This window comes from Cannabis sativa, chromosome X (assembly GCF_029168945.1).
Source record: "Cannabis sativa cultivar Pink pepper isolate KNU-18-1 chromosome X, ASM2916894v1, whole genome shotgun sequence".
NCBI classification, from domain to species: Eukaryota; Viridiplantae; Streptophyta; class Magnoliopsida; order Rosales; family Cannabaceae; genus Cannabis; species Cannabis sativa.
In genome coordinates, this window is record NC_083610.1 from 80,068,595 (window position 1) to 80,140,683 (window position 72,089).

General features: G+C 29.9%; 6 protein-coding genes across 8 annotated transcripts; 4 read left to right on the forward strand and 2 right to left on the reverse strand.

Moving 5' to 3' along the window:
- Window positions 1-11,822: 11,822 nt before the first annotated feature.
- On the reverse strand, window positions 11,823-13,471 carry LOC115696359 (aberrant root formation protein 4-like). Its single transcript, XM_030623261.2, has 4 exons — window positions 13,083-13,471; window positions 12,888-12,960; window positions 12,290-12,465; window positions 11,823-12,206 (listed from the first exon to the last, which is right to left on the reverse strand). Exons 1-4 carry the CDS (start codon window positions 13,101-13,103, stop codon window positions 12,123-12,125), a joined length of 354 nt encoding a protein of 117 aa, XP_030479121.2. The 5' UTR covers window positions 13,104-13,471; the 3' UTR covers window positions 11,823-12,122.
- A 4,566-nt stretch (window positions 13,472-18,037) lies between these two features.
- Window positions 18,038-22,866, forward strand: LOC115699728 (agamous-like MADS-box protein AGL12). Its single transcript, XM_030627267.2, has 7 exons — window positions 18,038-18,574; window positions 18,935-19,040; window positions 20,133-20,194; window positions 21,241-21,340; window positions 21,469-21,510; window positions 22,139-22,180; window positions 22,362-22,866. Exons 1-7 carry the CDS (start codon window positions 18,393-18,395, stop codon window positions 22,467-22,469), a joined length of 642 nt encoding a protein of 213 aa, XP_030483127.1. The 5' UTR covers window positions 18,038-18,392; the 3' UTR covers window positions 22,470-22,866.
- A 1,306-nt stretch (window positions 22,867-24,172) lies between these two features.
- Window positions 24,173-30,547, forward strand: LOC115699723 (suppressor of mec-8 and unc-52 protein homolog 1). Its single transcript, XM_030627256.2, has 16 exons — window positions 24,173-24,343; window positions 24,709-24,919; window positions 25,147-25,299; window positions 25,502-25,550; window positions 25,680-25,763; window positions 25,851-25,954; window positions 26,364-26,450; window positions 26,537-26,590; window positions 26,719-26,814; window positions 27,296-27,423; window positions 28,431-28,557; window positions 28,679-28,738; window positions 29,001-29,108; window positions 29,276-29,376; window positions 29,802-29,853; window positions 30,087-30,547. Exons 1-16 carry the CDS (start codon window positions 24,315-24,317, stop codon window positions 30,183-30,185), a joined length of 1,542 nt encoding a protein of 513 aa, XP_030483116.1. The 5' UTR covers window positions 24,173-24,314; the 3' UTR covers window positions 30,186-30,547.
- A 7,915-nt stretch (window positions 30,548-38,462) lies between these two features.
- LOC115699703 (GDSL esterase/lipase At1g71691) lies at window positions 38,463-40,721 on the forward strand. The gene is made up of 5 exons (XM_030627234.2): window positions 38,463-38,862; window positions 39,134-39,255; window positions 39,606-39,845; window positions 39,955-40,204; window positions 40,282-40,721. The coding sequence occupies exons 1-5, from the start codon at window positions 38,562-38,564 to the stop codon at window positions 40,521-40,523; spliced, it is 1,155 nt and encodes a 384-aa protein (XP_030483094.1). The 5' UTR covers window positions 38,463-38,561; the 3' UTR covers window positions 40,524-40,721.
- LOC115699712 (GDSL esterase/lipase At1g33811) lies at window positions 40,635-43,260 on the reverse strand. Its single transcript, XM_030627243.2, has 5 exons — window positions 42,848-43,260; window positions 41,837-41,961; window positions 41,495-41,743; window positions 41,149-41,404; window positions 40,635-41,032 (listed from the first exon to the last, which is right to left on the reverse strand). Exons 1-5 carry the CDS (start codon window positions 43,137-43,139, stop codon window positions 40,809-40,811), a joined length of 1,146 nt encoding a protein of 381 aa, XP_030483103.1. The 5' UTR covers window positions 43,140-43,260; the 3' UTR covers window positions 40,635-40,808.
- A 23,161-nt stretch (window positions 43,261-66,421) lies between these two features.
- On the forward strand, window positions 66,422-69,120 carry LOC115699687 (uncharacterized). 3 transcript variants are annotated; one of them, XM_061105537.1, is made up of 7 exons: window positions 66,424-66,612; window positions 66,716-66,795; window positions 66,877-66,953; window positions 67,087-67,231; window positions 67,896-68,018; window positions 68,121-68,366; window positions 68,720-69,120. In XM_061105537.1, exons 1-7 carry the CDS (start codon window positions 66,528-66,530, stop codon window positions 68,858-68,860), a joined length of 897 nt encoding a protein of 298 aa, XP_060961520.1. In that variant the 5' UTR covers window positions 66,424-66,527; the 3' UTR covers window positions 68,861-69,120. The 3 variants fall into 3 exon arrangements, with proteins under 3 accessions (XP_060961521.1, XP_060961520.1, XP_030483082.1); XM_030627222.2 differs by having other exon boundaries at window positions 66,425-66,613; window positions 66,729-66,795; XM_061105538.1 differs by lacking the exon at window positions 68,121-68,366 and having other exon boundaries at window positions 66,422-66,613; window positions 66,729-66,795.
- The last annotated feature ends 2,969 nt before the right edge of the window (window positions 69,121-72,089 follow it).

The window sequence follows — 72,089 nt, forward strand, 5'->3', positions numbered from 1 at the left end:
GAAGATTGCAAAACACTTCAACAAATATATAAAGACTAGGAATTTCAAAGAAGGAGATTGAGTCCTTCGCAAAATCTTCCAAAACACTCAAGAACCTGGCACCGGTAAACTTGGACCAACTTAAGAAGGTTAGTACCAAATAACCAAGGTCATAGGACGAGGGGCGTACATACTCCAAGCCAAAGAAGGACGAATCATAAGTAATAGTTAGAATGCAATCCACCTTAAATAGTATCACTTATGATCTTTTTCTCTCAATTATTTACTTTATTTAATTTCAGTTATTAAGTCTCAGATCAGTACACTTAGAAGCTTACAATTTCTCATCCTTTCACTACTATAAAATTAGCTTTTCCCACAATTTAGGGAGTGGTGTGGGTGGAGAATGGTGCACGTGACCAGCTAACCCTAAACCTTTGCATATTAATTTTGATATGTCTTCGTAAGACGGGGTCTTTTATCTGGCTAGATCATAACGATAGCCAGCTGTGTCATAACCTTAACTTAATCGATGAACATAAAGATCAAACACTAATAAGAGTAGCAGCCTACCAACAGAAGATTGCAAAATACTTCAACAAAAGCATAAGGACTAGGAATTTCAAAGAAGGATATTAGGTCCTCTGCTGAGTTTTCCAAAACATTAAAGAGTCAGGCACCAGTAAACTTGGACCAACTTGGGAAGGTCCATACCAGATAACCAAGGTCATATGACGAGGGGCGTACAAACTCCAAGACCAATATGGACGAACCATAAGTAATAGTTAGAATGCAATCCACCTCAAATAGTATCACTTTTGATCTTTTTCTCTCAATTATTTACTTTATTCAATTTCAGTTATTAAATGTAGGATCAGTACACTTAGAAGCTTACAACATCTCATCCTTTCACTACTACAAAATTGGCTTTTCCCACAATTTAAGGAGTGGTGTGGGTGGAGAATGGTGCACATGACCAGCTAACCCTGAATCCTTGCATATTGATTCTGATATGTCTTCGTAAGATGGGGTCTTTTATCTGACTGGACCACTACGACAACCAGTAGTGCCATAACCTTGACTTAATCGATGAACATAAAGATCAAGCATTATTAAGAATAACAACCTAACCATTATGTCTTCGTAAGATGGGCTCTTTTATCTGGCTGGATCACAACGACTGCCATCTGTGCCATAACCTTAACTTAATTGATTAACATAGAGATCAAGCACTGATAAGAGTAGCAGCCTACCAACAGAAGATTGCAAAACACTTCAATAAAAATAGAAGGACTAGGAATTTCAAAGAAGGAGATTAGGACCTCTGTAGAGTATTCCAAAACACTCAAGAGCGAGGCACCGCTAAACTTGGACCAACTTGAGAAAGTCCGTACCAAATAACCAAGGTCATAGGATGAAAGGCGTACAAACTCCAAGCCCAACCATAAGTAATAGTTGGAATGCAATCCACCTCAAATAGTATCACTTCTGATCTTTTTCTTTAAATTATTTACTTTATTCAATTTAAGTTATTAAGTGTAGCATCAGTACACTTAGAAGTTACAACATCTCATCCTTTCACTACTACAAAATTGGCTTTTCTCACAACTTAGGGAGTGGAGTGGGTGTAGAATGGTGCACATGACCAACTAACCCTAAACCCTTGTATAATGATTCTGATATGTCTTTGTAAGATGGGGTCTTTTATCTAGCTGAACCACAACAATAGTCAGTTGAGCCATAACCCAGGGTCGGCCCAAGGGTGGAGCAACTGGGGCCTAGGCCCTAAGCCCCAGGTCCCATAATTTTGGGGGCCCAAAATTGAAAATTGGTATATAATGTGTAGAAAATATATAATATATACAAATGTACGCTAATATATGCAAGAAAATATAGCAGCACAATTGGTAATGCATTGGATGAATTCCTTGGGATTCATGAGATCGACATTGACCGATGCCAAAGTCAATTTTTAAAGTTTTTAATAGTTTATATATTAATAATATATAATAGTTAGGAATTTGTTTTATTATTTGGCTGGACCACAATGACAGCCAGGCATAACCTTGACTTAATTGATGAACATAGAGATCAAGCACTGATAAGAGTAGCAACCTACCAATAGAAGATTGCAAAACACTTTAACAAAAACATAAGAACTAGGAATTCTGAAGAAGGAGATTGGGTCCTCTACAGAGTCTTTCAAAAACATGATGTCAGATGATGTAGCTTGTTTAGTGGTAGGTTGGTAGGTGTGATTGTCATTTGTGAATATTATTCACGTGTGAATATTATTCAAGACTATTTCTTCACGTGGTAGGTTGGTAGGTAGTGTTAGAAAATTAGTCATGTGAAATAAATGCAATATATATTATCTATTATCTTGTTTAAGCTGCGGGTCGGGTTGGGTTCAACGGGCTACAATTTAGCCAACCCATTTTCGACCCAATACATGTAGGTTATTAAAATTTTAACCTAAACTAATTTCGGCCCCACTTTTTATTGGGCTGTTCGACCCATATCGGGTTGGGTTGGGCGGGTTGGTCGGCCCAACCCTATAAATGTCCAGCCCTAGTGACCAACTAACCCTAAACTCTTGTATATTGAATCTGATATGTCTTCGTAAGATGGGGTCTTTATTCTGGCTGGACCATAACGATAGCCAGTTGTGCATAACCCAGGGTCGGCCTAAGGGTAGGGCAATTGGGGCCTAGACCCTAGGCCCCATAATTTTGGGGGCCCAAAATTGAAAATTAATATATAATGTATAGAAAATATGTAATATATATAAATGTACCCTGATATATGCAAGAAAATATAGCAACACAATTGGTAATACATTGGATGATTTCCTTGGGGTTCATGAGATCGACACTCACCGAGGTCAAAGTCAATTTTTAATGTTTTTAATGGTTTATGTATTAATAATATATAATGGTTAGAAATTTATTTTATATTGTGGTATGGAGAATGGTGCACGTGACCAACTAACCCTAAACCCTTGCATATTGATTCTGATATGTCTTCATAAGATGGGGTGTTTATTTTGTAAATTAATGTACCACTGTAGGGTTGGGCCGACAAGGCTAGACCCAAACCCTTTACAATCATCTTGGCATATTTTTCTTTAACAGTCAGGCCCTTTTTGGCTTTCTCAGTAACTTCATTAAAACTCTGTTTTAGAGATTCAATCCTTGAGTTTTTCTCTTAGATTTCAGTTTGAAGGTCATTGGCTTGAATTTTGAGCTTGTCATTCTCCCCAACGACAGAATCCATTTTAGATGCTAAAGCTTCGCATGTCTTAAGGGCTTCATTAAGTTAGAGGGTAAGCCAAGTAGTATTCTACTAGTGAGATTAGAAGCCAAGGCATGCCATTAGAGTCCCCTAGGTGGAAAAGAAAGAAGGACTACAAAAAGAGGAGAAAAGAATTTTTTTTACTTCAAAGTGGAGAGGGAAAACTTTCAAATTACACCAAATCTTCGCTTCGGTTGAGGAGGTCAGAAGATGAGTCGTAGTTGATAAGCTCCCAGTCGTCCTTCACATAGTTTCAGGAGTAATGACTTGCTCAGGTAATGAAACCAGAACAAGCCTTTGCTTTAGAAACTCCTGCTTCATGGGGAAGAGGAATGATTGGATCGAGAAGCTGCACCTCAAGAAACTCAGGGTGAAAGGTTACCTTACGTGGATCTTGAACCACATGTTTTCCTTTATCAAGGGTCGAGTCTTCAACTGCCTTTGGCGGAGACGAGGGGACTTCGACAATAGAAACTGTCTCGATATTGACTAGTTTTAGAGGAAGAAAAGATAGCTTATTAGTCTTATTCTTTTGTGGAACCTTTGGTTGTTTAGATCCTTTAGTAGAAGAAGTTTCTCGCTTTTTTCCTCTCTTTACAGTAATAATGGGGCTATTAAGAGCTACTTCAAGATCCATTTTTGTAAAGGTAAAACAGGAAATAATTAAAGTCTGAAAAGCGAGGATAACTATAAAGTTGCGAGACCAAAACTCCCACCTAAATAACTTTTAGAAGAGCTAGGAGAGGGGGATTGCTATAATAGTTACTAAATTCTCTAGACCAGTTATCATAAAAAGATCAAAGGAATTAAGCGGAGACAAGTCCAAATCCCAACTAGCAGCCCTATGAGTATTTGTACTATATTGGTCAGCAATTCCATAGTAAGAACTGTTGTTAGTCAACTAAACATGAAACTTTGAATACTAATCATGGGACAGAAAATTGACACGGTTCCAGATGTAGAAGTTATATTGGCTATCCCTAAACTTGACCAAGCGATTAGGGGTTTTTTCGAGGACGGTAGGGGACCATCCATAAAAATGAGATGAATTACCTCGAGGAGCCCCTTCTGGTGTCTTGGCGGCTTCCCGAGTTATGAGGTTATTCTTATATCCTGTTTGAAATATTTTTTGTTCATAATTTGTCCCCCAATTTATATATCTCGCCTCTGTCACTGGCCCCATATAGCAATAATTAGTGCAATTGACTAGGAAGAGTCCATATAATTTCATTTAAATTATAATATAAGAAACTTTTTTTTGAGGAGAAAGTCTCAACCACCAAGCATCTAGAGCAACGGGCACTCAATAATTCATCATGAATTACCATACCCAACCTCTCTGCATTGATTTGTCAAATTAAGAGCAGCATCAGTATTCACTTTCAAAAAACCACGAGGGAGAGGAGCCCATTTAGAAGTTTGAAGAGCAAAACCTAATCTTTCATTAGAAGCGCCATCCCGAGGAACAGTCACTCTCGGCCGTGACGGGGCCAGCCACCACCTGTTGTTTGTTGTGAAAATTCCCAAGGTAGTCTCTAGCCCAAATAACAGTGAGCTCAGGAGTCAACTCAATATTGTTATGGGCTTTCCTATTACTTCGAAACCAAATTCGCCATAAAATTACCATAACCAATTCAAGCATCTCTTTGGAAAGGGTTGAGATCAATAAATCTATGAACAAAGTTAAGAAAATTTACGCAATGGCTCCTTAGGTCACCCAACACAAACTTACAAATCTTCATACAATGTATCAAAGAAAGCACTACAAGAAATGTCACTTTTTCCAGCAAATTTTTGCGCTGGCAAAAGTTTGGTATTGTTCTGGCAAAATAAAATCTACTTTTGATGTGTTGGCAAAAGGGGTTGGTATTAGAACTTTTACCGGTGTTAAATGAAAAATGCTGGCAAAAATAAGCCAGCACGTAAATACACTGGTAAAAGTTAGATTTTTGTCATTGCAAATGTGCGTTGGTAAAACTTTAACCTTTTTGCTAGTGGAGTTTGCGAGATGCGCTGGTAAAAGCTACTTTCACCAGTGCAGTAGCAAATTGTGCTGGCAAAAGTGACATTTCTTGTAGTGAAGACAATCTCAAAGAGCATGATGAGTAGTTTCCTCTTCTACCCCACATAAAGGACATAAACCATCAGATAAAAGACCATGGCGAGCTAAATTTACTTTAGTAGGAATCCAATTATGGATAATTTGCCATGCAAAAAGTCTTACCTTAGGAGGATGGTTGAGGGACCAAATCTTCCTCCACCATCCAGGAAAACCATTAGATGGAGAGGCACGAGTCAAAGCCAAGTTACGACGAGCCAACCAATAGCCACTCTTGATGGTAAACCACCCGGAATTCTCAAAGTTGCAAATAAGTTTGTCAGAAACATCGTTAGTGGACCAAGGAATAAAGAGAATAGTCTCAGCTTCTTTAACAAGAAAATTAGACCGAATAAGCTCTTTATTCCAACCTCCCTAAGCGTCACGAAGCAAAAAGACCTTAGCCAACCCATCAAGTCGTTGAGGAGTTGACACAAGACCCGGTGGAACTGAAGGAATCCAGTAGTCGGAGTAGATATTGATGTCCAAATCATTCTCAACAGTCAAACTGCCTCAAAATCAAAGAGTCACTACAACAATAATGGTTTATACCAACGCCACTATTACCAACGCCAAAAAGTCCTCATTAAAAATGGTACTATCAATAACGACACTTACCTGTCGTTGGGACAACTATTATTATTTTTTTTTTATAAAAAATTTATCATCAATAACGACAATGTCGTTATTGAAAATACTTCAATAACGACATTGTCGTTGGGAAAAGTTTTATATAATTTGAAAAATGGCCGTTGTAAAAGGGCGGTAATTTTCCCTCTCATTTCAGCTCCCAACGACATTGTCGTGGTGACGCATCGACACGTTGCAGCTGATCGTCGTCACCAACGACAATGTCGTTGGGAAGTGCTCTGTATAAAAAAAAAAATGCAGCGAGCCTTCCTCATTTCTCAGCCAAACCCATTCCATTTTCCTCTCTATTCAGCCAAACCCTAACCCATTTTCCTCTCTATTCAGCCACCTTCAACCCTAACCCTAACCCATTCAACCTGTGCGCCCGAAGTTACGTCCGCCACCACCCGAAGTCGCGCGTCGCCCGCCCCACCGGGTCTCTCCTCCGCCCCCGAACCTCCGCGCGCCCACCGCCACCGGCGGCGATTTTTGAGGTATACCCTCATTTGTAATATGTATATATATTGTTTTATATTTATATATGTATTTATAAATATGTAGATAAATTTTGTTATTTAGATGTTTGTAATATTTATTTTAAATATATGTTTAAATATATATGTATTTGAGTTATATGTATGTGTTTTTAATAATGTATGTATTGTTTTAAGTGATTGTAATTTTTTTTTTCTTTTTAATATAGATGTGTATAATCTGAAAATAGTATGTGTGTTTGTATTTGTTTTTTTGTTATTTTTTGTATTGTAATAAATTTTTGATTTACTTTGAAACTTTGTAATATTTAAAATTGTGTAATGTATTTTAAAGTTGTAAAGATTGTATAAATGAGGTTTAAAATTTTTTGGGTATAGTGTAAAATATAAATGTTATGCTGTCCAATTTTTTTTAAAATTTCATATAGTAAAAAAAATTAGGTTAATTTAATAAATTAGTAATTTTTTTATAAAAAATATTAAAGTTGTATTTAAAAAGAAAAATTATAAGGTAATAATTATTTATAAAAATTAATAAAATTAATGTTAAAATTAAGTAATTTAAGTAAATGAAATTTGTATTTTGTTTAAAAAATAATAATAAATAATTAAATATTTAATAAATAACTTTTATTTATTTTTTGAATCAATAAATAACTTTTATTAGTTGAGAATAGATAATTAATAATTAAATAAGTAATGAATTTAACATTAAATAAATTCTTACAATAAAAAATATTAAGAAATAATTATATTAATAAAAAATATAATATTTTATTAAATAAAAATAATTTAAATAAAAGGATTTCGGTAAAATTTTGAGATAATAAAATTTTTGTTATTTTAATAATTTATAATAAGTTAATAGTTTGTTATAAAACTAGTAACAAGTTATTTTTTAAATGGACAATTATTTAAATTAATATTTATTTAACAAAATTAGTGAAATAAATCCTAAAATTAAGTAATTGAATTTAAAAGATTTTTTGTATATTTATAAAAAATAATAATAAATAATTAAATAACTTTAAATAACTTTAATTAGTTGAATATAAATAATTAATAATTGAATAAGTGATAAATTTTATAATTAATAAATTCTTGTAATAAAAAAAATTAACAAATAATTTGATAAATACGATAATATAATATTTAATGTAAGTATAGTTTAAAATAAAAGTTAAAAAAGGTTTCATAAAATGACGTAAATGAAATTTGTATTTTGTTTAAAAAATATTAATAAATAATTAAATATTTAATAGATAACTTTTTTTTTTTGAATCAATAAATAACTTTTATTAGTTGAGAATAGATAATTAATAATTGAATAAGTAATGAATTTAATATTGAATAAATTCTTACAATAAAAAATATTAAGAAATAATTTTATTAATAAAAAATATAATATTTTATTAAATAAAAATAATTTAAATAAAAGAATTTCGGTAAAATTTTGAGATAATAAAAATTTTGTTATTTTAATAATTTATAATAAGTTAATAGTTTGTTATAAAACTAGTAACAAGTTATTTTTTAAATGGACAATTATTTCAATTAATATTTATTTAACAAAATTAGTGAAATAAATCCTAAAATTAAGTAATTGAATTTAAAAGATTTTTTGTATATTTATAAAAAATAATAATAAATAATTAAATAATTATAAATAACTTTAATTAGTTGAATATAAATAATTAATAATTGAATAAGTGATAAATTTTATAATTAATAAATTCTTGTAATAAAAAAAATTAACAAATAATTTGATAAATACTATAATATTTAATGTAAGTATAGTTTAAAATAAAAGTTAAAAAAAGTTTCATAAAATGACGTAAGATTAGCCTTAGTTCAACTACACATTCAAAATTACCAAATTCGTTTGACAGTAGACAATTTGATTATAATGTAGTAAACGTAAATTTTTTGGTAGATGGCAATCGATAAGACTTGGGTGACCATGAGAAATCGTAAGGATTCGACTTCGGGAAGGTCTCCAAGTCTTTATGGAACTTGCGTCTAAACACAAGGATTGTGACGGAAGAATTTTCTGTCCTTGTGTTAAATGCAAGAATACTAGATTGCATCCTTTGAATACTGTGGAGGCACACATCTTTACAAAGGGTTTCGAGAGCAGCTATGAGAAGTGGATTTACCATGCGGAGCCAGATGAACCTGTCGAGGCTAACATCAATGTCGATGCGGATGAGATGGCTGGTGTCATTGAAGATTTCTTCCCTCCTATAGATGACGACGAAAGAGCTGGTGATGATGAAATGCAGAGGGGTCATGACATGTTTGAGGAGATTGAGCCAGAGTTGTATCCTCGTTGCGATTGGATATCGTCCCTCAACTTTATAGCAAAGTTGATGCACTTAAAAAATTTGGGAAAAATACCAAATTATATCTTTGATGAATTGTTGAAGTTGTTGAAGTTTGCATTTCCGAAGGAGAATAAAATTCCTGCAACACACTATGAGGCGAAGAAGAAATTAGGAAAATTAGGATTAGGGTACGAATCAATCCACGTGTGCGTGAACAATTGTTGTTTGTTTCACAATGAGCATGCCTCGAAAGATTTTTGCCCTGTGCAAAGTGACCGCAGATGGATTAATGAGGAGACAAGCGGAAAAAAAGTAGCGCATAAAAGTGATGCGCTACTTTCCGTTGACTCCTCGATTGAAAAGATTATACAAGCTCAAGACATACATCCAAAGAGATGGTATGGCATCGTACTGGTCGTGTGAGAGAAAATGGTGTTATGCGTCATCCCGTTGATTCTCGCCGCGTGGAAAGACTTTGACTCCGGACATCCCGATTTTGCAAGAGATCCTCGAATGTTCGCCTCAGCTTAGCCGCCGATGGATTTAATCCTTTTGGCAACATGAGCCTCTCGTATAGTATGTGGCCCGTAAAGGTTGGTGAATTACAATTTGCCACCTTGGATGTGTATGAAGGATAACAATTTCATAAGTTGAGTCTCCTTATTCCCGACCGAAGTCACTCCGGTAAGGACATGGATGTCTTTTTAAGGCCATTGGTGGACGAGCTAAACGCATTGTGGACTCAGGGTGTTGAAACAAGAGATGCTACAACCAACTCAATGTTCAACATGCGCGCAGCTCTTCTTTGGACAATTAATGATTTTCCTGCCCGTAGTAGCTTGTCCGGATGGAGTTGACAGTGTCTCAAACAAAATAGTAGGCTTGGAGAGTAAAGCTTTTCCTCGATTGGTAGGGCGAGAGGTTGCACTGCATGTGCCTGGACATCATCCAAGTTGGGCAAATGTCCCGGAGCAGTACGAACACCTCATCTTAACCAAGCTTCTAGTAAATAATTATTAATTTATCTACACTAATAAATGTGATTATTACCATGTTATTTTAATTTATTTTTGTCATATGCAAGCATTATTACCAAGCTTGACAAATATCCAAAGTTAGTAGCTATTTCGATAGCCGAGATGGCTTAGAAGTACAAAACACGAAAGAATATTAGATTGCAACACTTCGCAGAATATTACAAAAACCCGTAAGACTTTGAAAATGCAAGAAGAACCCTCCCAATGAACTTAATGAAGACCAATGGCGACTAATATGTGAATTGTTCACAACTCCCGATTTCATTCAACGGTCGAAGCAACAAAACTCTATCAATCGACGTAAGATGAAATTCTCTTCAACAATGTGGCTCGGTAACTATGGCCGAGATTCTTCGTCAAAAAGTAAGTTAATATATTAAATTTCTATTTTACAAAGTTTACTTTATATATAATTTTCTAACAAGTTATATTTATCAGCAAGGAAAGGGTTACATTGAGACTTGGAAAGAATGTCATACTAAGAAAGACACCAACACCTTCATTAATGAGGCTGCCAAAAATAAATATGTAAGATATATAAAATAATAACTTTTAAATATTTTCAAATAATTGTAACTTTGCTTGATTTCTAACTTATTTATATTAATTATAGGAAGAGATGTTGACAACTCGAAATAGTGCTCTTGAATCTTCACAAGTTTCAGAACTTGAGATTCTTCGGAAAACACTTGGAGAGAGGCGTGGCCATCAACGAGGAGTGGGTCGCAAGTTGAAAGGCCAATCATCAGGACGACGCTCACAACTCGCAACCGCCGATCAACCGACTTACGGGAAACAAGCTTGAGTTGTTGAGTTACGTAAACAAATACGTACGTTGACTCAACAAATGTCACGTGAACGTCGGGAACCAATGGATGTCGAGATGAATGATGCGGCTCTCCAACCCAACCCATACGTCCTCAACCGTCTCGCTCTCAAATGGGTTTTAACCCAATGGGTTTTCACAGCCGCATCGACTCTACTTCGTTTCAAAGAATCGCTACAACACCTCTCGCTACAACATGTCTTTTGTTCCTTCGCCCGGAAGGTTAAGTCCCGAGCAATTTCATTACCAAATGTACTTCATACTTGCGCTTGTGTTTCGCCGCCACACAATTCGCAAGTATTGTTGAATATGATGACGCGGTCGCCGTACGTCTCATGTGTCGAGCCTCGGATGCCACAAATGTCACAGATGCCGCAAAATGTTCGATGTCGACACAAGGGCGGCAATATCGAACACATCGCAGACGATGCCGACACAACCATGGGAGCAGACATCTCAAATGATGCCGACACATCTAGGACAACAGACTTCTCAGATGATGCCGACACAACAAGGGCAGCAGACATCTCAAATGATGCCGACACTACATGGGCAACAGACATCTCAGATGATGACTACCTCGCAAATGCCGCCATACTACCCACAGATGCCGGATGTTCCTGGGTCGGATGTTCCTCGAGATGCTAGTGATGAGGACGATGCTACTACAAACTTCCACTACTACAAAAAGGGGTATTTTCGTCGTTTTATAAGTGACATATAAAGATTTTGCGTCGGTCTACAGAACCGACGTGTAATCCGTAGACGTAAATAGTGTTTTATTTGCGTCGTTTTTAAAAAGACGCAAAATACAATTTTCGTCATTTTAAAACCGACGCTAAAAAATTACTTTTCTATTTTATTTTAAGCGTCGGTTAAAAAGTGACGCTAAATGTGTCATGGCATTTTAAAATTGTCACAAAAAACTTATTCCGTCGGTTTAAAAATGTCATATCTATTTCGAAAAAACTTTTTTTTTTTACCTATTGCGTCACTTATAAAATGAAGCACAAATATAAGTAAGGGAAAATTGCAAACTTTTCATGCAATTTTCCCCACCTGCATTATCAAATTTTAGAATAACTCTATATAATAGTAAATACATAATACAAAAAAAAATTAAAATAACATTTTTGAAACTTATATTAAATTAGTAATCGATTCTATTAACTAATCACACAATACCAAAATTGTTAATAAAATCGATTCTAAAACTTAAATTCCATGTATATCGTAAACTAAATATAAACTAATAATATATGCAAAAGATAACAATAATCATAAAACTTGTTACTCATGTATTATATCAAAAGTGTAGTAACCTTAAGTACTTAATCTATAATCAATGGGAATATAAAAGATGTGAATATAAAAAAAGCCAAAACGGGAAATTCTTTCACTACTTAATATATCAAAACAACAAACAGCAGAAAGGGAACTTCAGCTAGATGCAGCAATGTCAACCATAATTTGCAGGACATATAGGCCAAGTAGAGCACGAATCTTCTCATTTACACTGCCCTCCTGCAAATGGACCAAAACACAATCAAACCTTTATAGTATTTAGGAGAAAAATCAGTGAATAAATCCTTTAAACACTAACAGACCTGTTTTATGCAAACTGAATGTACTGAATTCGCTATACTCAAAGCTCCATCATAAAGATCTTTCAGTTCTGTACAGTCATTGTCAAACTCTGAAGACACGGCCATTAAAACTTTGACAACAATGGGGATTGCCGTTTTTAGTTGTTCAAAGTGCCGCTTCTGAATGGATATAAGAACTGAAACAGAAGAAGAATATTTTCATTAACTTTCCAGGATCATGCATGTCCAAACACAAAGCAGATGACAATAAGTGTAGTAGTTTTGGCATCTTCTCTTCAAAGTTAATTCATACCATCTAGTGCAAAATGATAAATAAGTTGAACTAGTGAAAAACAAAAAGACAGCAACAAATCTTAATTTGAACACGAAACAATGACCCGAGCCAAAAAAAGAAGAATTAGTTTGAATTCCTCTTAGTCCAGAAAGCAACATATAAGTGTAACAATAACAAGAAACTAAAAGTCAACAAGTTTAATTGAATAGAATTTGGGGGAACAAAAAAACCAAGACTAATAGTAGAAGTATATTGCAAGCAATAACATTATCAGAACAATAACGCATCCAACCAATTAATCACTAACATCAACATCCTTATTACCTTGAGAAAGCCCATTTAGAAGAGGGACAAAATAACTAGAACCACTGTTCATTTCACTTGGGGAATCTAATGCCTGCTCCAATTACAATCAAACTATCAGCAAAACACTAGACCCATAAAAACAAAAGTATTAACATAAATTTACTCTACCACCTAAGCTAAGCTATTCCAATTATCAATCCCAAAACAACATACCTCACAGAGAATGGGAAGCATCTCTCGAGGACTACACAATGACACAAACCGGTCAATCACTTTACCAGCAATGACCAAGCATTTATCTGAGACCCCTCCAAATCTTGAAGCTGCTTTAGGCAGCTCAAACGAAAGTGCATCAAGTGTTGCCTGTCCAAGCCAAAACCCAACTGTTGGATTAAAATCCTAGCTCATATGTATTAGTGTATTGCTATCTAAAATCTGATCGAAATTAAGTGATTATTTTAGTAACTGTGGTCATTGGCTATTAAAGTTTCTTCCTTTTGAATCATCAAAGGTTTTCTTTAGATCAATTTTTAAACACTTATAATAATATGCTGTAATATTTTTGTCTCTGAAATTAAAGCTTGATTTTGCATATTGTTAAAGAATTACTAACACCAACGAGTTGAAGAGAACCAACTTAGAAAATGACTTGCCTTATTCAAAATGACTTGCCTTGTTTTCATGTCCTAACATGTCATCATGCAATTTTTTCAAATTTAGGGATTTTCAATTTCATCAATTATGATTAACACTAATCACCTATCAAAATAACATAAAAATCCAAAACAACCCAATTCAACAGTCATATCAATAATGAAATGGAAAAAAGATAAAACAAGGTAAAATCCCTAAAACAATCATATTAGCTAAATAATATTAATCAAACAAAAGCAAACATTTTTCCCAAATTCAATCACAGATTAGACAAAACTAAATGAAACCCAATTCAGGAAATCACATAAAAATCCAAAGCAACCCAATTCAGCAATCATATCAATAATGTAATGGAAATATAAAACTAAAATAATCAAACAAAACCCAATTCAGCAAATCACATAATCATCAAAAAAAAAAACCAAAACACAGTGAGACTGAGAGATAAAGGAAGAGACTTTACTGTACAAAAGCTTATTTTTTGATGATAAAAATGAGAGACTGAGAGAGAGAGATAGATTATAGTTGAAAAAAAAAAAGAAAAAAAAAGAACGACAGAGAGATGGAACGAGACGGACTTACGGAGGTGGGAGAGGAGACCTACGACGACGTGAGCTTCGTAATCGCATCGTCCGTTCGAAAATGTGTGTCTCTATGGCCGGCTTCGTAATCTCAGTTCGCAGCTTCAGACATTCAATCGCAAGAGAGAAAGAGAGGGGAAAGAGAGAGACCTTCAGACTGAAATCGCAAGAGAGAAAGAGAGGGAAAGAGAGCTGTTCAGAGAAAGAGAGGGAAAAGTGAAAATGATATAGTGTATTCGACTGTTTAGTGAACAATATGAGAATCTGCGTCGTTTTCTCACACTCACAATCGTTTTTAGCGTCGTTTTTAAAACGCCACACAAAGCTTAAGTGAGGCTTTTAAAACGACGCTAATAATGAACGAATTTTTTAAATTTCTTTGACTTTTACCGTCGGTTGGGTAATTAGTGACAAAGATAGAACCGACGCTATTTGTTTATTTTTTGTGACATTTTAAAAGTGACGAATATATTGAATATAGTACTATTCACGTCGGTCAACGCGATGAACAGTCGCGTTGACCGACGTGAATAGTGAATTTTGTGGTAGTGTTCTTTTAGAATATCTTTTTAATTTTACGAACTATCGGTCTAATATGTTTGTTAATATTTTATGAACACTAATTTATACTTAGGTATGCACTACTATAATGTTTATGACTTACTCTTATTGTAATATTAGTGACTCTAAATATTTTCTTTTAGTTAAATGATTTTATATCTTAATTAATTTAATAATTTTATATATTAATTAATTAAATAATTAAAAATAATTAAAATTTAAATTAATAATTTTAATATAATAATATATATAAATAATTAATTACAAATAAATTCAATCAAATTATTTATTTTTTTTTTCGTAGAATCTCTTCAATAACGACATTGTCGTTATTGATAATAATATCAATAACGACAATGTCGTTGTTGATGCACTCAGCTGTAAAAAAAAAAAAATATTATTCCCAACGACATAGTCGTTGTTGATAATTTTTATTCCCAACGACTTAAAAAGTCGTTGTTGATAATCGTTTTTCCCAACGAAGTATTCCCAACGACTTTTTACCAACGAAATGTCCTCATTGATGCGCAATACTGACGAAAACAGGGGTTTTTACCAACAAAATTTGTCCTCAGTAATGCTCATTTTTCTTGTAGTGAGTTTCCTTCCTCAGAGAATATTTTTCCAAGCAAAAGAGCCTCGCTTGGACATAGTGATTTCAACAAACTACCTCTTCCTGAAGTATAAACCTTTTAAAACACGGTGGCAATCCATAGAGTTTGGGACATTGTAAATGCGAGAAGCTTATTTTGCTAAGAGAGCTTGGTTAAACAAATAGAGGTCTCGAAAATCCATACCCCCTCTTTCTTATGCAAGCGAAAATTCTCCTAAGTACGTTAGTTTATCTTTTAGATCACATCATTTTCTCTCCACCAAAAATGATTACGGATAAAGTTGATAATAAATATTTATACATTACATAAATTTGCACACCAGGCAAACTTTATATATAAGGCACATTTTAAATATATATTTATTTAAATATTAGACAATTGATTATATGTAGAAAAATTTATAAATATTGTGATAGTGATCTTTACGCTTCCTAGGATAGAACTTTTACAAAATTAATGACATAATTAGGGTTTCTTTTTACCAGCTAATACTAAAATGACCAAACTACCCTCATGAATAATGAAGATGCTTTAAGAATTTTTCAAGTGATCGATCGAGATTATTATTGATTGATTAAACATAAACACTAAACACACCCGGCCGCATCACAAAAAGCAACGAATCAATCAGTGAGTGATCAAATTAATATTAAAAAAATTATTTAATAATTTGCTGAAAGCTAATTAAAGAGAGTAACATAGCTATATATATATAGTAGTTATTAGCAAATTAATGCATATGCATATACATTAATAAATATTTATATATATATGGAACACTTATTAATGGATAATACCCATTGATGGAAACTAAAAAAAATTAATAAGGTAATAATCCAATAACCTTTTTATGGCAAGTTTCTAAAAATTATTTTTTTTTTTTAAAAAAATATATTTATTTTTTATAAAATTGGAAATAATAATTACAACTAATACTTTGAAAAAAAATTATAAATTATTTTATAAAATTAATTAAAATTACTACTTTATTATTTTATGAAATTATGAGTTTATTAATAATTTATTATTGTAAAACTAAAAATCATTTACATGTATATTAATGTGTTTTTTTTATTAGATCAGAATAGGAGCTTGATTGTGGAATCCAATTGTCTTAATATTATTCATATTCTTAAAAATAAAACGCTACAATACTTCTTAGTTCTTACTTAGGCTATCATTGTTAGAAAAATATTATTACCATCCAATGATTTTTTTGATATTACCATGAATCATTCTCCTAGAATAACTAATGAGGTGTTGTTCATTATTTATATTTTTAGGATTGGAAGATGATAATCTTGTCTAGGGGTCAAATATAATTTTTTGTGCTGAAATTCTTGTGTTGACAATTGCCATTATTCAATAATGTTTAGGACACTTTTTTATTCCTTCATTTTTTTTTTGTTAAAATTTTCTTCATTGGTTTTGTTCTTTTAGATTTGGTAAACTCAAGTATTTAAAAAAAATAATTAAAAACATATAAATAATTGTTAATTATTATAAAATTAAAGATTTTAGGTTTAGAAAAAAATCTTATACATTTTATGTGTATTACTGTTTAAAGCTTAAAATTATTATTTTTTTATTTTCAGTAATGCAATTTAGAATTCTAGTATGAAGAAATTTTATAAAAAGATAAATATACAATTTTTTTCTTTTTAATCTTTAAAATAAATTTTATTAAAAAAAATAGTTTGTTAATTTTTTTTGTGTGTTTTATTTTTTAAATAACAATTCCATTTATAAATTTTTTATTTCTATTAATAGTTTTATCTATTTTAAGAATATAGAGATTAACAAAATAGGAAATATTAATTTTTTAATATTTAATTAATGATTATAAATATCAACCATTAGATATTTGATCCAATGGTCAAGAATAAAATATCCATACATGGGTAATACCTATTAAGAGCATACCCATATATGGGCCAGTTTGGTATAGCTGTGCTGTGGGAAAAAGCAGATATAGCTGTGCTGTGAGAAAAAACAGCTGTAGCAAAATTGTGGAAAAAAGCTGAGCTGAGTGTTTGGTAAATTATAAATTTTAAAGTACTGTGAGTTGTTAAGATCTATTATAATGATAATGATAATGTTATAATCTAGTTTATTATAATCACAAATATGTAAAAACTTATTTTATATAATATTTTATTTTTTATATTTTTTATTTTTTATTTCAAATATAAATTTACATGCATTTGATAAAAATAAGTTATAGTATTTGTTTAATATGTTTTATCAAATGTAAAAAAAAATTAGAAACTCAAGTATATAAAAAAAAAATTCTAGGTTGATGTTGTTTGTTAATATTAAAATAAAATATAAATTATTTTTTAAAAAAATAAGAGATTTAATAATTATTTCTTTTATTATAATTAGTTTATTTTATTATTTTTTATTTTTTTAATATGTAATAAAGAAGTAAATATGGTTTTAGTACAAAAAAAAATTATTATAGTCTTTTAATCAAGACAACTTTTTTTAAAAGTTGGGTTGGAGCAGCTTTAGCTTTTAGCTGTAGCTTCTCCAAAAATTAAAAAAGCTGTTTTTGACTGTTTGCCAAACACATTTTTATCACAGCTTTTTCAAAAATCAGCTTTTAGCTTTTCCAAAAGCTGTGCCAAACGGACCCTATATATATGTTGTTGTGTTAAAGTAGGTGGTAGATGTAACTCAAAAAAAAAAAAAAAAAGTAGGTGGTAGATGCCGAACAATTTAGCTATGTTATTCTATTTGATTAATAATTTTTATAAGGGCATGAGATATATATTGGAAAAGGGAATCTAGGTATAGAAGTATATAAGGGCTTAAGCTTCAAACTAAAAAGAACCAACTTCAATAGAAGTTACTACTTACCAAAACCACACACAAACCCATTTCTGCGGCAAATCCTCGAAGCTAGTTCAAACTAGTGGGAGGTTTGTCAGCTAGCTGCTAATTAAGAGCTCTTAAATTTCATCCATCAAACAACCCCAAAAATTCAAACTTCACATATTAATACAATTACCAATTAATACAGCCAAATTATATATATATATATATTGTTTTCTTTTTGTTTTTTGTTCTTGAAAAATCAATATATATATTATATATAAAGGAAATTATATATGGCTCGTGGAAAAGTTCAGCTGAGAAGAATAGAGAACCCAGTTCACAGACAAGTTACTTTCTGTAAGCGCCGAGCTGGGCTCCTTAAGAAAGCCAAAGAGCTTTCTGTTCTTTGTGATGCTGAGATTGGACTTGTCATCTTCTCCGCCCATGGCAAGCTCTACGATCTCGCCACAAAAGGGTACGTACGTGGCTTTCATCCTCTATTTACACGTGTCTATTCTTACTAGCAGTCAGTGCCTCCTATATATACATATAAATTATTATTAATAATGGTGGTTTCAAATTAAATATGACATGATAATATATATAATGATCTTTTTTTAACTTTAATTATTTATGAATATGATGAAAAGAGGCAGTGAAAGTGCGCGCATGATGATATTAAATAGATTATATATTGAAAAGATGCACATGCACTATATATATATATATGCGGTTGTGAATATATAATATGTAGTTAAGCTAGTGTAATATATATGGTGACATAATATAATTATTAGGTTTTTATTTTGTATCATATATATATACAATTAATTAGAACCATGCAAGGGCTTATAGAGAAGTACATGAAGTCGACCAAGGGATCTCTGGTGGCTCAGGCTGATCAGCAACAGCCCATTTTACAGACGCAGTCTGATCAGCTGGTATGTATACACAATATAATATATATTATATCATAAAAATGAGAAATGAACACACATGATGGGCAGCACCAGCAAATAAGTAAATAATACTAGCAGTATATAGCTCACCCAATAGAACACTAACACAGTTTATTACATATATATATATATACATATAAAAATAATATATTCTATTTAAAACCGCGGCTAAAACCAGACCAAGTACATTTAGACACATAAACATGGAGTGCAAAAAGTTTTGTAGCATCGGATTCTGGTTTTTTGTGATTCTTAGGATATTTTTTGTTTTCTTTTTTATTTTTAAAAAAAATTAAAAAACAAAATGCTATAATAATGTTAAAAGAATGATACTATTTTTCACTCATGCTCCCACGAAAAAAAATGCACCGTATAAAGTTAATTTATTATGGGGCCATACCACACCATATATATATCGTATGTGTATATATATATATATATATATATATCTTTGCACTTTGTAATTTGTTTCTAATTTGTGTAGAATATTTGCTAATTATGATATAATCCGATGAGTTGTGTATATGCATTTTTCCTAGTGTTTCTTCTCATAATGTTGACACGTAATAATAAGATTTACATTACTCAAAGAGCTAACTTTAATAAATTAATTAATATATATTACTAAACATTGGTTAATTATATACTCAGAGGAGCATATATATAGTACTATTACTTTAATCTCACCATTTACAAATGTAAGTAAGTGATCTCTAGTAGTGATTCTCCTTTTCACCTATAAATATTCCATGTTATTCTACAATAACCAATGTTGTCATCAAATAAATATATATATTATTATATAATAAATATATTATGGTCATTGAAATTTTGCATTTTCCCCCTTCTTCTATATGTATGCTTTGATAAATTTTGTACAGATCATACTTTTCTGACAAATTAATTACAATAACTACATTATTTTTCCTGCCTAATAATATATAACAATAAAAAAATTGTGAATTAATGTATATATATAGTCATCAAAACTAGGTTTGTAGCTAGCTAATTTAGTATTTATATATATATTTTTGTAATAAACTTCTATTTTGTATTTCGTTGACTATATTGCAGGATGCCAAAAATGAAATAAGCATGCTGAAACAAGAGATTGAAATACTACAAAAAGGTCTCAGGTATTAGAAAAATGACCATTTATATATATATATATATATTTACATATATATATATATAAATATTTGGTATTCAAACATGATATAGATCACTAATCATTGTGCTACATTCACCATGTGATGGCATTAATTAATTCGGCTAATCTTCAAATTCATATAGATAATATAGAAATTTACAAAATAAAAAAACATTAGATATTTCAAATAATTAACTAGTACTAGAATTTGTATAAATTCCCCCTTTAAGATTTTTTTCTCATTACAGATACTATATAAGCTTGAAAATTTAATACAAACTTTTAAATTTACACTACACACAAATCAAATGACATCAATTTTAATTACTATTATCTCGAAATAAGACTATTGTTGTAGAAATAACTCAAAATATTGAAAATGTTGTCACTTCAATTTTTTCATACTGGTTTTCTATGCTCATATATAACATTATCCTATTCTTAATATAATATATGAAACTGAAGTGGATTATATATATAAATATATATATATATCTAATATTAAATGTGACAATATAACAGAAAATATTTGTTTAATATTATTTTACATTAAAGTTAACGGTTAAAACTATCACAATTAAATTAATTAATTAATTATTATATTTTTTTGAAAAAAAATTAACTTTAAATATTTAAATTTAATTTAAAATTATCAACAAAATTAGATAATTATTTTTTTTTTAAAAAAATAAGTCTTAATTTAAATTTAAATTTCACCTTAATTCAATAATTAATCATAATTTATAACAAAATTTATTAGCTAGTTATATTATTTAAAATATCTAAATTTATTTATTTATTTTATTGTTTAATAAATTAGTTATATATATTTTTTTATAAATAAATTTAAAACTAAATTATATATTATATATTTACAAAATATAATTAAATTGTATTAAATTTAATTTTATTATTATTTAAATTAATAATTAAGTAATTGCAACTCTAAACAAACATACATTACATTGCTACTGATACCTAGCATATATGTATTTATATAAAACACATGCATTATTCTTGATATACATGCAGATACATGTTTGGAGGAGGAGCAGGAACTATGAATCTTGATGAACTCCAAATTCTTGAAAAGAATCTGGAATTGTGGATTTATCATATTCGTTCGGCAAAGGTAATTAATATATATATATAGATATATATTTATATATATAAACCAATAAAATGAGATTACTTATAATTAATTTAATTTTCTGATCTCCTACTCTTTTAATGGCTGATAGACATTTATATTTATATTAGATGGACATCATGTCTCAAGAGATCCAATTGTTAAAAAATAAGGTTAGTGTTCAAAATACTTTGTATTTTTTTTAATTATATAATGTTTAGATTACTGTTTAAAATTTGTTAAACTATTGTTTATCTTATATATACTTTGTAGGATGAAATTATATTGTATATTACTGCATCCCTTTAAAAATATATATCATATTATCTGAACTTATTAAATTTTTAGTTTCACAGAGTTTTTTATTATTGATAACACAGATAATAATAGTATGGCTTTTTTTTTTTTTGAATATTAAACATGTATGACTAATTGTTTTAGTTTCACTTTTATATTCAAAATTAATTTATGATATATGGAAAAATAATCATAAACTTTTTCGGATGGTCCGTACGTAGACTGAAAATATTATTAAAATATCAAAACGATATTTCTATCAAAATTTTGGGAATAATATAAGTAAATAAATTCTCATGTATATATATTATTGTACATAAAGGATCACGTCACATTGATCAAATGAAACTTCTTAAGCAAGTTTATTTAATAAATTAGAATAAAAAATCCATTCAAATAAAAATCTATATCGTTGTTACCTTATTATATATGTATACATATGATATATATTCTTTTGGTATATATACTAATTAAAGAATCATATAATGGTTTTGTACTGATCAGGAAGGAATACTGAAAGCTGCAAATAAGTATCTCCAAGATAAGGTAACAATTAAGAAATATATAAATATTTGGATAACATTGATCTGTTAAATAAAGAAAGATATATATATATTCTTGTTCCTCATTTTTTTTTTAAAAAACAAGAAAATATATATATAATGTACAAACACATATGATTACAGTAAATAAATAATTAATTAATTAAGAAAAAATTGTTGTGCAGATAGAAGAGAACACTACTACTGCAAGTGATCTTGATTTTGTACCAATGATGACGACTAACAATCCATATCCCTTAACCATATTACAGAATGGGATATTTCAGTTCTAACACACAGGCTATATATGTCTTTGACGTTGTTAGAAAAAATTACTATATATATATATGTATAATATCGTTTGATATATATCGACATATATATATGTACGTATATTTATAATAGTATTGTTGTTGTGTAATATTCTACTACTGTTTATTAATTGGCGTGTTTGCTAAATTGAAAACAATTAAGGTATGCTTTGAATTATCAAGTGGGTGCATGTAGCCACTTGTATCAATTATAATATATATATAATAATAATAATCCATGTACTATAGGTTGCTGAGATTATAAATAAGAACGGCATTAATATATATGCTGTTTCATACATTTCTACAGTTTGTTTAATAATAATATTCTATGTATTTGGGTTTATATAAATGATCAGCTTGTAACTTTTCATTATAATTTTAATTGTTGTTGTATAATAAGTACTATATAGATTATATATGCATGAGTGAGTTTTTGGGGATGTTTTATGACTTACGTACGTACTTAACTTTTTTATCAATAATTGTTTGTGAAAAGGGTATATATATATTATAAAATGATGGGGATCGTACAGCTAATTACTAGTAGAGATTTTTATGTTTTTTGAAATTTTGTATTTTATAAACATTAATTTATTATTTAATTAATTAAATACAGAATGATAAAATTCGTATTGAAATAGGGTGTAAAAACTAAAATTTGTATTGAAATTTTATACTTGGTATCAACAATTTTTAAAGATTGTTACTAGTATATACTATGGGATCACGTCTAAAAATAAGATTTATTAATAATATAACTATTGACTAAATGAGATCATCGAGACAAAGGGGCAATTGTTATACCTAAATTTCGACCAGCAATAAAAAGCTAACATGTGTATTAAGGTTGGAATTATATGAACTAGCTCAAACTGTGCATTATAAAATACACTTAAATGACACGTCTCGGGAAATATAGTTAATAGAAATATTCGAACTCCCTGCCATATAAAAATGAATACAAATAATTCATAGGGTGACATGTATCAGTTAAAATGGAGCAACAATTTTTTTTAGCAAAAAGTCAGTACACAATATAAAATATAGCCAGTAAAAATATAATAAATAACGTTCAACAGTAAAAATGAAATAAAAGTGGGAAACATAGTACGCGGCAGCGTAAATTTCTCTTTAAGTAATAAATAGTATAAAATAATTATTTCTCTACAAGTTATAAAATGAGAATCTTTTTACTTACATAATGCTATAATTTGGGGTCATTTAATATAATTTTCTTAAATAAAATTTTAAAAATTTTAAAAATATTTAAAATTCAGTACAATGTATTTTTGTAATTTTTGTGTATTTCTGAAATAATTCCTTAAAATATAGAGAAAATTACACTCTATACCCTTTTTATATTGTCCTCTTTTATTTTAACCTTCTTTTTAAAATCTATTATTTTTACCTCTTTTTTTAAACATTGTACCATTTTGCCCCTGTCACTTTAAGATACTCTCCATGTGACTCTCTTATGTCAGGGTATTTTGGATAAAATACATATAAAAAGAAGTATGTTTCAATTAAATATAAAATTAGAGGTAAAGTTGATTAATTGATTAATAAAAGTGGTATTTTTCAACTTACCTCTAAAATATAGTTACATTTAGGTGAGCGAGCCTACTAGGATTTGGATTTTGGCCCGGTATTTAGGCCCAACTTTAATCGATGCCATCGAGTCCATTGACGAAATTGCGACCCACCCAAAACGCAGCCTTGTTCAGTGCCGTTTGCCACAGTGGTAGTTTCAGTTTCTTCCTCGTTCTAGTACCAACGTTGAACTGCAAAACCCTAACCCCTTTCCTCTGAAACTTGGCCGACGACATGTCTACTCTAGAAATCGAAGCTCGAGAGTATGTTTTAATTTTCTCCCTGTCAATTCGAATGTTTTTTTTTCACTCATTCATTTATTAATTTCGTTCTGCGAAGATAGTTCTGAATAAGCTCAATACTTGTTAAAAAAAAAAAGGTTGATACTTCAACTCAATGGAATTACTAGCTTGAAATTTTTTAAATTTGTATTGAAATTTTCGGGAGGTGGGTTGTTATAGAACTAGAATAAGCTAAATTTGGGTTCTATTTATTTTCTAGGAATGAAAAAACATTGCCCTGTTAGACACTTAATTTCTGCTAAAATAGCTTATGCTCTTATATGGTTAATGGGGACTGTTTGTATTGCAACAAAATCTGACATTGTTGTTTTTTGTTTTCTTCGCAGTGTGATCAAGATTGTGCTTCAATTTTGTAAAGAAAATTCGTTGCATCAAACCTTTCAGACACTGCAGAGTGAGTGTCAGGTATCTTTGAACACTGTAGACAGTGTTGAAACATTTGTTGCTGATATTAATAGTGGAAGATGGGATGCAATATTGCCTCAAGTTGCTCAACTTAAACTTCCAAGGAATAAATTGGAGGACTTGTATGAGCAGGTAATCTAGTCCCTCTCTCTCTTTCAATCTGAAAGAGTATATTAGTAGTGGTTACAAATTCATCATAGGTTGTGAACCTAGAATTTTGTTTTTGATTTTTCTTGTATTTAGTTTTTGGTGAATGAAGTTGAAATTCCTGGCTGTCCTGTACTCCTATTTGTGCACATTTTAAGACAAACTCATTGTGAGTTGCATTAAGTTTTTTGTCTTTGTTGTCAATTATGTAGATTGTTCTGGAAATGATTGAACTTCGGGAATTGGATACTGCTCGTGCTATCTTAAGACAAACTCAGGTAATGGGTGTCATGAAGCAAGAACAACCTGAAAGATACTTGCGACTTGAGCATCTCCTAGTCAGAACTTATTTTGATCCGAATGAGGTATTAATTGTTTGTAGTTTCAGTTTCTCTACTTATTTTCTTATGGAATTAATAGCTTCATTGATACTGAAAGCATTCAAAACTGCCCCTGTTTTTTTTAACCGTGCAAATTAAACCACCATATGAGCCTTGCATCTAGAAGTTTATTTTATATTTTTAAATATCAGTATGATGTTTACAGACTTTTTTCATGGAAAAATAGGCTTATCAAGAGTCAACAAAAGAGAAACGACGTGCACAAATTGCTCAAGGTTTGGTCTCATTTCTTGTCTTAATTTGATCGAGATCTCAATAAAAATATAAATGTGTCTTTCGACTGGTAAAGTTGATGAGATATTTCTGTTTCCATTAATGAATTCTCCTTCCTTTTTCTTTTTCAGCACTTGCAGCAGAAGTTACTGTTGTACCACCTTCAAGGCTAATGGCTCTTATTGGTCAGTCGTTGAAGTGGCAGCAACACCAAGGTATATATACAATCTTATTGTGCATTGACAAGAGAACCATATTATCTTGCAATCTCTTTAAAGTAACAATTTGTTCTCCCATTCCAGGGTTACTTCCTCCAGGCACACAATTTGACTTATTTAGAGGAACAGCTGCTATGAAACAAGATGTAGAAGACACATACCCATCAACTCTTGCACATACCATAAAGGCAAGAAGTTTATGTATTTGATTTGATTTACCTGTGCATTGTTATTGGGGTTTCAATTTTTTTCTTAAAAAAACAGATTATATGAAAATTTCTACTTCAAGAATTGAAATATGCAATATTTTGTTATCATTAATTGTAACTAATGTTATTTCATATCCATCAAATGAATATTGCATTGAAACAAATTTTACTATGAAAGCACAAAAATGACCTTTTGTATAAATTTTATGATGCATTTGGTGGGATTAAAATTCATATTGTGGTGGAGCTAGAAGATTTTTGTTATTTATATTTTCTTGAAATTTTTATCTTTTAGCAATTTTATTGTATCTCCGATCTCGTATTACTTTTACAACACTGAACTCTTCCTGAAGTCGTGATGTGTTTTTTGGCCGGTTTCTTGGTACAGTTTGGGACAAAAAGTCATGCAGAATGTGCTCGTTTTTCCCCAGATGGACAGTTTCTTGTTTCCTGTTCTGTTGATGGATTTGTTGAGGTATTTTAAGTGGATTCTTGCTGTTGTTAAATGGTTGAGAACAATACGATGATATCTAAGTATATCGTATTTTGAATAACTGCCAGGTCTGGGATTATATTAGTGGGAAACTGAAGAAGGATTTACAGTATCAGGCGGATGTGAGTTTTTTATAATTGGATTACTTACAGCCATTGCTCTTAATAAGTCCTGTTTAGAACTTAATAGGGTAAATATTACAGGTCTCTTTAGTCTTGTTTGTTGCCTAACAAGCTACATTCATTTGTAGGAAACTTTCATGATGCACGACGATCCAGTGCTCTGTGTGGATTTTAGTAGGGATTCAGAGATTCTTGCATCTGGATCACAAGATGGAAAGATCAAAGTACGTTTCAGTAGGGTTTTCCTGGCAGTGGATTTTTGTTTGTTAAATTTTATATTTATTTTTCTATTTACATCTTTTCTGTCCAATAAACTTTAAATCCGAGCCAGAACGATAAGTAGCTCAGGCTTTGTCCAGTTTCCCTTCTCCGGGACAAGTAATCAAAACTGTGTTGTTGAACAATATTGATTCTTTTGTACTTTGCTTAATGATGTTTGTGTTTAGTAGTATGCATGCAATTAGGTTGCATCAATATTCAAAATGGCAATATGTAGCATTCACTTGGTAGACCTTAGCATATTCCGAAGTTATATCTTGATTTCGTAATCTTTTGTACACTTTGATAGGTTATTTTGGTCTTTAATTTCTTTTGGTCTGTGGTCTTTGCCTTTTCTTGATTCAAATAGAAGTTGTTTACTTGATTGAAGAATTTAGTCATATATTGATTTTGAAAGCTCAATGTAATTGTATTTTTCACATTCAGGTTTGGCGTATAAGAACTGGTCAATGCTTGCGTCGTCTTGAACGCGCGCATTCTCAGGGTGTCACAAGTGTTGTCTTTTCTCGAGATGGAACCCAGTTGCTAAGTACCTCATTTGATAGCACAGCAAGGTACAATTAAAAGCGCTGGTTTTTTCAAATGCAAAAGCTCTGTTTTGCTCCTTTTTTTTGGGAAGAAAACATAAGCTTTTCTTATCATTCCATGTATTCTGCTTTCTTGCTGTTGTCTTCTGTTACTTGTGTTTTCAATTTCCAGCTGTTTTCTTTGTAATAATCACTCTTTCTGATCTGAGTATGCTGCTCGTGCGACCGTTATACAGTCAGGGACGGAGGGACTTTAGCCCATATGTGGGCTAAAGCCCTCACTCAAATATATACATCAAATTTTTTATATGTAGATATATACATATATTAATTCACTTTACTCAATTTATTAAAGCCCAATTCACAAAAGCCCTCACTCAATATCTTAAGGGAAATTTACATGGTATACTAACTTTTGATATTTTTTTACAAAAATACTGCCAGGCGGTATTTTTTACTTTTTTACTGTGTTTTTTTATAAGTTTCATACTGCAGTATACTGTGTTAAGTTTTCACTGATGTTTTACTAGTGTTTTTTAGTTGTTCTATTGTTGTTTTGAGTTGTTCCGTTTTGTGTTCTACTAGTGTTTTACAAAAACACAGTATTTTTGAAAACTTTTCCGTGTGACAGTATTTTTGTAAAACTTAACCCAAATTCCAGTATTTTTGTAAGTTTCCCTATCTTAATCATGATTCATTAGCCTATTCTTATTCTAATCAAGCCCATTTTAAAAGTAGTCCAATACAAATAATAAAAAAAATAATACTTTATTAAAAAATAAAACAATACCATTGATAATATTTTATTTTATTTTTGTCAATAGTATTATTTTATTTTGTTAAAGATGAAAATTTGAAAGATACATTTATCATCATTTTTATTAGTTTTGACTTAATATTTATTCAAGCCCTCACTCAACTAAATTTCTGGCTTCGTCACTGTATACAGTCATTCTTTATGTTATTTATTGTCACATTCATCAGTTCCCTTCATGGTCTTTCTGATCTAGTAATAAAATGGTATTCTTGTGCAGGATTCATGGTCTTAAATCTGGGAAGTTGTTAAAGGAATTCCGAGGTCATGGATCTTATGTAAATGATGCAATCTTTACACATGATGGAGCTCGTGTTATTACTGCATCTAGTGATTGCACGGTTAAAGTGAGTTTTTCAACTATGTTTTGATCACCGATGATGATCTGAAACTAGCCTACATCATCTCTTCTTTGAGTCAATACAGGCTATCATTGGTCTTAATTTTCTTTTTGGCTTTGTTTTATAGGTGTGGGATATGAAGACTACAGAATGTCTGCAGACATTCAAACCACCTCCTCCTCTAAGGGTATTCATTTGTTAAAATCTGTAGTTTATGGATTGCGCGAGTTTGCGCAAGTTTGCGCGAGTTTGCGCAAGTTTGCACCATGCGCATGCGTTGTTGTGTGCATGCGCATGCGCATGCGTTGTTGTGTGTGCATGCACATGCGTTGTTGTGTGTGCATGCACATGCGTTGTTGTGTGTGCATGCTTGTGAGTGTGAGATACTGTAATTTATAGATTAGAATTTTTTCTTCTTCCTAATTGTTGTTTTCCTTTCTGGCTTATAGGGTGGCGATGCGTCTGTGAATTCTGTTCATCTTTTCCCAAAAAGTACCGAACACATCATTGTATGCAACAAGACCTCATCTATATACATCATGACTCTTCAAGGACAGGTATCTATTATCAGCATAAATTAGAACAAGAATGTATTGTCATGTATCTAAATTTAACCCAACTTTTAATGTTCTTACCTTATTGGTTTTAGGAGTTATGAGATTTTTATTTTACTTTGTTATGAAGTAATTAATTTTATTGAGTTTGTTTCTGTACTACGGTGTAGGTTGTGAAGAGCTTTTCATCAGGTAAAAGAGAAGGTGGAGATTTTGTGGCAGCTTGTGTTTCACCTAAAGGTGAATGGATTTATTGTGTTGGTGAAGACAGGTAATTCAAAGTTTAAACTATATATTATACTAATGTTCTCCCACTCAGTACTCGATAGTTTCACAACGTTATACATTCCAATATTCAACGTTTCAACCTATTGATATGTATTTACGTTGAATTGGGAAGATGGATATTTGGAGAAGATAGCTAGTATTATAACTGCTTGTTAAATTCACTCTGTTGTATTTTACAATATCTTGAGTTGAATGCATTGTCCAATTTTTTCTGTCTTGCGTGAATGTCAAGAGAGTATTCTGCTGCAAAGTTCAGATTCTGATTTGAAATTGTTGTTTCATATTCTGACATTGCTACAGATCTTGTTATCTTCAGCCTGAGCATCACTTATGATTTTATTATATGCTTCTAATTTTCACTTTTATATTTAATCAATTTCTTTAATATAAGCTGTTACCTCCATGCAGGAATATATACTGCTTCAGCTACCAATCTGGTAAACTAGAGCACCTGATGAAGGTATTTTTTCTGTCTTAACTAAATCAGAAAACTCGAAAATTGGTTATTTAGACATAGCATAAAAACAGCAACTTCTTTTCTTTTAAGTTTTAACACCGTGTGAATCAGTTTTCCTCCGAGTCGTGGTAAGTTGGGAACCTGTTACCATGCAAAAACAATATGCGGGTTGATAAGCACTTGATTTTCATTGTAAGAAGTATGATCTTCTGAAATATAATATGTTGTTTGGGCAGGTCCATGAGAAAGATGTAATTGGTATTACTCATCACCCCCATAGAAATTTGGTGGCCACATATGGTGAGGACTGCACAATGAAATTATGGAAGCCTTAGAATCATTTTTGTATTGAGTCTATTGACCGCACTTCAGTCTTGTAAACTATTATTTACTTTTGTCCATCTTATCTTATGGTATTTTTATTTTGTATATCTAGGCTTAGTTTAAATTGTAATGTTCTCTGCTATTTCCTAAGGCTGTTCTAGTTTATTAGTGGGACAGCTCCGGACTGCACTGTGTGCGCGGTGGGGTGCAGTTACTATTCTTCAGGATTGAAAGTAAACGACACGTTGTTGCTCATGTTTTACGTAATCGTTGTGTCGTTTTATCCCTTTTAGCTTTAATTAAGATGGATTTAAAATGTTAAATCCAACTTTATTACGTTATCAAAAAAAAAAAAAAATACTTTATTACTGTATTAATGATTTATAATATTTTAAGATCTAAAATAATTAAATAATAGTTTCATTTATTAAAGAGAATGTAAATGACTTGGAGGTTTCTTAGCACTAATAATTTATATCTATATATATATATATTTTTTTTTATAATATCCACATATCAGGAGTGTGAAAGAGAGTGCAATAGAGAGTTTTCTTAACATTCTTCACTTGGACTTTTAACTTAATTTTAGATATTATGTTAACTGAATCAATACAAAATTGATACATATGAGCCGACTCAATAATTATTGTTAACAGTTAGAGTCTTCCTTTGGCAAAGCAGTTTAGATTTCACCGGTCTGTGTTTAGTGGGCTGGAGCTCAATTTGTAAGTCAATAGTTGAGGGAGGTTTGGGTTTTCGAAATATAGAACAATGGAACATTGGTGCCTTAAGTAGGTATGTTCGGGATATTTCTAAGAAGACAACTTGTGGGTGCTTGGATACATTCTGTCTACACAAAAGAGAAAAACTGGTGGAGCTATGATGCTCTACAGAACTCCAGTTGGTACTGGAAAACAATCGTCATGGTTAAAAACATGTTAAGAACTTCCTTGACAGAAAATGAGTTTCTTAAGAAATTCAACATTTCTAATGTTTGTATTCAGCTGTGGTCGAGGTCCAACGATAGGAAAATTTGGTTATCTTTAGTCTGGAATAGGCAGAGCATTCCCAAGCACAAGTTTATCACTTTGCTTGCGTGTTTGTAGAGGCTTAAAACGAGAGAAAGATTGTTGAAGTTTGGTTGTATTGCATAGACAATGTGTCTGTTTTGTAATCAACATGTCGAAACTCACCAGCATTTGTTCTTCGGTTGCAGGTGTATTTCTTCTATTGCTCTTCATTTGTACAATTGGGCAGGGTTGCAGATCCACCAAATGGAGTTGGAATCTTGTATAAAGAAGATCAAGATGAGCAATCACTCTAAATTTCAAAGAGAAATCTATATTGCTATTATCAATAGCCTTGTATATAATATTTGTGAGGTAAGAAATAACATCTTGTGAAATCAACAAGTTTACACTATTCATACTCTTGTACAAAATATTAAAAAAGAATTTGTGTAAGGTTTTCTCTTTTTAAAATGAGAAAACAAGTATTATAGATAGAAATCGGTTTGATCAAATAAGTCCCCATTGAACTCATTGGTCATGAGTATTGAGCAATTAAATAATTGCTTATTCATGAAAAAAAAAAAAAAAAAAGTTAACGGTTAGAGACTAATGGCGTAACAAAATATTAACAAAGGAAATTTAAAGGTTAATTTGCTAACCTAAATACTGGTATTTGTTATAATTTATCTTAATTATAACTATAAGTAATAATATTAGTTTCTTAAATTGATAATGGTTATGTTAGCACTCAAGAAAGTTTAGATAATTGTTCCAAATTAAAATTATTGTTTAATGTATAAATAATTTTGAAGACGAAATTTATTATATTTCAAAAATATAAGATCAAGTTGAAGTTGACATAATAAGTAATAAGATAGATTGAATGAAGCATATATAATGTTATGTTGGTTGGTTGACTATTGAGATTGGTATAAGTTTCTCAACTATCTCAACGGCCCCCCTTTCCACTTCCACATTCAAAATTAATTACAACTAACCATTCACTACATGTACAATTGACCATGACTATTGACTACTACACACCCTAATACCCTATCCTATCTATTCCAAGATTTAATAACAAAACCATTAGTATTAAGTTTTTTAAGTCAACACACCCATTCTTTCCACCTCACAACAACAATAAGTAAATTATTTATAAATATAAATAGCACTTGGATTAACGGAACTAGCAATATATAGTAGTTTAATCTGGGAAATTGGAATTTGAAATAATGCAATTGAAAATTAATATACTCCCCAACTAGACCATTGATAAAATTTAAAACACATCTGTAGTGCCCAATCAATACCACTACAAAATATTATATAGAGCAATTAATTATTGTATGTATGTACTGCCTCATCAACTCAAAATCAAATGCTAAAGCTTTAGCCAATATGGTTTTCTTTTACCATTTTTGGTTTTCTCACTGCATTAATTGAACATCTTCTATTTGCTCAACCATTCCTTATAGCACACTTTATTATGAATAGCCGTGTTGACTTATGTAACAGAATTTAAAGTTTTGATTCTTTTGAACATCTACTAGATTTGCTCCTAAATTTAACACCATCAAATATTGTGAGGAGCTAAAACACTAAACTTAAAAGTTTAGTGTATTGACAAAGTATACAATAATAGTCTAGTTGATGTGAAGAAGTGTATTGACTCTACTCGTATATCTTTTGCAGATCAACATGCTTCTATTTTTCCTTGTCTTGCTCCGAGCTTGGTGGATGTCTGGCATCCTCCTCTTCAGTATTGGCTCAAGCTGAATTGTGATATTAAAGTGGGGTTAGAAAACATGTATACTGTAGTAAGCAAGAAATCATCTCGGCACGGTGGTTTGGGTTCAAATAACTCGGTTAGATTTTTCTGATGCGGGGAAGCAATGGCCTGCTGCTCGGCTCTGGATGTAGCTAAGGACTACGGTTCCAAGTTTATTATTGGGGAGAGTGACTCGAGGGTAGTTATCAATGCTCTTAATGCATGGGAAGGAGTTTTATTGAGCGCTTGAGAACTATATCTCATTTTGTAATAGATCATGTCCCTTGTTTGTTAGTTGCATTTTCTCTAATATTAGTAGAACTTGTAATTTTGTAGTCCATAATGTGGCAAAGTGGGCGTTTACCCACCAGAGATTTGATTGTATTCTGTTATCTTTTATTCCTGAAAATCTATTTTGTAATAACTGTGAGATCTAATCGCTTTCTATTTATCTAAAAACACTTTTTTAATAAATAAATAAATAAATAAATAAAAGTTTTACAAATTCCTTTTCAAAAAGAAAAAAAAATTACAAAAAATTACTTATTTTCTTCCTAACAATTACAAAGAGCTGCATATGGAAATGTCATCACTTGTATATTTGTCTTGGATATAACAACGAACAACTCAACGGTTAACACTGATTATGTATATACATAATTTATGAGTATATATCTTAAAACTAAACATTACTAATTTCCAAAACAGTACTAATATATATTTTTATATATTCCCCTTGTTAGTTATTTTATGAAAATATTGAAATTTTATTCCGAATAATATTTATTTATAGTGAGCGAATAGACTTCTTTAAGTAGTTTTTATATAATTTGAATTAAGTTTATAAAATTTGCAAGTAATGGTTTGGTATATATTTTGTGACAGAAAATAAAATATATTGTCCCACATCCATTTCAAGGGGTCTTTCTTTAACTTCACTATTCTATAAAATACATTTTTAAAACTAGGTGAAGTAACTAACATAGTGTTTCAATATAAATTTTAAATAATTTATTTTTTATTAAACCACACAAAAGTAAATGGTACATTATTAACCCTAGAAGGATTGATAGAGAGAGTCCGTCACTTAGAGGAAATAATAAGTGAGGAATGAGTGAGTGAGTAAAAATAATAATAGAAAAACCATTGCTCCAACAATATTTTAAAGAGTAATGCTTTTAAATTTGATACATATACTAAAAATTATACTAAATTTAGTGTGAAAGATTAAACCATCTCTATTGGATGATATGAAAAAGAAAATATTAAATTTAGCACATAAACTCAGCAAGTAAAACCATTTTCTTTGTGATCCAACACAATTGGTTTTTTTTTTTTTTGTTTTTTTTTTGCAGCAACACACTTGGTGCAAGTTAATTTAAAAAAGTCAATAAATAAATCATTTACAATAAAAAAATTAGTGCAAATTACATATTTATTAGATTTTAGGAATAATTACATAATAATGCACCATTTTTTGTAAAATATTTACATTTTTACGTTCAAAGAATATTTTTTTACATTTTTACGGTTTTCTAAAAAATAACACGCAAACAACATAAAATCAACAAGAAAACTACATAAAAGTAACGAGAAAATAACATCAAAATAGCAGCAAAAAATAACATACATGTAACAAAAAATCAACAACAAATTAACAAGATTACAACTTAAAAAGACCGTATTTTCTGTAAATAAAATCAAAAAAATCGTAAAAATATTTAAAATTCCGAGAAACCGTATTTTTCTAATTTTTTTGTTGTTTTTATGTTTTTGTGAAATAATCCCTAGTTTTTATACAATTTGTGCAAAAATAGGGCTTTTGTTTTCCAAAAAAATTATTTCATGGAAAAATTCAAAAAAAAAAACAAATTGAGAAAGACAGTGTAAGGTATGTGGTTACTGGTTACCCTACCCTAAATTGTTTTTCCAATTTTTTTTTTTTTTTTTAATTTTGTTTGATTTTTTTTCATCAAATAATTTTTTTCAAAAAAAAAAAAACCATATGTTATAAACTTAGCAAAAAAAATAATCCTAAAAATTATTGCCACCCCCTACATATGCATTCTCTCATTTAAAGAAAAATGTTTGTAGATATATATATATAGGGGAAATCTAGTGTAGGCACCTTTCATTTTACCTCATGGCATAGGGAAGCTAAATGGGCCAATAAGAATTAAGAAAAAAATGGTACACCTAATATTAATGTATTCATTTACAGCCAATTTTTTCTTTAAGAAAAAAAAAATAATAAAAAGCCCATTACTTTATCAAAGAAACCACGGTGGGTGACTATTTTTACGGGTCTTTTAATTTTTTTTAAAATTTTAATAAAAGTAATCCATTTAAATTTTTAATACTATAAATTATTTATAAATTTTCAAAAATTCATATAATATTCCAATAATAATAATATACACTATCATATAACAAAAAAGAAAATTATATTCAGAATTTTAAAAGTTATTTACTTGGTACTTTTAAGTTTGACTAATTTATATGGCATTTTTTTTTTAGATATTTTATAGTATTTGATATGCCATATATATAAATTAGGTTTTCAAAGTCCATATTTAATATTTTTATTTATTTAGGCAATTTTATTTGTTATTGGTACCGAAAAAATTACCGAAGTTTGTTACCGGCGCTGGAAAAATCGTCAAAGTAGCTGCAGGTGTCAGAAAAGTCACCGGAGTTGCTGCTGGCGCTAGAAAAGTCATCGGAATTGGCACACCGAAAAAATTACTAAGAAACTGGTTTCTTAGAAAAATTACGAATTCAGATGCCAATTCAGTTTCTTGATGATTTTTTCGGTAATTTTTCCAGCGACAATGCCAATTCAAATGACTTTTTCGATGCCGTCAGCAACTCCGGCAATTTTTCCGACACTGACAGCTACTCTGTCGACTTTTCCGACACCGACAGCAAACTCCGAAAAGTCATCGGAATCGGTATTGTCGCCGGAAAAATCAAGAAACCGGCTTTTTGCTAATATTTTCAGTGATTTTTCTGGGGACAATACCAATTTCGATGACTTTTCCAATGTCGGCAGCTAGGGGTGTTCGCGATGCGGGTGGTGCAATTTTTGACTATTTTTTCAAACCAACCCGCACATGTATTTTTCTAATTTCCCAAACTGCACTCGCACCGCAAAACTATAAAATTGCAAAAACTGCATGCAAAAAATGGTGCGGTGCGGTTTATGCAGTTTTTACATTTTGGACTATCACTAAATAATTAAATTATCACAAATACAACAAAGTTTGAGCAACACTTGTCAAAAATATCATAAGACTTGAAAAAAATATGAAAAAAAAATGTAAGTTTCAACGATACAATAATTATTTTTTCAGCAAAAAAAAAAAAAAAATTAGTGGGCTTAGGTTGGGCCTTCACATATTGAACCTAAATAAATATAAAAATTGAAATTTTTATAATATGCGATGCGTTGCGGTTTGAACCGCATATTAACAATTCAAAACTGCAAATCGCACTGCACTGCGCAGTTTAGGAAAAATTCAAATCGCGACCGCACCGCAAAGAATTTCAAACCACATTTTTTTGCGGTATGGTGCGGTGTGGGCGATTTGAACGGTTTGAGTGGTTTGATGAACACCACTACATGCACTAACGACTTTTCTGACATCGGCAATTACTCCGACGATGAAAAAAAAGATGCTAATCTAGAAACCCATAAAATTTATTAATCAATAAAATGAAAAAAAAATAAATAAATAAAATAAAGGTTCCCACTTCAAATGTTGATGTTTTTATTGTAAATTCTTAAGTGATCCAAATCACTTTATAATAATAATAATAATAATAATAATAATAATAATAATAATAATAATAATAATACAACATAATATTATAGTCAAAATTGATAAAAAAAAATGACTTGATAAAAAAACTCCTAAAATTTATTGATGAATAAAAGAAAAAGAAATTTCCCAACAAAAAAACGGAAAAATAGATAAAAGGAAAAAAAAAAAAAAAGAGGAACACACTAGTTTAATATATCGAGTGAGAATAAAAATTAGAATAACAATAATATTAGTGTGGAAACTGTTAAGATTTACATGAGAGTTAACTTAAAAAAAATAATAATTCAAATTAATACTTAATAATTTTTTTAATTATTAATATTATTTTATTTTTTAAAATAAATATATAATTAAATATTATTATAATATGTATAAAGTTTTAATTGTATACAAGCAGTCCTATTGTAAGAGTATACACCTTATATCTTAATAACCACACGATCTAAAATCAATGGTTAAAAAAAGTTCCCTACCGGTAGGGAACTTTTGTTAGGTCCTACCATAGTCTTGCCCTATATATATATTTATATATATATGTTGCAGAATGTTTTATTAATATTATATGTTATTATTTTTATTTATTTATTTTATGGTGAAAGTGAGTATTCATTAATTAACCACATTACAAGAGATCAACAAACCCAATAATTCTTCTGGTCCAGGTTCGGGTCTTGGGTCCCGAGTCTGGATACGGGTATGTGTCTAGGTCCGATTCCGGGCCCGAGTCCTGGGTCCCAAGTTAGGATCTTGGGTCCCGAGTTCGAGTTCGGTCCCGAGTTTGGGTCTAGATATGAGTCCTGGGTCTCAGATTAGGATCTTGGGTCCCGAGTTCGAGTTTGGTCCTGAGTCTCATGTCGGGTGAAGGGTCCGGGCCCTGGGTCCAAGTCCGAGCAGTCGGGTCTGGGTGTTTGGGTCCGGGTCCCATGTCTTAGGTTCGGATCCGAGTTTGGGTCCCAGGCGAGTCCAATCCTGGTCTGGGTCCCGGGTCTGGGTGCAGGTCTCAATCCGAGTCCGAGTCTTGAATTTAGTTTTGTTTTTTAAAAAATAAATTAAACTGGATCAGATCAGATCCGATCCGAAAAAAATTAGGCGAGGTGGAGCGGATGTGACCCGAGATTCAACAAGCATCCGATTATTTTGGATCAGAAGTGATCCGTCGGATTAGAGCTCCGACCCGATCACACTAAATGGATTTTTTTTATATGCCTATATAAAGTTATACTATTAATTTTTATATTTAAATTATGTGTAATTAATTTTAATATACATATTTTTAAGTGAAAATTTAAATATTTATATGTTACATATATTAAGTGAAAATTTATACATGTATATATTTATAAAGAACTGAGAAGTAGTTATAATTTTAGAGTTTGATATTCAATTGCATTGATAATAATGATATGACATTTTTAGATGGTGGTGTGTGCCTTTCTCAACCACAAGAGAATATTAGTAAGAAAAAATGAATATTATAAAAAATGGAGAGATTTGTAAAGGAAATTTTTATTTTATTTTTATTATTAATTTAATTTTATTAAGTAATAGAAAAAGAAAATGAAAATGTGATGTCAGTATGTATATTTACAGCAGCAGATAAGAACAGATGGAAGCATTTATAATATGTACAACTACCACACCTTAATTAATTACATATTTCCTTAGCCTATTAAAAGCTTATAAGTTGAACTAGCAAAACCAACCTATATTTGTTGTTGTTTTTAAAAACACTCTGTTCTCTGCTCTGCGTTTTTGTTATATTAGATTTATCAAAACTAAACTATGGCGGCTAAGCAGTACTATTTTGTTTTGATTTTGATGATGTTATTAAGATCAGGTGGTGTTTCAGGGCAACTTATTATAGGGAATAGTAGTGATGATGGTGATAATGGGATGATGAGTAGTAGTAGTAGTGAAATGGTTCCAGCCATGTTCATATTTGGAGATTCTCTCATTGACAATGGCAACAACAACAACCTTCCTTTATCTTTTGCTAAGGCCAATTACTTACCTTATGGTATTGATTTCAAGGGTGGACCTACTGGTCGTTTCTCCAATGGCTATACCATTGTTGACCAAATAGGTACATTATATACATATATGTACATATATATATATATAAATATATTTTTTTTTTCTTCTCTCTCTGAATTATAATATTGCCTTTACTTAACTATAGTGTACTACTTTCCTTCAAAAAAACTATAGTGTACTACTAAATCTTCTTAAAGGGTAACTCTTAAATCTAGCAAAGATCTATATTAGATTGAGTAGATAATGATTTCAGTAAATGAGATTATATATTAAGTAAATGGTACTAATGAAATAGATATTAATAATAATTTATAATGCAGCGGAAATGCTAGGACTTCCTCTGATTCCTCCTTTCTCTTCTACTAATGGAGATCAAGCACTTCATGGAGTCAACTACGCTTCAGCAGCAGCTGGAATTCTCGACGTAACAGGCCGAAATTTTGTAAGACTTCAACTGAAATTTAGTGGGTCATACGAAATAAAATATTTTAATTAAGCCGAGTAAAATGTAATATTTTTTAAAATTAGTAAAAAAATATATAATTTTAAAAGGAAATTTGTCTAACCTAAGGACCTGGATGCCGTCTTAATAATTTTTTATATTATTTATTTAATTAAAATTATTCAATAAGAATATTTCTATTCTTAACACTACATTATTAGGTTATTACTTATTACTATGAGACAACTATATATATAGACACACACACACTAGTAAACTAGTCTTAAGATACCTTTAGTTTTTCTGTAATAATTAATGATAATGTTTTTTTAAAAATGATAAACTTTCAGGTGGGTCGCATACCCTTTAATCAACAGATAAGGAATTTCGAGATTACATTAGATCAAATAACAAATAATCTAGGGGCTGTTGACGTGGCACAGTCCCTTGCCAGCTGTATCTTCTTTGTTGGAATGGGCAGCAACGACTATCTTAATAATTATCTCATGCCCAATTACCCGACCCGAAATCAGTACAACGCCCAACAATTTGCTGATCTCTTAGTTCAACAATATTCTCAACAACTCACAGTAAGTAACTTCTCTTCTCTACTACCCTCTTTTATTTTTCATTTAAATTTTGTAGCTACCCACTGACCAGTCACAGTAAAATTAATTAATGTAATAATTTTTACAACAGAGACTATATAACCTTGGAGCTCGAAAAGTAGTTATCGTTGGGCTAGGGCTAATGGGCTGCATACCAAGTATCTTGGCCCAAAGCCCAAGTGGAAGTTGCTCAACTGAAGTGAATCAACTTGTGATGCCTTTTAATGCAAATGTGAAGATTATGATTAATAATCTTAATACCAATTTACCAGGATCTAAATTCATATATGTTGACACTGCACATATGTTCCAAGATCTCCTCGCTAATTCCACATCTTATGGTAATATATTAATTAATTTAATAACATATTTTATTATATAGTACTATTAATTAATTAAACTCTTTTGACTTATATAGGTTTTAGTGTTATAAATCGTGGTTGCTGTGGGATTGGAAGGAACAGAGGCCAAATTACATGTCTGCCATTACAAACACCATGTCCAAACAGACAAGAATATATTTTCTGGGATGCATTTCACCCAACTTCAGCAGTAAACATCATCATGGGAAAAAAAGCTTTCAATGGAGATAACCGTAATATTTATCCTATCAACATTCAACAACTTGCTAATCTTAAAATTCCAACTACTACTAATTAATTAAATAATTATGTATTGGAAAATTTATCTGTTATGATGTATTTCATTTCAATAATATATAATTGTATTTGTACTATATATGTACGTAGAAACATTTGCTTGATCAATCTCGATCAAAGACAATTAATATTGTTCTGAGATTATTATTATTATTAATTTATATCAATGTGCTTTTATTACATTAAGAAGAAGAATAAAGAGCTTCTTATTCTTATCTCTGGAACATTAGGAAAAGTAAAATGAAAATTAATTAATTATATTGTATGAATATTAATTATATATTAATCAAAGTGAAACCAACTGTTGGATATTTATGGGATATGTATACGACTGCGTTTTGGAACCATAAGCAGCTTTGCCTAATATAATGTTGACAGCTTCAGTTGGATGAAAAGCATCCCAAAACAAATACTTGCTACGATCTTCACATGGCTGTTGAAGTGGCAAACAAGTAATTTGCCCATTGTTTCTTCCAACTCCACAACAACCCTTGTCTAACTCCTCAAAACCTGTGTATAATTATGTATATTAATTAACCAGAATGAATGTGATTTTTTTGTCTTTTCAATTCTCATGTATAGAGACAGTGACACGATTTAGTAGTTAGTGACAATATAATATATACCGTAGGATCTTGCTTTCCGGTATAGATCAACGGTGCTCTGATAAAAATCCATGTACACAAATTTGGCTCCTGGGAATTGACTGTTGAAACGGTTGACCAGTCTTATAATCTGTGTGTTGAAAATTTGTATAGCCTTATTGATATCTTCATTACATCGGCTGTTGTTACCATCGAATCTAGCTAACTCATATGGTATGCAACCAATCTGGCCCACTGATGTAACAATCATCTTTCGAGCCCCCAATCGATACAATTGCTATACATAATCATATAATGAAAAGAAAATATGGTGAGTTATTAATTAATTAAAATTAAAATTAAAATTAAAATTAATACTAGTACTTACAGTGAGTTGACGTGTGTAGTCTTGAATAAGTGCTGAAGCATAAGCTCTTGGTGTGTATTGTGAGCTAGTTGAGTAGTAATCAGTCATGAAATAATTGTTAAGATAATCGTTACTTCCCAACCCAGAATAAAATATACATTTGCTGAGATAAGTGTTTAGTGCATTGGTATCTCCTCTGAAAAACCTTCTCATTTGTTCTACTGTTTCACCAAAATTGGATACTTGGTCGTTCATAGACGAGTGACCTCCCTGTATATATACATACAATAAATTTTTATTAAATTCATAAATAAATAAATAACATACACATTTATAATTACTATATAATATATATGTGTGTACCAGATTATTTCCGGTCTCATCTCGAATTCCAGATGCACCAGATGCATAATTCGCTCCTCTAAGTAGTGCACGGCCTCTGGTTCTAGCATAAGGTGGTATATAAGTTCGAAACCCGAATAGTTGAGCTGAAAATTTATCATAAATTAAAATTATTAATGTCACAATCCAACTTCAACAATATATAATAGATATTTAACATCCAATAATATTAAGTAGTGCCCTTTAATCAATAGGCTAATTAGAGTTGTTTCTCAAAATTTTGATATGTACAAAATATTGACTTTGAACTTTTTATTCTATTAAAAAAATTTCAGATTGTTTAATTTTTGTTTAATTCTAATTAATTTTACTAACAGGCGTCACCTGACATAAACAGAAGTTCGTAGAACACAATTTAATCCATATCAAAGTTCAGGCAGAACCAACTTTAGACTAAGATGGGCTAGACCTGCGCCTAGTGGCCACCCAACTCAAGAGCCCAAATGAAGAAACAGTTCTTCTAAAAATAGACATATTTTCTTAATAATTTTTAAAAATACCATTTATTTTAATAATTTAATACAACTCAGGGTCAACCTTGAGTTCAAGTAACACGATTTAATACTTATATCAAAGTTTAGAAAGCACGATTTGGTACATAAACAATCACTACATTAAATGTTCGTTAGTAAACTTGAACAGAAAATTATTTTTGTGGCACGAAAAGTTCGAAGGAAAGAAATCTTGATTACCCTATTAATAACATTGATCAGGACAGGAGTATAACTAATAATTAATGATATATATGTATGAGAAATGTTAAAAGGTACCGTTTGTACTTTCTTATATGTCAATATTATTATTGGTCTAATTAAATATTGAGTTTCATATAATTTAATATAATTTTAGAGAGTATGGTTAACCAATTGCAAGAAGACACGCCTAGAGCTAGCAGACAGCATTGTATCCAAATAACAATTAACAATGCTATATATATAAATAGATTAGGATTAATTTATTACATGTACGTACCTAGAACATCGACAAATGTACGGCCGTTGGTGAAACGACCAGTTGAGCCTTGTGGGAAGTCAATACCATAGGGTTGGTAATTGGCTCTGGCAAGAGAAATAATACCATTGTTATTTCCATTGTCTACCAAAGAGTCACCAAAAATGAAAAAACAGGGCACTTGACTCTGCTGTTGCTGTGGCTGTGAACAACCCAAACCACTGAGCCAAAACCAAATCATCAATACTACAACTGATGATGATGGTTTTATTATTATAGTTTCTTTAGTGAACCTCATCTTCATCATCCTCATACCTATAGCTTAATTGTGGTGATTTTGAAAAACTATATCTTAAGGCCAACATATTTTATAGTCATTTTTTGGGAGGCTAGTTAATTTAATGCATTAGGTGGATTCATGTGTGCATGGTATGGATATGGAACTTAGTGAGTTGGGAAGCTTTTTTACTTTTAGTTGTCTTGCCCTTCTCACCAAGTTAGCTTTTTAATCACCACCACTAGCTAGCTTTAGTAATATCTCGTGATGATCACCTATATCTATATAAATATATGCTACAATATTCTAGATTAAAGTGTCTTTTAATATAATAATAGGTGATAATATTTTAGTATAGTTGAAGTTGATGAGGAAGAAAGTTATAAAATTAAAAACATTGTCCCACATCCATTATAAATTGTCTTTTCAAACTTCAATTTTCTTTAAAATGCATGTTTAAAATTAGATTGGTAAGATTATAAAATATGAAGTAACTACCTTAATGAGAATTAGATTGGTAACATTATAAAATATGGAGTAACTATATTAATAGAAGGCACAATATAACAGCAATATAGTCTTGTTTTGTTCGTTGATTAGGATGTACATCATGTTAATTGGTAACGGTACTCAAAAGATAGATTTTGATGAATTTTTATCTTAACTTATCTCATCAACCATTGAATAATTAGTAATACATCCCCAAACTATAAATGTAAACACTTTGGTAGAGCTTATAGTAATCATTTTAAGTGAATGCAAAGTAGACCTTTTATTGTTGTTGTTGGTCAACTTTTGAATAGTATTTCTCTAAACATAGACCTTAGTGGCATTTTTTTTATCTTTCTTAAATTGTTCTCAACAGAATTTATCTTAATTTGCTCACTTTATAATTATGTTATTTCCTTAATTTTCTTGAGTGCTATGGTTGGACTGTTTTTCCTTTTCCTTTTGAAGATCTATTTTCATCTAATAGATCTGACTAATTCAGATGGATCTTATAGAAGTTCCCAAAAAGAATCAGAATACGTACCTATATTCCATTTCATGGTTCATTATATCTAGTTAGAATCATTCATTTGCCTTCCGAAAAGAGTAAATGAATTATCCTAATTTGTATCTAACACTAAAACTTGTGGCTCATGTTTATAGTAATCAGGTTGTTTAACATTTTTAAATTGTTCTAGAATATAAAAAAAAATGTGATAATTTGAGAGTAGTCACAATAGCTTAACTTATATATAACATATATCCACGTCTTTTATTTTTCTTGAGTCCGATAATTTTTACGTATAATTAGAGTATACAAATAGCTTTAAACTCTCTCATAACTAATTCCAAAAGTATTAATCTAGTAATTACACTTAGCATGACTTAATCACCCTAAGATTTTAACATGACTAATATATATATGCATGTGTATGGTGGCGATTTCTATTGAAATTATAGCTGCGGGAGGCATTGAAATTTTTTCATGTTATTATTATGTTGTATGAATACGACAATGACTATAACATTTTACGTTGGAAAACATTATAGACATGTCATGTCGTCGTCGTAAAAACATTGTATATATCGTTCTACGGGACATATCATGAAAGAGTATTGTCATCTTCTCTATATTTTATTGTAATTCGACTAGTTTTTTCTTTTAATTTCATTATTATTACTATTAGGTTAATTAAAATTTTTACTCTTTAAACTTTGACATGTACTAGGGGTGAAAATCGATCGGTTATGGTCGGTTTTTACAATTTTATAACCGACCGGTCGGTTATGATTTTTATTTTACGAAAACCGTAACCGACCGTTAAAGTAACTTTTACCACTACAAGAATGTCACTTTTACCAGCACGGTTCGCTACTGTTATGGTAAAAGTAACTTTTACCAGCACATTTCGCAAACTGCACTGGCAAAGAGGTCAAAGTTTACCAGCGTACATTTGCAGTGGCTAAAAAAGCCTACAATCCGAACTGAGGACGGGTTTTTGAATCTAACTTATACCAGCGCATTTACGCGCTGGGAAAAGTCATTTTTGCCAGCACTTTTCATTTCATGCTGGCAAAAGTTCTAATACCAATATTGATTTGCCAACCCCTTTTCGCCAATACATCACAAGTAAATTCTATTTTACCAGTGCAATACCAACTTTTGCCAGCACAAAAATGTGCTGGCAAAAGTGACATTTCTTGTAGTGTATAACTGTATAAAACCGACCGTATGATTTTTGGCGGTTTTTTGGTTTGGCAGTTTTGGACGGTTTTTGGCAGTTTTTGGGTGGTTTATTGCGGTTTTGGCGGTTTTTTGGTTTAACCATTTTTTTATTTCAAAAATCGAAACTGGGCCAAAAAACTGAAACCGAAACCGACCGCCAAATTCGGTGATAACGTGGAACCGAAAATTCGATTACGGTCTGGTCGGTTTGATGGTCGGTTTTGGTTTATCGATTTTTATGAACACCCATAACATGTACCAAATCATGCTCCTTGAACATTTCAGAGTGTTAAAATTCTCTCAGAACTATTAATATTATTGGATTCAAGCATGGACGAATCCACACAGATCAAGCGGGGCGGGGTGGGGGGAATCGCTCCCATGAAAAAAATTAAGAAAAAAAATGTGTACGTATTTTAATTAGTTACACCATATATTTATAATTAAAAGTGATATTAATGAACATGATTAATTACTCTACATATATATTGGAGGTCATGATTTCAAATCCCATCAAAAGCATGTTTATTGTTTAGTATTTTTAAGTTTTTTTTTTTTGAACATTTACTTTTAAGACTTGTTAGTAACTTAATCATTGAAATCAACTTTTTTATTGTTACTTTTTCGTTACTTTAAACTATATTTAACTAGGAAACAAATCCACGCTTCGCGCGGTTTGTGACAGTACAATGACAATTTTAAATAATGTATACTGTAAAATAGAACATATAACCCTAATTTCATAAAAACAAATAATTTTAGCCAAATAATCTTTTGATTCTATAAGTTCAAATTTAGCCAAATAATTTTAACCCTAGTTCTAAATTTTTCTTCTTCTAGCGCTGAAACTTTTATTTCCTAACACTAACAATTTTGACCCAATTTTTAATACAATCCTAATTCTAAAAACGCTAAATATTTAATACATCTAATTCTTGTTAAAAAAAATGCAATGCTGTCATAAAATATTATCATTATGAGATGCTACATTGTTACTATTAATAAACTTTTTGTTTGTAAAAAGATAAATATTTATAGATTATCTGCAAATGAAAAAAAAAAATCATGACTTTTCAGCGCTCAAAGTTTTTAAAATGTACTTACTTATATTTATATCTAAATAAAAATTTAGAAATCTTAATTGTTAATGATAGAGCATAATTTTTTTATTATTTTATTTTTTTATTTGATACTTTTGTGAGGACCATGTGATATTTGTTTATTTAGTTACAAAAAAAAACTTGGTGTCCAAAATTATGAAAGGAATAGCATAATATATTGTGCATGAGAAGATTATTGTTGCGAGTGATTTCAATAAAATATAAGGATGGTATGTATATTTATCATTCTCCATATAAATAGTACAATAATATATATATATTTACAATGTATATAATCTTAAAAGAGATAAAAAAAAAAAACTCTTCAAAATTGATAAAAAGGTAACAAAAAGGACCAAAAATAATTAAGGAATTGAAACTTAAAAAGGAAAATATATATATATTTATATATATATATCTTAGCAAAAATTAAGTCTAGTCTTCTTTTCAACTGAAAATTTACAAACTCTTCGTGTCACTATTAATTTCCTCATGCATAGAGATCTACATTGTCATTGCGTGCTCAAATATTGCTTTAAAATTTATATCATATATATAAAGCAATTCTCTTTATATATTTAATTCACACACATGTATAATGTTATTGCCTTAGTATATTATTTTCATAATAAATATATAATAATCAGGATGTGCACAAAAATTTTATATAAAACATCCAGTTATAATAATTAAAAATAAAAATTTCATACCTTAATATTATTCATAAATATACTTACAATTTGACTTCTTCCTAATTCTAAGATGATAATTTTTCTATAGTAAAAATGCTTAAAGTTCTAAGATATATATTGTAGTATATATAGGATAGTTTGAGTGGGATATATTATAGTAAGAAAGTTGAAAGAGTTTTTTTTTTTTTTTTTTTTTTTTTTTTTTTTTTTTGTGAAAGAAAGTTGAAAAGTTTTGTGATAATAAAAAGTCTCATAAATATACAAAAGAATACAATTTATCTTTAATTAATTGAAGAATACAAAAAGTTTCACTATTAATGTAGTAAAAATATTTAAACAAACAATTTTTCACCAATCATAAGAAAGCCTCACAAAATTAGAAAAATAGAAAGAGAGAATTATAAGATGCCACCTAAGTTCTTTTGTGCTTTCTTTTATTTATATATATTGATGATTGATATTGATTGATACTATAAAATACAAGTTTGTATTAATTTTTAATATGTTATATTATGTACAAAAAAAAGTACACCTCCCTCACTTATAAAAAAAAGTCTGGCTAGACCTCCTTGGTTGGCCATTTCCTTCACTTTGGTCTTACCTGATTATTTGGAACTCTTATTAATTGACGTGTTGTGCATGGTGACTTTGCTTATCCATTGACAGGCTGTATTTCACGTGGCCTCACTTTTATCCATGTGGACATACCACGTCAAGTGGACGAAAATTGGAATAATAAAAACCAACAAGAACTTGTCAAAACGTGTTCCCTCAACACCAAGGAGTAGCCCTCCTCGTATTAAATCTTGGGTTTGCCACTGGATTTAAGAACTTTTGTCTAATTTCGTTCAGTTTTACTAACACGACGATTATCCATATGCTAAAACGTACGTGTCATCCAAACACTACTACAAATATGGTATTTTTTGTCGGTTTGCAACACATTTATTCTTTTAGCGTCGGTTGTTAAAATCGACGTATATACTATAGACAGTTAGACACAAAAACTATATTATTTTGCGTCAATTTTCAACAGTCGGTACCAAAAATTATTGAAGGTTGAAAGTAGACGCTAATAGTGTAAAAGTTAAATTTTACAACATCTCGTCGATTTTGTACCGACAAAAAAAAAATAGATCCAGATCATATTCATCCGAGCTCACACCCAAATCTAAAACAAATACCTAAATTTTAATGTTCATTCTAATTTTATAGATCTAATATTGAAATAGACAAATACGCAGATTTATACAAATAAACATACAAAAAAAAAAATCTAAAATAGATTAAAATACAAAATACAATAACCACTATCATGAGGTCAAAACTCTGAAATAGACGGTGGTCGTCCTCAGAGAGAGAGAGAGAGAGAGAGAGAGAGAGAGAGAGAGAGAGAGAGAGAGAGAGAGAGAGAGAGAGAGAGAGAGAGAGAGAGAGAGAGAGAGAGAGAGAGAGAGATGGGGTGCATCTGATTATGACTTAGGTTTTGATTTATATTAGTTTATATATGTAAAGTTTTTATGTTTCAATTGCCTTTTTTTTTCTTTTATTTAATGTTTCTAACTGACGCTAGGTTGTGTCTATTATAAATTGATGCAAATGTTGAATATGTCATTTTCAAACCAACACAAAATGCCATTGGTACCAAATTGATGAAAAATTTTATTGTAGTTTTTTTTTGCGTCGGTTTTTGGCGTTAATTGACGTAAAAACACATTTTTGTAGTAGTGGAATTTTAATGTCTACCAAATCGTGCCTCGAACTTTGATATGTACCAAATCGTACCTCTTGAATTTTTATCTACGTTAGGATTCCATTATTAAAATTAGACAAAAATCTTTCAGTCCAACAATCTTAATAGTTTAGGGAAATTTTCTACAATCTGAAAAGTTCAGAGAACATTCTTTGATATATATTAATATTTAATAGGCAAAAATCTTAATTACTCTTATTATAATTTTGTTAATTTATTTTGGAAATAAAGTTTCATAAGTGGTAATTATTTAATTACAAATTCGTACTCATATATAGTATAGTATAGGTAGCAAAAAGCAAAGAGCCTTTAAAATATAATTTTGGGTCCCTTTGTTAACCGGATGGGAATGGAATAATAACTTTATTACAATAGTTATTAATGTAATTCATGCATGGCTCTATATATAACTAACCAATCGAATTAATATGCTCGTGAACGTTTTGCCAATTCCCAACCATCGTGGATATTGGTATAAAAAGCTCACCGCCATTAAATGTCACACTCACACTCCTTTAATTATATACAAGCCACTAGCATAAGTTATAAATGCATATCTACTTTAAGATTAATTTGCATCAATAACATTATATTATTGGACACACCATGAAAGCTATAAATAGAAATAGAGCTGCACACATGCATGAAATAACCAAACACAAGACAAACCGGGTTTATTATTATACTGGAACAACAACAACCTAATAATAAAGTCTTCCTAACAAGAAAATTAAAACTATATTTAGTGTGATTAAATCTATTAAAAATAGAAAAGAAATTTGTGTGTATTAATTTGTGGAGTTTATATTACTTAGTAGTTTATAAATTTTAACTTCATAATAAAATTTTAGTAATTAAATAAAAGTTACATTTAGTTTCACTGCTACAAAAAGAATTCTTTTTGTATCGGTCAACATAACAATCAAACGCTAGAGATTGACGTAATTAATTATAATTATAGTTCAAGAATTTTAAGTTTGTTTTGCACCAACACTACCTTGCTCTAATTTAAAACCGACACTTAGCTCTTTAGTGTTAAACTGGGGTTAGGTTGCTGATTTTGATATATATATCTTACCTAATATATAAAATGTCTATCTAACAGATTTTGTTATGTACTTAACAGAATATACCAAAAAAAAAAGTTAACTTTAACAAACACCTATTCAATTCAAAAGTAAGCCAATTTTATTTACAAAAAAAATTATACAGACCAAGACAACCTTTGGTCATTTGCACAAGCACCAATTCATTCACACAACTCATAAATCATAAATAAAACAAATTGTGACTCTTCAAAAAGTGGCAAGAAAATACATTAACTAATAATATAAATAATGTTTCATAATTATAATTCAGAACAGAATCGTTTCTTAAACAATATATATACATGCAAATCATCCAATTATTATTTATTATGGATATATATTTATATATAATCAAAATATATTGACCGTAATCATTTCTTCTCTAATCTATTTTCATTATATATATTATTTAAATGTATTTTTCTTTTGTGGTATCGATCCTCACAAATTTTTAGAAATAATATTACTAATGTAATAATCTATATTACTAGGATGTACATATATATATATATATATATATGATCTGTAGTAGACGAGAGGCCTGTGAGTACTGTGATGTTTGTGTAAATATATATATATATATGTATAATGTATATATGTAAGAACATATATATATCTTACCTATTATATTATATAAATATCTATCTAACATAATTTATTATGTACTAACAGATTGTTGTGTAATTTTAACAAAACGTGATCTCTTTTGGAAATTGTTAAATTTAACCTACACTGTTAACTTCTCAACCAATACATACAAAGTGCCTATTAGATATCTCTTTGATTTGACTGTGAAACGATATATATATATATATATATATATATATACTATAAAAACTAATGACATCTCTTCAAACTATTGTATTAATTCAAAACTCTGCAATTACATTTCATATTTTATTCTTTATTATAACAATACACGATCCTTAGTTCTTATTATAACACATTATAATGTTCATTATTAAAGAGCACACACATAAACACAAATAAAAACTATTATGTAATTAATGAATGATATTATTAGAACAATGCATCCCCTAGAGTCTTGTTTTTCCATTTAGCAGTTTCACTTAAGCGTTGTAATGTTGTGGATAACTTATGAGACAAGATCTGACAGCATGTCACATCTTTTAAACTTACAAATCTTTATTTTAACATTTCAAGGACTTCGTTTTCACATCCAATAATTTTATAACTCAAATGGGCGTCCAAGAATAAAATTCTTTAGATTAGATATAGATCGAATGCTAAGATCTCTTGAATGCCACGTAGGAAGAAATGCCAGTACTTAAGATGATCCATTGTGATGTCTTCAAGCATTAGTTCTACACATTCGGTCAATGACTGTACATAGTAAGGTTGAGAAGACACTCCTCATTCCAATTGTCAAACGAGGTTGTTTATTAAGGTTGATGATGAATGTTCTGAGAATAGGGGCCAATGTCTTGGGGTTTATGATCATGTATTACCTTCTTTCCCTAAATACTTCTCATCTTCTACTTATACACTCTCTTCACTTGATTACCATAACTACTAAGTATAATAGTCAAATTACAAAAAATCTTTAAATTTGTTGAAATTTTTGAGAAATCACAACTCATCAGATTAAGAATTTAAACTTCAATAATAATTATATCTGCCTTTAGAATTACTAAGATCAAATGGTTCAGCCAATGTCTATTTTTCTTCTGAGGTTAGTATGTTGATTATGTGTTGAAGGGTTTGATATTGGTGGTGTTTTGCTTATTCAATATTACTGTGTTTGTCTCTCTTTTTATTTCTTTCATAATCTGATAGACACATATATATTATATCAAAGCACGCAAATCAACAAATTTCAAATTGCAGGTTTTATTTAAAGATTTATTGTCTATATAGTACTAATTAATGTATTTATGTATTAATTATAAGATTATACTATTATGCATTTATTTGTTATTTTATAATAATTTTGCTGTTTGAAGAGATCCCTCAAATTAAGAAAGTGATTATGCTGATTTTTTTACCAAAGTAATCTCTTAGTCGAGGAGATCCAAGACGTATTAGACAATTAGAGCAAAAGTATCGATCTGTCATTTTAAATATAACAGTCAAGAAAATTAAGAAAATCTAGGGGAGGAATTAAGAAGACTATGTAACCAATAGCCTTTTGTGGGAATTATTGATCGCCGGTGATGAATAATAGTATAAAAAAAAAATGATAAGATAATTATTAAAGTCAGGTTTAATCCTTTAACTACATGGAAAATATTTGGTTATATGTACATACATGTGTACACAACTTATATAAGAAGATAACACATTTGACTAATTTTCAAAGACATCAAAAGATATAGTTTTTTCCTCATATTTTATACATACACATAAAAATCATCATATCTTACATGGTCACTTTATATATACGAACCATATATTCTTAATTTTTAGATAGTTTTGAATTGCTGGTAAAATTTGAAATTAAAGGAAATTAAAAAATATAGTTTCTAAATGTGATTATGTGAGTATATTAAATTACTAATTTGAGATATTAAAATATAAAAGAGAAATTATATTGTGGAGGCAATTAGTATGTGACATATTATCAGTTAAAAATGTACGGCAAGGCAATGTTTAAAACTTTCAAGTTGATGTGAATGTTTAAAATATGTTCATTGATGATACTTTTCTTTAGTTTGATAGCTTAATTATAACGTGGATTGCACGTGGTTGTTATCTAGTAAATATATATATATATATTTATATAGAAATTTTTACATGAAAAATCCATTTTATACAATTTATTACAAAATTACTCACACACGCCTATGACTATATTTTTACTTACAAAGTTGCTTTTATTACACAAATACCACTTAGTCATCATTTCATCCATCATCAATCAAATCCTACTCTCTTCCCCCTCTTTTTTCATTTTCTATCAATCAATCCATCATTTCACTCTCTTTTTTTTTTATTTATTTTTAATTTTATTTCAGTTTTTAATTTTTTATTTTTAATTTTTAATTTTTAATTTTATTTTCAGTTTTTAATTTTTAATTTTTTTTCCATAACAATTCTTCTTTTCTTTTTATTTTTAATTTTTAATTGTAAAGTTAGTTTCTTATATATTGTTGCTTAGGTCTAGGATTGACTTCTATCAATCAATCCATCGTTTCACTCTCTTTTTTTCTTCTTTTCTTTTTATTTTTAATTTTATTTCAGTTTTTAATTTTTAATTTTTAATTTTTAATTTTATTTAAGTTTTTAATTTTAAATTTTTTTACATAACAATTCTTATTTTATTTTTATTTTTAATTTTTAATTGTAAAGCTAGTTTCTTATATATTCTTACGAAGAAACGGACCTTGATAACATATGGAGCGACTGTGTAGAGAATAAAGCCAGAAAGAGTATAGAAATCATTGTGCTTCTTATGTATGTTTGCTCAACAAATAATGCAGAGATTTCATTGTCAACGTTTCTGGGAAAAAAGCTAATGTTGGTGCTGATGTTCGAACCGAGGTTTGTTTTCGGTTTCTTTTTGGTTTTCTCCCATATTTGAAATTTTACACCTTCTATATGTATTTTTTTAATATGTTTTTTATCTAGTTGTTTCCTGTCCATTTTTATATCATCAATGGGTAACAATGAGATTTATCATGGATGTTGATGTTCAAAGAGTTTTTCCTGTATTTTAGTTTGTATACAGTTGTTTTGTAGTTTTATTATAGTTTTGCTACTTGCATATGTTATTTCACTATAAAATTAATATGCAACTATTTGCACAAAACTTATTATGTATAACTACTATTTTTTAGTCCCCATCAAATTAAATTCTTGCATAATATATAAACTATCATAAAACGATAATGCAACTATAAGGCAACTATTTGCACTTGCATACAGTTGTTTTGTAGTTTTATTATAGTTTTGCTACTGGCATATGTTATTTCACTATAAAATTAATATGCAACTATTTGCACAAAACTTACTATGTATAACTACTATTTCTTAGTCCCCATCAAATTAAATTCTTGCATAATATATAAACTATCATAAAACGATAATGCAACTATAAGGCAACCAAAACAAAAAATAAATCAAAATGTAACTGTATATAACGTAGATGTATTATTCATGAGGTTTTTTTAAAAATTTTCACATCATACATTGTTTTGAATTTGGTGGGAGGTCCAGATCTGTTTATTACAGATCTACATTTCATGAATTTGGATTTCGATATTAGGGGGAGTTGTTTTGATCGAATAAAACAGAAAACAAATGTGTAATTTCAGTTTCTTCACAGTTTTTCTGATTTTTTTTCGTCATTTTCAGTTTAGATCATTGCAGGTATTTTTTTCCAGTTGTTTTTGCCAGAATTAATAGTTGTATTTTTCTCGTTTTGGTTTCATTTTGGTTGTTTTGCGGTTTTGAAACGAGCGCGTATTTTCATCTTCATGGTTCGCTCTGTACAGCTGAAGGCTTAGTGCATGTGGTATTTTTGTAAATATTTGTATGTGGACTGTATAAATGTTTAATGGGCCGGCCCAAAGTATTTTTGTAATTTTTTTTCCTTTTTTGTATTTTTTTGTTTTTTTCCCATTTATATATGTTATTTTATTTACTATTTAACATATAATATAATATTAAATTAAAATGTAATATAGTATATATTAATATGAGATTAATATATATTATGTGTTAGAGATTAAATTGTAATATTTGAAGGAGTTATAAGTTTGAAAAGATTAGTAACTTATAAATCACGTAAGTAAGGGAGTAATTACTTGTGGAGGTTTTTTTTTTTTTTTTGAAAGAGAATTACTTGTGGAGGTTATGTGAAGGTTTTTAGATATTAGAAATTGTTACAAAATACTATAAAGTCCTTTTTTGACAAAGAATCGGATTACTAAGAGGTTGTTTGGTTTACAGTTTGTTGAATTGTTTTTTTTTAAAAAAATCTATTTTCTTCCTTTATTAATAAAACTAGTAAAGAGAATAAAAAAAATAGAAAGAATTGGTCAGGAAAAAAAAAGAGAAAATATATATTATTATTATTAATAAAGATCCACTTTTCTCTCTAACTTCTCACTTCTCACTCTTATCACTTTTCACATAACGTAAAAAAAAATTAGAATTTATAAAAAGAAGAAAATCAGACAAAAAAGGAGGAGGAAGGGAGTATCGCATTTGACAAAGAAAAAATAGAGAAAGAAAACATAGAGAAAGAGATAAAATAGTCATTGCCATTTGTTGTTCTTCCAAGTATTCAAGACCTTCAAGAGTAAGAATTCATTCATGCATGCATTCCTCTTTCTCTCTCCCTCTCTGTCTTTTACTTTGTATTTGTTCTTTTCTCTACTCATTTATGGAATGCTCTCATTCTGTAAATGAAAAAGGATGCCCTCATCCATGGAATGCCCTCATTCCGCCAACTAAAAAGGATGTCCTCATCCATGGAATACCCTCATTCGGCCAATTAAAAAGGATGTCCTCATCCATGGAATGCCCTCATTCCGCCAATTAAAAATGATGCCCTCATCCATGGAATGCCCTCATTCCGCCAATTAGAAAGAATGCCCTTATTCATGGAATGTCATCGTTCCATAAGTTAAAAGAATACTCTCACTCCCTCAAATTTTCTTTTCTGCTATGATATTAATTTTGATAAAAAGAATACAACCAAAGAAAAAATTGGTTAATATTCTAGATGCAAACGTTAATTTGGAATTTATATGTGTATATATACTCACATAATATATACATGCTACTTTATTCTTGAATTTCAGTAAAAAAGAATAAAAATAAAAATACCAAATATATATCATTATACTGGATTGAAAAAGAAAGCAGGGATATGTATTCTTTATTTGGATCACAAATCGAAAATTTTGGCCAACATAAAAGTATATGTATATATAATATATGAAGCGCAATTATGTGCCTTTAATATATGTTTTGTTATAAATATTAATAATTATGTGAATGTCAAATTTTTTATTTATTACCATTAATTGTAATTAACATTCCTCTTTTCTTAGTTTTCCTTTTTCTTAATTTCTTAATATCTCACTCTTGTATTTGTATAAATAGGGGTTCACCCCATTAGAATAAACAACTCAAAAATTCTCATTCACTTTCTCTTTCTCTCTTCATCTTCTACTTCTTTCTTCTCATTTACTTCATATTATTTTATATTATTTTATAGCACGTTATCAGCACGAGTCTCTGCCCAAGCTTCAAGCACGAGTCTCTGCCCAAGTCCCAATGTAAGTATTTTGTTAAAGTTCTTGAATTGTTTCAAAGTCACGATACACTAAATATATATTTATATATATACTTATCTGACTGAAACAATTTCAAGAATCCCTTTTCTTTTTATCTATATATCTATATATTATATATGTATGTATATGTTTTTATATATTTACTATTGATTTCATATATATATATACATATTATATTCTTATCATTCATAATATTTACAATATATGTTTGCTTATGATATTATAGAGAAAATCTATATAAATTATACATATATTCTGAAGATTATGTATTCTCGATAAAATATTGCATATATCTTAAAGATTATGCATCATCGATAAAATATTGCATATATCCTGAAGATTATGCATCCTCGATAAAATATTACATATATCCTGATGATTATGCGTCCTCAATAAAATCTTGCATATATCCTGAAGATTATGCAAACGTAATATTCATTATATAGTTGATGGATATATAATGAAAGAGATGAATACATATTTATATATATGTTCTTGTATTCTTTGAGGACAATGAAAAGTAATCTAATATCGATATAGATTTTGACAAACATTTCCTGAAGTAAATGTTTTATATTTGTCAAAAAAAAATGATTGTATTTATGTGAATACAACTAAAGAATCATTAAAAATGATTATTATTGATGCAATTTTATAGTGGGTTTTGAATACCTAAACAGAATGTTAAGAAAATTGCATTAAAACATCAAAGTATAAGAATAACAGTGAGCATGACTAATGTTATTTAAATACATGATGCATGTATTTATTGTTCATCATTCCCTGCAGAGAATGATACGAATTGAATTCAACTACTTTTAAAGATTGTTTGTATTAGTCATGTTACTATACATTGTTATTACTTGCAATGTTGGGAATTATTGCATGTGACATATATTAAAGATCAAATTTTGCATACATCTTGGAGATTATGCAAAAATTGTATTCACATATTCTTTGAAATATTGTTAAAGAAATTGCTGAGTAATTTCTTTTTATATATGAACAAGTAATAAATTTTTAAGAAATTTATAATAATGTTCTACTTGTTCAACGTGATTCCCCGAAGTGAATGTAATGATTTTAAACAATTGATGGCATTATTTACTCAAATATTTCCAGAAGAAAGTGGAAACAACCAAAAGATGAGATACCACACACAATCAAAGTGTATAAAATCTATATATCATGTGTGGAATTGAATAATTGTAGTCGCGTACTTGTAGTACGGACACACTTATAATCAAGATAAAAGTATATTTGATTATTGAATAGAATGTGAATTGTACAAATTTATTGTACATTTAGAATATTTAAATATTATTCCCTGAAGAGAATGAATAAACATGAAATTCTATTTCAAAGAATATAGATTTCGCATATATTGGCAATGCCAGAAGTAAATTTATATATACATATTTTATTATTTCTTGAAATCAATAGTTTCAAACTATTATTGGTACAGGATATGTATATATATAGTTACTATATAATTCAGTTTGCATATTCCCAGAAGTGAATATATAACTTACTAATATTTGTTAGTGATCCAATATAATCAAAGTGATAAAGAATCACAAAATGATTATTTGAAAAGCTTCCTGAAGAAGTCTTACATACAATTGCTACTTTGCGTAGTAAAATATCTTTGTACGTACCTAGATGTATAACTTTTATCTAATTATGAAAGTAATAAGAAATAACTTATTATATGTACTTATTGTACATTTAAATATATAATATATCAAGTCATGATAATTAGACTGATGAATAGTCTATTAATAAATTAGACGACTTGTTAAAAAGATACCAGGAAAAATGAATGATATATTACGGTTATATCTATTTGACAATTACAATAACATGATGAAGTTGTCATGTATTTTTCAAATTATACACATCATTGAATTGATGATAGTGATTCCTGAAGAAATATAAAGTTTGATAAACATAATAGTGACTCCTGAAGAGTGTATATGTTTTGGAGAATAATATAATTATATTATTCGTATATATAAAAATGAAACTTGTAATGATTATGTTGTAATGAATTTACATTACCTTTTGAAAGTTTCATTGAAATACAAATTATAGTGAACCTGAAGTTTATGAATTGAATTTTTTGACATGATCAATCATATGCAATAAATTGTCAAAGAATTTGACTAAATTTTGTTGAAGAACCAGAAGATTCGTCTCATTGTTAATTTATAAGGCTCAAAAGAAGAATGTGCATACATTTGCACACAGAAAATATTTAAATTATATTTCTTTAACAGTCTTGAGCTATTATTAGATTTGTATTGCATAGTTTCTTATCGATATGATAAGATTATATGATCATGTATTTACAAAATGTGTAAATTTATGTATTTCTAATTATACATGTATGACTCATTCTTAGAAATGAATTAAGTTCATAAGAATTGAACTTGAAACTAAAGTTTATTGAACCTGAAGTTCAATGTCATATAGTATATATGAGTTTAAATAAATATTGATTCATTGTGATATACTGAAATCCCTACAGGTATATTAATATTATTAGATATCACAATTTTTAAAAATTCTCTCGATCAGGGGGAGAGAAGCAGTTGGGATCGATAATAATTTTTGAAAATGATCCTTGCAAAAAGTATATAAGAACAATATAGTTCAAAATGATATATACCAGCTGCAAATCAATATTATTCAAAGTTGAGATAGAATGAGTTGAAAACGCCTGAAGCGTAAATGAACAATATAGAAATTATTAGTAAATGTTCATTTGATTTGTCCTGAAATTGTTAAATCTAGAGGTACTCATGAAGATACCTTAATGTTATAAAGTATTGATGCTTTAAAAATGATAACCGTGATGAAACGGTACTCTAGAAGAGACTCACAAGAGAAGTTAGACATAACACATTTGATCATAATTGAATCCCTGAAGTGATTCTATATAGGTACCTATAAATGATAAACATATTTGAAAAATATGTAATTTAAAGAGATCTCTATAAGTTATGTCAATATGGGAGGAAATTATCATATAATGAAATTTTTGTCGACAATAGATGTTGAATGTTTGCATATGCAATAAACTAACATGAGATAGCAAGGATCATGGTATTAGATTTGTTGATAACTCTAAGATTTAGAGTTAATTTCATATCTTTAAGCTTGAATTTAATGTGATTTGTGGAACAACTAATGTTTATATTGTGTAATTGTGTCTAATTTGTTTTGTCTTTGTAACAAATGGAAGTGTGTGTGTTAGTAAGTGTTAGATGGACTTATGTTGTTGTTTTTATGTGTTTTGAGCAGAAAAAATACAAGAATAGGCATTTGGAAATATTTGGGACGAGGAGAAAAAGAAGCAGAAAAATGATTATTGCTGACTGGCATTGCTATAGCAATCATCGCGTAGCAGTTTGTCAGCCCAGTAATTTTATTTTGGCAGAAAAACCAGCTGGCATTAATGAAGAGAAAAAACGAGCTGAGGTGGCGGAATGTGGCTTTTGACTCAACAAACATGTGGAAAATGAAGGACAAGTGGGTGATGATTGGGATTTCCAATTAGGGTAAACTTTGTTACCCTAATTGGGGAACAAAAAGAAAAGGAGAGGAGGAATTAAAAAAAGGTGGCTGCACTTTGAATACCAGTACGAAAAATACAGCAGAGAAAAAAGAAGGTTTCTAAGTACAAAGAAGGAAGAAGAGTACAAAGAAGAAGAAGATTGAGAAGAAGGAGAAGAAGGCAACATTAAAAGAAGGATTTGAGCTCAACACTCATCTCTCTTGCTCTCCACTTCGTTTTGTATCATTTTCTTCACTTTAAGCTTTTCTTTAACTTCATGAACAACATACTTTCTGGTTTTGAGTTTCAAATTTCAGCTATGAACTAAACTTCTTTTGAGATTTGGGTGGTTATAAACCCTTGTATGGACTAGTGTTTTGATTTTGCAATGATGAAGTAATCTTGGCTTAGTTCAATTAGTTGTGATGAAATGTTGAATGAATGTTAATTTTTGGCCATCTTTAACATTTAGCAAGCTAGATCTTACTTGGAAAAGTAAGACCTAGTTGAACCCTTCTAATTGATGCATGATTTTTACCTTTACTTTTAGGTATTAATTAGTAGTGAAATAGGAATATTTTGCTACCATGTATAACTAAGGATTTGATGCTTTATTGGGCTATTTGTGATCTAAACTGATGTAGGAATGCATTGTGAGATTATGAATGGTTAGTTGCAAGTTTTGGAAAAAGCTTGCTGGTTTTTGTTGAAATTTGTTAACTCGCCGGGATTGCCTTTGAATCATTCTTTGGGTCATTCTTTGTATCAACTGGGACATACAAGTGGAAATTAATCACCCAAGTCTATTTTCCTAATCTGAAATTACCACCATTTTAATCACTTTTAGTTTCTTATTTTTAGTTTATTTAGTTAAAAAAAATTAGTTCTCAAGTTTAGATTCAAGGCTATAAATTTTTCTCGTGAATTAATGTGTGACTTTATTTTATTTTTATTTGAAATTCTTGGAATTACTTTTAGTTGATTCAACATTATTTAGTAAAAAGTCCCTGTGGAGACGAACTTTGATTTACTTATCATTGTATTACTTGTTTGTGATTGTGTACACTTGCGCAATTATAAAGCAATAGAATTTTTCACAACATTTGTCGAGAATTATCGACATACATTTTGATTTTTGGCCAAAATATTATGACGCAGTCCAGGCAAATTTACTCACATAAAGTGAAGTAAGACCTGTAGGGTGTGCAAATAAATATTTCTAATGAGAAATTTGCATATATGATTTTGTACATAATGAATTGTTGTACAAAGTTTGCATAGACATGAGATTGATTGAAGTAAGGCTTAAATATTGAGAAAATATAATCATGATTTGATTATAGCCTGGAATATATTTTATGAGGATTTATAAGCGTCACATAAATGTTGCAACAAAAGGTTATTTATTTGGAGCTCCTAATATAGTGAGAATTTGAAATAAGCCTTATCTAAAAATTCCAGAAGAATTTAATACATGTCTTAAGTGATATAAATTCAAAGTCGCGCGCACTATATGACAAAGATCTTTGTATGAAATAAAGACATGTAAGTAAATTATTATTTGAAAAATACCTATGGTTGTCTATGCAATATAAATTCGTAAATTATATGTTGTGATAGACTCTTGAAGAGTTTTTGATTAATTGAAGAACAAACTTTTATTTCTTTTGTATTTCGAGAAATATTAATGTATAAAGTTTGTTCATTAGTATTGAAGTCCTGAAGTACTTCATATGTATCAAGAATTATAGATATATGATCTTTTGATATGGAAATTAAGATCATACAACAAGATGGAACAAATATATGGTCTTGGAGTACCATCATTGTCACAAATGAAAATTTATAGTACCATTAATGTGTTATGTTCATATCTACTTGAAATTTTAAATTTTCGTATGAACAAAGTTGTGTACACACATGAATGATACAATTAGTTGGATAAAGACTAATGTTCCACGGACCCCTCATCTATAATTTAGAAGTCCATACATACTCTGGAAGAGTTATAGAAAATATATGATCAAAGATTGTATATGATGATATTTTGAAAGTGATAACAATAATCTCATGAGATCTATTATCACCAAAAGAGTTATGGATCATATGTGCATGAGGGGGAGACATATTTATGTTGCACTCTTTTTCCCTTAGTTCAGGTTTTGTCCCACTGGGTTTTCCTGGTAAGGTTTTTAATGAGGCAACTTACAAATAGTTATGAATATGAAATATATATTGTACTCTTTTTCCCTAGCTCAGATTTTGTCCCACTGGGTTTTTCTGGCAAGGTTTTTAACGAGGCAACTATAAATCATGTTAACATACTTGCATTTTATGAAGCAAGTAGAGAATGTGTGTGAGTGAGATCATTGACATAGCACATTTGGGAAACATATGGATTGCACTCAATAAAGAAGTATCAACCCAAACAGTTCTCTATGAAGATAATACTGCTTGCATCGCTCAACTAAAAGGAGGGTACATTGAAGGAGATAGAGTTAGAACACATTTCACCAAATTCTTCTTTATACGCTTCAAGAAAATGCATATTGGTGTTCAACATATTCAATCAAGTGTCAATCTTGCAAACTTATTCACAAAGTTATTACCAACATCAACATTTGAGAAGACGGCAAACAAGATCGAAATTTGTCGATTAGAAGATCTCCACAAATGCCCAAATGAGGGGGAGTTAGTTTACACTATACTCTTTTTCTTTTGATCAAGTTTTCGGCAAGATTTTTATTAAGGCAGTTATTATGGACATCCAAGGGGGAGTGTTATAAATATTAATAATTATGTGGATGTCCAAATCTTTTATTTATTACCATTAATTGTAATTAACATTCCTCTTTTCTTAGTTTCCCTTTTTCTTAGTTTCTTAATATCTCACTCTTGTATTTGTATAAATAGGGGTTCACCCCATTGGAATAAACAACTCAAAAATTCTCATTCACTTTCTCTTTCTCTCTTCATCTTCTACTTCTTTCTTCTCATCTACTTCATATTATTTTATATTATTTTATAACATGTTTATATATATGTAACTTCTAAATTGGGATTTATGCTTAAAAATAGTAGAACCGATCCTATACAAAAATCATGTAATATATATATATGATGTAAAAAAAAAAGTGAGAATATAAATATTCATATATAATATATGTGTGACTCATATATATATACCACAAACCATGTTCAAAAGTCACTAATATTGGATTTGTTGGAAATGAAAGTCAATTCTTTATAAATTTCTCACTGTATAATACATCAACTATATATATATATACATGGGTGACTATTCAATGGTTACATTTTTATTGTAACTATATGGTTACATTTTTCTTTAACCTGTAATAGCAGGTTACTAATAGGTAGACTTTCCTTTTTTAGATTTAATGAATTATAATTAACTATATTCTTAACATAATTAATTAAATAGACATTCCTTTTTTAGAATTATTTAATTATAATTAACTATTTTTTTAAAATAATTAATTAAATATTTAACAAGACCTCTTTTAGTAATTAATATTTATATTTAAATCCTTACTAGAATTATTTTAATAATTAAGCCATTTAATTATAATATTTATAAAAAAAATTATTTTTTTTACAAAAATTAAACTTCTTTTGACACAAATTAAAATTCTCTTCTTATAATAAATTTTCAAATAATTAATTATTTTTAAATGATATTTAATTATTTTGTTACAATTATATGAACTAAGTATGAGGCCTCAAGCTAATCAATCGATAACAAGTGCAGCCATTTTTTTCTAAAAAAATCCTTCAACTCATTTCATTTTTTACTTTTTAAATATTTAAATAAAAAAATTAAATAATTATGTGTAATAATTTAAAATTAAGATTACATGTATAATAAAATTTAAATTATGAAATTATATGTGTATAATTTTAAATTATAAAAAACTTTGCTATAAAATTTTAAATAATTTAAGTATAAAAAATAAATTGCTAAAAGATCCTTATATAGTAATAAATTGCAAAAAATTAATTAATAATTATAATTAATTTAATTTTAAAATATAATTAATCTTAATTAAAGTTTTATAAGGAAATAAATGATTAGGTTACTTTCAGGTTACAAGTTATTTTTTATTTATTTTTATTTAATTTCTAAATCAATCACAACCATTGAATAGTAATCTAATGGCTTAAAAAAAATGTAACCATCATGGTTACAATAAAAATGTAACAATTGAAACTTCTTCCATATATACATATATCTGATGAATATAAAAATCTGAAGGTTAAATCCCAAAGTTAAAGCTTCAGATAATTTTAGTGTGTGAAGTCAAAAGATTTACATGTACTGTAAAGAAAATGAATACACAATCAATGTGAGAAAATTGGGACATAAAGCAGTATTGTTTTAAATATTATTGAGTCCAATTCTAAATTATACAATTCAAATCATTAAAAAAAAAAAAAGACACAAAGTCTCAAATAATTTGAATTATTTTACAATTCTCATGTGAATTATTTTACAATTCTCACGAAAATAGAATTGTAATTCAAGTGGTTTCCCGACTTATTCAAGGGAGATTAAAAATGAGTTTTTATTCAAAATAAAATACTCATTTCTTCAAATAATACAAGTTTACCATATGAACTACGTTCGATTTGATCCCATTTTAGGTATGTAGGCAACCTAATTGCTAAGATTAGGTACAATCACAAATCCTCAAAATTCTAAATGAGGTCATTAACCTCATCAAATTCCAAATGAGGTCATTCACCTCTATAAAATTCTAAATGAGGTCATTCACCTCAAAATTCTCAAATGAGGTCTTTTACCTCAAAAAATCTCAAGTGAGGTTCTCTCATCTCAATATGCTAAATGAGGTCATTCACTTCAAAATGGCAAAGTGAATTAACTTTCACAAAGATTGTTGGAACTACGTTTGACTTGATTCTTATAAAAAGATACGTAGGCAACTTAGTTGTTAAGACTAAGTGCAGTCGTCAATACCACAAAAATAGTATAAAAATACAAATCCTAAAATTCCATTAAAGGTCATCCACCTAGGAATTTTCCTAAATTTTTAAATAGCAAAGGATTCCTGAAAGTGGTCATCTACCGGAATCCTTATATCCAAATTCTAAAATACTGTATTCTGAACTACAAGTGGCTTGATCCTTCACAAAGAAGGTATGTAGGCAGCTTGGTTAGTTAAATGGACTGAGTTCAGCTGCAATTCCAAATTTACCCCAAATTCCCCTAATTTATTTCAAATCATTTAATATCATCGTAATTGGAATCAAAGGGTATCTCCTTTAAATAAAAGGATTGTAATTAAGAGGTTATTCTTATAATCTTGGATGGGTCGAACTTAAATTAATAAACTCTTATGCTATAATTTTGGCATAAGTGAAATTGTGTTTTGCATTTATTTTTAATATTCTAAATGAGAAATTTTTGCTTAACACAGTTTAAAAACTGTTTTCTGTTTTTTAAAACTGAAAACAGTTTTTAAAAACTATTAGGAGTCGTTTGGCAAAAATTTTTAAAATCTGTTTTTTAAAAATTGAGTTTTAAAAAACTAGAAAATAGAAAACATCAAAATGCTGTTTTCAATTTTTAAAAACAATTTTTTTTGTCTAACATATTATATTTTATATTTTGCTCACATACTCGGATCCTAGACCCGGAACCATACCCGAACCTAGATCGGGATGGGTTAATGTCATGGTATGGTGCTAAAAAATCTAAAAACAGTTTTTAAAAATTTGTGCCAAACACCATTAAATTTTTAAAATGACAAAAAACTGTTTTCTATTCTCACTTTTAAAAATACAATTTTAAAAACTGAAAACTGAAAACACAACCAAACAAGCTCTAATAATTTTATAATTTATTTCCTTACTTTATTATTTTTAAAAGAGTAATTTACGGCGAAACCTTCTTATATTTTAATTTTTATACGCTTAACCTCTTATCTTTTTTTTTTTTGTGGCAAAACCCCTTTATGTTTTAGTTTTTTTACACTTAACCCTGTTATTTTTTTTTGTGGCAAAACCCACTTATGTTTTAATTTTTATACACTTAACTTCTTTATCTTTTATTTTGGTAGCAAAACCCCCTTAAATTTACTTTTCTTTGCAAATTTAAAGTTTTAGTTAGATATTACCATTAAATACTAACTGGATTATTACTGTATCGACTTCGAGAATTTACTGTTACATATACACAGTTGTATACAATAGTCATCCAGTTGATATTTAACAGTAATTAACTAGCGTGTCAAATTTACAAAGAAAAATAAACATAAAGGAGTTTTGCCACAAAAAAAATAGATAAATAGGTTAAGTGTATAAAAATTAAAACATAAGGGGGTTTTGTTAAAAAAAATAAGGGAATTAAGTGTATAAAAATTAAAATATAAGGGAGATTTACCAAAAATAAAATAAAAGGATTAAGTGTATAAAAATCAAAATATAAGAGAATTTTACTACAAATTACTTTTTTTTAAAATGTAAAAAGAGTAGTCAAATGTAACCTATATGTTATCGTTTTCGATTATTGTCGTTTTATTAAAATGGTGTCGTTAATAAAGAGGTAATATTCGAAGGATATAATTTGTTGTTCTTATAATTTAGGGGACAAAAGTATAAAGAAGATAAAATTTAGGGGTAAACCTATACTTTTCTGAAACTTGAAACAGCGGGGAATGAATGGGTAGAGAAGATTCATCGCTTTGTTGGGTTAACTGAGTATGATTTTGTGATGGAAGTGCAGCTAAGGCAGACACCACCACACTTCCTTCTTCCGCTATTCCAATCAAAACCCAACTTCCCAATCCCATCTCACAGGTATTTCTTGCTTTTCTCATTAAAATGGAAAAATGAACTATGCATTTTCACATTCTGTTCTTTCTTATTCATTTGACATTTTTTTTGTTGTTTTGTTATGTGGGTTGTCCGAAAGTTTGTTTTTTAAATCTTGGGCAAACAGTACAGGATTTCTTAAGAAACATTTAAGAGGCTCAGTTGAGGTAAGATTTCTCAAGCTTTATGTATTACACACACATTTTTTATGTATATATGAAAGAATTATATATGTTATTGATGTACAGAAATGGAGATTCCATATTCAGGAGATGTCAGAGGGTCAATGCTCAGCCAAGCATTACTTGGTTCATGTTGTCAAAAGGTACCAGAAGTTATTATATGAATTCAAATCAGAACTTATATATCCGAATTTTGGGATGCTGTAGTCAAGAGTTATGTATGTTACCGTTTTTTAATCTGGTTTCATGTCATTTGATGCAAAATTTTGGGTGCAGGGGTGAAACTTTGAGTTCAATTTCGAAGCAGCATGGAGTTTCTATGTATGAAATTGCTGCAGCTAATAGGAACATAGTGGATGTTGACCTTGTTTTTGAAGGTCAGCAGCTTAACATTCCTTCAGCATCCACATTAATTCAAGCGGTAAGACTGATTCTTGACAGAGATAACATAGCCTCAGCTAATTTCACTTGTATGAATTTTTTTCTTCTTTTCGAATGAGATAAGTAGTAATGCATTTTCTTCATGTGGGTGAAAGTAATGAATTAAATGTGGTGGACACTATATCTCCTTGAATGTTGTAAATAAACACTTTCCATAAGCTTCTCTTTTATAAAGTGTGCTCTTGATTCTTTCTTGTACTTTTTGGATTGAATTTTTAATGCTAGGATTCGAAATCTGTTAAATTTTGACTTGATTCTATTACTTTAGAATGAATATCGATGTGCGTAGTGCAGGCCTCAAGATGTTGCTAAATTTCTGGTTCATGAGCTATTTTTTATTGTTGACATGAAGCAACGCATGCTTCAATGCTAAATGTTACTTTACTAGAAATCTTTAGACACTACTGATTTCATTTCTAATGAGTTTATGTTGAGTAAATGAGTTGGAAATTGCCACGTGCATGCCTAAGACTTCAGGTTTATGCCATGCGAAATTTGAACATGGTAAAAACTTGCATGTTAAGCATTTTAGTTTAGCCAAAATTCTAGAGTAGCTTCTCTTGATCCTTCTCAAATAAAGATTAAATTTATACAGTTTCAGGTCTCTAATGCTGTAGACTTGTGTTTTTTTTTATCATTGTCAGGTTGGGAGAAGTTGGTCAGCTTACTTTAGATTACCTAAAAAGGATCATTTCTCTTTGAATATCTTGAATGGAGTATTGGACCAGAAGAATTTAAGTGTGCTATATTATCGGTGTACGCCTCATGTTAGTGTGTTTCATACCCTGTTTTCATCTCACATAAATAGTAGTAATGCCTTCTTGTGTATTCTTATTATACTTGCTCACCAAACTTGATGACCTTAACAGGGTTTTCCATCATATTATCAGGCTAGAACTGTTTGTGGTTTTCTAGTTCTGGCGCCACTTATGGCATTTTGTGTCAAATGCATAATTAGTGCCTTTCACACCAGAGTTTTTGGAGAGTTGAGACACAAAGCTGTGAATGAATCAGTTTTAAAGAATCATAGGTCCAGAGGTGAGCGATGGAGATATGCTCTTGGTGATGCATGGGAACCCGAAAAGTTAGATACTGAGTCAATTTTGGATTCCACTGTGAGTAAAGGAGTTCTAATTCTAGTTGTCATATCTCTTTAATACTTCTAAGTGAGCAATTTCGCTGTCTGAGTTAGTAGTGATTGGTGCAATTTCACTAACTATCGAGGAGGTAGTATTAAGATCTATATACTGTGATGTCTTACTTGTCAAGTTAGAAATTCTAGAATAACTGCAAACATTTGCCTTAAAGATATTATGCTGTTTTACTTCTCATTTTGTTCACAGTGAACTAAATTTTATTGAATTAAGAGGTATATGTTTCAAGAGAAACTCTACTCTCAAAGTTTGCACCATTATGATCATTAGAAGTATTCTACTTTATATGTTGGTTAATTTTGATCATTATGCAGGATCAATCTGAAGATCTGGTTGAAATTTCTTTTGAAGAGTCATCTCATGATTACAGAAAACTTGAACAAGATTATCAAGAATTTCTAACAAAGTGTGGAATGAGCAATTGGGGGTATTGGCGTGGTGGTTCAACAAGGTGAACCCTTATTTTGGTTTCCTTGAGCAAACCATTAAATTAGATTAGATTAGATCCCTCTTCTTTTTTCTTGTTCTTGTTATGTTTTTCTTTATCTGGTTTCCCTTTCCTTTTCGAGTAAAAAAATAAGTCCCCTCATTAGAAATTTGTACAGAATTAGCTTGTGTAGATGCTTATTTATTGGCTCCAAGATAGTGGGAATAGATTGGAATTTTAACCATTACTAGAATTGAAATGAAAATGAATGTTAATTGGGATTTGAAATCTGAATATAGCTATACATGTTCCTGTTTAGAAATATAATTGGAACGCAGTGAAGTCGTCCAAATTAGCAAAAAACTTAAGCTAGTGAAGTATTTTCAGTATCTACTAAAGCCCATCATAGACTGCTATAGGAAAGAATTACTAATACTAATTAACACACATGTAAACATGATTTGCCACATTAATTCTTCATGATTATTCCTGCTCTCTCTTCATGATTACCAAGAGATCTTTGAACATTTGCTATACCTTGGGGATCTAGAATATGGAATAAACATCATATTATTAACAATATCACGAGTTGACTAGTATGATGTAATTTTTAATCAAAGTAAAAATAATTACAAAAACCACAACACACAAGCTTTAAATGATCTGAGTATGCCTATGTGCACTTAAAATATATACCAAAATACTACACACAGAAGTAATGTTAGGAAGGATGTGCGTAGTTGAGGTGCCCCTTGGCTTAGTTGTTACCTTGGCCTCCTTCGCTGTCCTTTGCCTTGGCGACGGCTTATACAAGATACGTTTAGATAGGGTCGTGTACTTTTGAAATATAATTTTTACAGTAACGTGATATTTCGATCATATTCTATTCAATTTTATCGTGAAACGAGTGACGCGATGGATGGTAGTTAGTAAATGGATGTAAATTAAATACTTTTCACATTTTTTACTTTAATAATTAAAAAACTAAAAATAAAAATATTCGGATGTGGAGATTGACTAAAATGTTGTAATTAACACTCTTCTTATAAAAAAATAATTTTTATTTTATTTTATTATTCATTAACATAAAAAAAGTGAAGGGTATTTAATTTGTATCCATTTATCAACTATCATCTACTACTTAACTTGTTTTATAATAAAATTGAATATAGTGTAATGGAAAAATTACGTTACTCTAAAAATGATATTTTGATGAGTATTATTAATAAGCCGTATACAATAAGAAGAACAAATTGATAATGTAAAATGTTTACGGACAAAAAATACTAATAATTCTATTTTTGACTCATACTTATTGTGACTTCACAATTAAACATAAATATGTTAATATTCTATTTTAAGATAAAATATACATTTTTTTTTATTTTTTTCTCTCTCTCCCTGTCATAAAAAGACTACACAAAAAAGGTTTTTTTTGGACAGAATTTCGGTGGTGGTTAGTGTTTTAGTAGTCTTTGTGGTGGTTGGCCAACCTTAGTGATGGAAAATAGAGGAGAAATAAAATTGACATTTTTTGTGAGTAGAAAATTGAGTACATATTTTAGGATTAGACATTATATTACATATTTTAGGATTAGATTTTGGAAATAAATAAGGTTTTATTGGTTAAATGTGGCTGGATTCTCATTAACGAGGATTAATCTCTGTGTTGTAAGGTCTTAAGTGACAAGTACCTAAGGGGTAGACCTTTCTTGAATTGTTCTTTTTAAAACTTAGATTTGTGGTTCTGGAAGAATGTCGTGAAATCTAAAGAAATTCTTAAATAAAGGGCCTGCAAACTTATTTCGGATGAGCAAGGAACGAATATTTGGAATGATCTGTGGGTTATATATGACCAGACATTTATCCTCAACCTGAAGGTTTGGAGAAAGTTACGAATTTACTTTTAAACAATGGGAATTGGGACATCTCCAAACTACATGCTCTTTTTGATCTAGAAGCAACTAAGAATATCATCAAAAGTGGTAGACCCTGTGGACAAGAAAGGGATAAGTGGGTATGGCTTAAACAGTCAAATGGTCTATTTTCGACTAAATGTGCTTAACTTATTCAAGCTTTGCAGCGTGCCCCACCATGCAATGTTGCTCCCGCTATGTGGAATAAACTTTAGAATTCTAAAATTTTGGAGTGTCACAAGATCCTCTGGTGGAGCATCCTCTCAAATACTTTGCCTATTTGCTCTGTAACGCCCTAAATAATTAGGCACGCTACCCAAAATGTTTATGAAACCCTAATCCCCTAATCGGGATTACTAATCAAAATAGCGCAAAATTTAAACTTTTATATTAAACAGAATGAAAATAAACTTGCAATACATTTAAACTTTTAAACAGTTGGGATCCCAAAAAAATCTTTACAAACTCTATTACAAGTCTTTTCTTACTAGCTGACCTAAATGGCAAAATAGAATTCAAAAGTTCATCACTGGTAGACCCTTAACCCGCTTGGTCTGATATGGCTCGAACATGTACATTCTTCGCCCAGCTCCTGAAAATCAATATCTCGACGCTTTGGATCAGCGTAACTCTTCTGCCTACTCTGAGTCGCGAACATTCACGCTCTAATCTTGTCAACTGCCTCACTTGTTTTCTGAACAGCTTCGGGACCCAAGAACTTTCTTTCACCCACTTCATCCCAGTGAATGGGCGATCTACACTTATTTCTTCCATATTAAAGTTCATAAGGAGTCATCCCGATTGTTGCCTGATAGCTGTTATTATAAGAGAACTCGATCAGGGGAAGGTACTTTACCCATGATCCCTCAAAGTCAAGCACACATGCCCGAAGCATGTCTTCTAGAATATGTATCGTCCTCTCGGATTGCCCATCCGTTTGAGGATGAAAAGTTGTGCTGAACTTTAACTGAGTTCCCATAGCTCGATGCAGACTCCCAGAATCTCGATGTAAACTTCAGATCTCTATCCGACACAATGGACTTTGGGACACCATGAAGACGAACAATTTCTCTGACATATAACTCAGAATACTGGTCAATGGAGAAATTCGTCCGAACAGGTAAAAAGTGAGCCAACTTTGTAAACCTGTCCACTATGACCCACACAAAGTCAAATTGTCCCGTGGTTCTAGGCATACCTACCACGAAGTCCATAGCAATGTCCTCCCATTTCCACTCTGGTATATTCAGTGGTTGTAGTAACCCTGCAGGTCGCTGGTGCTCAGCTTTTACTTGCTGACACGTAAGGCACTTTGCAACATATTCAGCGATGTCATTCTTC

Coding starts and splice junctions, on each gene's coding strand:
- LOC115696359 (XM_030623261.2), bottom strand. CDS start 13,103: ATGCTTCCCATTCTCTGTGAG. Junction 12,961..13,082: donor TGCTTCCCATTCTCTGTGAG/GTATGTTGTTTT, acceptor TAATTGGAGCAG/GCATTAGATTCCCCAAGTGA. Junction 12,466..12,887: donor TCTAAATGGGCTTTCTCAAG/GTAATAAGGATG, acceptor CTTCTGTTTCAG/TTCTTATATCCATTCAGAAG.
- LOC115699728 (XM_030627267.2), top strand. CDS start 18,393: ATGGCTCGTGGAAAAGTTCAGCTGAGAAGAATAGAGAACCCAGTTCAC. Junction 19,041..20,132: donor AGACGCAGTCTGATCAGCTG/GTATGTATACAC, acceptor ACTATATTGCAG/GATGCCAAAAATGAAATAAG. Junction 22,181..22,361: donor ATAAGTATCTCCAAGATAAG/GTAACAATTAAG, acceptor ATTGTTGTGCAG/ATAGAAGAGAACACTACTAC.
- LOC115699723 (XM_030627256.2), top strand. CDS start 24,315: ATGTCTACTCTAGAAATCGAAGCTCGAGA. Junction 25,551..25,679: donor ACGTGCACAAATTGCTCAAG/GTTTGGTCTCAT, acceptor TTTCTTTTTCAG/CACTTGCAGCAGAAGTTACT. Junction 25,764..25,850: donor GAAGTGGCAGCAACACCAAG/GTATATATACAA, acceptor CTCCCATTCCAG/GGTTACTTCCTCCAGGCACA.
- LOC115699703 (XM_030627234.2), top strand. CDS start 38,562: ATGGCGGCTAAGCAGTACTATTTTGTTTTGATTTTGATGATGTTATTA. Junction 39,256..39,605: donor ACGTAACAGGCCGAAATTTT/GTAAGACTTCAA, acceptor ATAAACTTTCAG/GTGGGTCGCATACCCTTTAA. Junction 39,846..39,954: donor AATATTCTCAACAACTCACA/GTAAGTAACTTC, acceptor TTTTTACAACAG/AGACTATATAACCTTGGAGC.
- LOC115699712 (XM_030627243.2), bottom strand. CDS start 43,139: ATGAGGATGATGAAGATGAGGTTCACTAAAGAAACTATAATAATAAAA. Junction 41,962..42,847: donor TACATTTGTCGATGTTCTAG/GTACGTACATGT, acceptor ATAAATTTTCAG/CTCAACTATTCGGGTTTCGA. Junction 41,033..41,148: donor CCGGAAAGCAAGATCCTACG/GTATATATTATA, acceptor AATTATACACAG/GTTTTGAGGAGTTAGACAAG.
- LOC115699687 (XM_061105537.1), top strand. CDS start 66,528: ATGGAAGTGCAGCTAAGGCAGACACCACCACACTTCCTTCTTCCGCTA. Junction 66,796..66,876: donor ATTTAAGAGGCTCAGTTGAG/GTAAGATTTCTC, acceptor ATTGATGTACAG/AAATGGAGATTCCATATTCA. Junction 67,232..67,895: donor CATCCACATTAATTCAAGCG/GTAAGACTGATT, acceptor TATCATTGTCAG/GTTGGGAGAAGTTGGTCAGC.